This window comes from Cornus florida, unplaced genomic scaffold, assembly GCF_030987335.1.
Source record: "Cornus florida cultivar Cherokee Brave unplaced genomic scaffold, ASM3098733v1 CherokeeBrave_3.0.0_Hap2_Chr11, whole genome shotgun sequence".
Lineage (NCBI taxonomy): Eukaryota > Viridiplantae > Streptophyta > Magnoliopsida > Cornales > Cornaceae > Cornus > Cornus florida.
In genome coordinates this window covers 53,797,565-53,869,653 of record NW_026775581.1, presented here as the reverse complement: position 1 = coordinate 53,869,653, position 72,089 = coordinate 53,797,565, and the positions used below count along the sequence as shown (strand labels likewise).

Genomic DNA, 72,089 nt, shown 5'->3' with positions numbered 1-72,089 from the left:
CTTTAGAACGTGTTTTTTATTCTTCTATTCTGTATTATTTGATTGAAGAAAAAAAAAATTAGAGGGAGGATTCTTCGTGTTTGCCAATTAATGGTAATTTGGAGAATGCCTACTTCTATTTACAAAAGATTTACAAGATTAAATAAAAAATGTTCTCAATTACATAAGCAAGTGTTGTTTAATCTTATATTTTCCTTCATATTTCCAAGTTCTAATTGGATTGACGAAGTGAATTGCTTAAAAAAGGAAAATTGACAAGAATAAAATAAATTTGTTTATATGGATCTGTGGTGGTGGATTCTCATCCCTCGAGACTTTTTCCATTATTTGAAAAGAAAAATATTATTTTTATTTGTTTTATTTTATTTTCATTATTCAAAAAATCATTAAATTGTTTTAAAATTTCTTATTCCTTAAATTTTGGTTTTGATTTTGAGTTCACGAGTTTAAATCTTAGATATGTGGTTCGACCCTGCTTATCACTATATCATTTTTTGTTTAGTCTTTGTAGGGATTTTTTTTTTTTTTTTTTTTTGCACGATGTGTAGAGAAGCAACGACAAAATCTATAAATCTACACTCGTCATATACCTCATACAAATGCCTTAAAAGCCTTTTTATAGACCCTGGACTTGAAATAGATCTAAAATACAATTCGGATTTGAAATTCGAATCTAACTTTATTACAAACTAACACTCTTTCCAGCTTGTGCTTTTTTTAAGATACTTTTTCTTTTGGCAGATTCTTCTTTGGAAGGCATTTGTTGTGGTGGAAAGTTGATATGGTGGAGGACAGTTAATACTCCATCATGTTGTCTAGATTCTGGTTTCCAATGTCATCTAGTTGATCATCGTCATCCATGACATCAATGCCATAATTCATTATTTGATAATCAATTTCACTATTTATAGCTTCGATTATTTCCTTGGTTTCTTGAGTGGTTATTAACCTACCTTGCTTAATGGCTTTTGTTAATTCAAAATTTTCTTCATTTTTGAATGCTGAAATTCGAATTATTATCCTTCCTCCAGAAAATATGGTAGTCCATTGTTCTTTTGGTGTCCAAGATTCTTTAAGCTTTTTCTGGATCATAGTTATCCCTGCTGCTCGATTTATTCGAATATTATGATCACTCGTGTATTCGGGCTTTTTCTTCTTTAGCTTGTTCTCATCTATGATAATTTCCAACCATTGTGGTGCTGAGTGTAGTCTTATAAGATGAATCAAGGGATAATAATGTATTTTATCCCATTCTGGTGATGCAGTTATGACCTTAACATGACGTGGTCGTTTTGGCTTGAATGTGCTGCAGGCTTCCTGGATGGATGCTGACATTCCTTCCGTGTCTTCTTTAGTGCGATACTAAAAATTTGTCAAGAATCCATTTTCTAAAGCATAAGCTTTAGTTTCGTGATCTTTTTTGGACAGTTGTTGACCAGTTGTGAAATTTAGCCCAACTACCTTAGGACTATGTCCTTGAGTAACATAACAATCTGGAATTTTGGAATCCTATATTCTTTTAGCAAACTCATGCCATTTTTTGTGAGCACTTGTTGGTGTTCCTATAATTTTTAGGAATATGTGCATAGTGAGTTGTTCTGCCTTTTGATAAATTAAATTTGGAGATTCCACTAATAAAGTGGTCCAAACTTTTAGATCTTAAATAGTTTTTTCTTCTTTTGAAAGTTCTTGAATTTCTACTGTTTGAATAGAAGCATCAGTAGTATTAAGTGTAACCCTGTTTATTTCTAAGGCATTTAGCCTCCTACATTCTTTTTGGAGCATAGTAATACACTTATTTGTCACTTTTAATGTAATAAGCATATGTTTTTGCATCTTGGTTTTTGAAATCATTCCGTACAGAATTCAATATATTTTTTGAGAACAATGAGTGTTTCTCATTTGTTTTCCCATCATTCTTAGGATTTTTCATCCTACTAAGTGCAAGATTTCTAAAGAATAATTCTTCAGTATTCCCAGACTATTTGCCCTTGAACTTGCCGACCGTAGTCTTTTTAAAGGACTATCTCCTTTCGGAGGATTTGAAATTGAAGCTTCATTGTTAAATTTATAGTCTTTCGACTTTCCCTTACGGATTTTAAGTCCGTAGACTCTAATGGTACTGGTGCACTATTTTTATCCTTGTGGATAATTGATTTATATTGGCTATCATCATTTTTGATAGAACTGTCACGGAGTGTACAAGCCATCTCACGTGTTAATGCGTCTGGTAAACTATTGGTTGCTCCTGCAATATGTTCAACATCAAATCAAAAGTTAGCAAACCATTATCTCCATCGTAGTAATCTTCCTTTACTCATACACCTGCCAAAATTAGACTTCATGAAAGTTGGGAAATACTTACAGTCAGTTCTAATTAAAACTGTTGAGGTCTTATAAAGATTTCAAAATTAAACAAGCTATTTTTTATTGGAAGGATTTCTTTTTCCATTGGAGTATAATTTAATTCACTAGGTTTAAAAGTTCTTGAAGCATACTTACAAACTTTTTCTAAAATAGTATCTAGACTACTCCTAGCTTTTAGAATTTCACTCTAGTTTGCATCTAAAGCATTTGTTTCAACTATCAAAAAATCATTTTCTTTAGGGAGTTTTAGCCTTTCTAATTTGTTGACTAAATCTTTTATCTCCTTGATTCGCTGAATGTCACTTTGATTGAACACCCATTTTTCTCCTTTTCTAAGCTTTTTGGTTAGACTGAAAGTGTATTGAGCTATATTTGGAAGATATTAATCCCTCATATAGTTAACACATCCTAAGAACCTTTGAAGTTGCTTAGTATCCTCAATTTTATCCGGAAAACCATTGAGTTTTTCTAAAATATAGGGTTGAAGTATGATTTTTCCATTATATATATTTAGACCTAAGAAGTCTATTTTTTCTGTTTCAAGTATCATTTTCTTTTCACTAATAATGATACCATGTTTCTTTATGGCCTGAGCCACTTTAGATAGATGTTCTCTACGAAACTTTTTATCTTTTGAGAAGACGAGAATATATATATAAACTAAACAATATTCTGACAAAGGACTAAATATTTCATCCATTCTTCTTTGAAATATATTTGGTGCATTTTTTAACTCAAATGGCATGACCAACCATTTATACTGCTCTTGTGGGGTGCTAAAAACAGTATACAGAATGGTATATTCTTCCATTTTGACCTACCAATACCCTGATTTGCAGTTAAATTTACTAAATAAATTATAATTTTGAATCCTGTTAATGAGAACTTCTTTTTAGGAATGAAGTATCCATCATCGATTGTGGAATCATTTAACTTCTTATAATTGATCACCATCCCAGCTTTAGGGATCTCTGCATGATTTCAGACCATAAAAGATATACTTGAATATGGATTTTTACTCATTCGAATAAGGTTTATCTGTAAGAGCTCAGCAAGTTGTTTTTTAAATTCTTGATAATCATTTGGGCTATATGTTATGGGTCTAACCCTTATAATGGTTAAGGGATCCACAAGTTCAAGTTTACATCTAGCCTTATCTTTTTCCCAGAGTTTCAAGGATTGTTCTCCTTAATTTTCTTTAAGCTGGAGTTTTATTTCACTTAAGGAGATATTTTGTTTAGCTTTAGTAACCTTTCATAGGTTGAGATAATGCTCATTTAAAATCGGAGTCATTTCTTCTTCTTGTTCTCGTTTGATACTTTGTATTTCTGAAAAATCAGAAAGTTTTAAAGCAGGTTTTTTGAATTTTATATCATTCTCGCCATGATGTGTATGCGTAAACTCTGAATGTTTAGATTTCAGTTTACTAGGTATAAAACCATCGTGAACTATTTCGAATGCTTGTTTGACCTGAGTGGTAATAATTTGCTCAGTATCTTTTTTGAATCCTAGTGTAGATTTATCATGATAAAAATGAGAGTATTTAAGTTGGAATTCATTACCTAATAGGATATCATTTCCAAAATGTCACTTGGAATTTCTCTCCTGCAATCTTAAACTACAAATTAGGAGCATATTCAGTGGATGTAAGGTGATTACCTTCAACTGTTGTTCCAAACATAGGAGCTAGAGCTTTCTGCCAGTATTCATATGGAATTGCATTGGATTTTGCCATTGACATCCCAGCACCAGTGTCTATATATACATCAAGGTGATAGGATTCATATCCTTTGAACTTGAATTCGGTCTTAAAATATGTGCAATTAGGAGAAGTGGCTAACGCTTTTATCTTAGTTGACTCTTCTTCTTTATTAAGAAGAGTTTCGATTTTTTCTTCTAGAAGTTTTTCTTTAGAAGATTGATCTTTTTCTTGATTTTCAGACTCATCTATTCATGTAGGGATTTTGTGTAGAACATCATCTATTCCTAAATTCATTCTCATTTTTGCTATAAAGCATTCATGGTGGTAATCTGCATCACATTATTCATATCTAATGTGTTCATTTGTTTTAAATGTCAATATTTTACACAGATTACATTGAAAGTGTAAGCTAGATTGTTTGAAGGTATAAACATGTTCTAGTGAAGTTATTTTCATTTAAAGCATTTTTATTGGTAATGCTTCAGACTCTGATGTTGAGTCTTCATCTTCTGATGCTGCAGCTTCTTCTAATTCAACACTATAAATTGATTCCAAATCAAATTCATCTTCTTGTTTTGTATAACGAACAAGTTTTGTTCCTCGGCTCCCTGAACGATGGGTTGCCATATTTTAAAGAGTTTAGAATTTGATTTTGAGTATCCCTTACTCTTTTTGGGACACTTATTCTCACAATGTCCTTCTTCGTTGCAAAGCCAACATCTGCAAGGTTTTGTCTTTTTAGTAGGAGTTGTTTTCCCTTTTTTGAAATATCTCTTTTTAAGAAAGGACTTCCTATTTTTAAAAGCTTTAGATTTTCTAAATCTATTTCTAAAACCATATTTTTTCTTTGGAAGTTATTCTTGTTTTGATCTCGTCATTCCATGGGGGTGGTAACTTTTGAATGTACATATTTTTGTACATTTCATTACTTCGATCTCCTGTCTAGTAAAAATATATTTCAAATTCACAGTGTATTCTTCAAATTTAATCAAATTTTACCACTTCCAAATTGGTGGAATTGGAGAAAAATAACTCAAAAAATTGAATCAAAATTTTCTTCAATTCTACCATTCCAATTCTAAGAATCCAATTTCAAATAGTCAAAACAACATAGTTTTCCTTCAATTCCAATTCTAAAGTGCCGACTCAGTGCTCCCAAGTGCAACAAACTTATTCAAAAACTTTTAATTAACGAATCAAATTTATTTGAACCAGATGGATTATTTTATGATTTGATTCAATTCAAAAAATGTATTTAAAAAAAAAAAAAAAAAAAAGAGATAAGAAAATTAGACATTTTAACTTTTTGTTAGATGAAAAAAAATATATATTCAACAAGAAAGAAGAGAGAGAGAGGAAAGAAGAACAAAAAATTATGTTCACAATTTTTTATTCGGTTTATTGTTAACTCATAATATCTTTTAATTTAAAAATCTTTATAAATTTTTATTCAATTTTCTATGTTATATGATTTATGCAAACTACCCAACAATATCCCTTCTTCTTTTGTTATTGATCTCCTGTTTTGGGGTTCCGAGACATGGATGCGTTTAACTCGGCTCTGTTAGCCAAGCAAGCGTGGAATTTTCCAGTGCTTCGTCGTGGTTTGGCTTTTCAGTTGTTCAAAGCTAAATATTTCCGATCTTGTTTATGGAAGCCGGTGTAGGGTCCAATCCATCTTGGGCGTGGAGGAGCATCTGGTAATCAACGCCTATTCTTAAAAAAGGGCTTCGATGGGTTGTAGGTGATGGTAAATCTCTCAGCATTTGGAATGACTTTTGGGTGCCATCCATGGAAACATTGTGGTGCCTCAATCCTTTTATTGATGTTCATCGAGTTGTTGACCTTATTGACCCTATGACTCATTCGTGGCGTATCCCTCTCCTCTTCCAGCTTTTTCCTGCTGAGTGGTGTCGCTATTCGGCGCATTCCAATTAGTTTGAGAGGTTATGGGGATCGCCAAGTGTGGCTTTCTCTAATCACGATAAATTTACTGTAAAATTGGCGTACCATGTGGCTTTTTCTCTTCATGATCATCTTATGTGTAATACCCCGATAATTTAAAAGATTTATTAATTGGGATTAATGAATTTTATTTTATTTTTAAATGATTTATTTTATTTAATTGAGTGTTTAGATTAATTGTCTCATTTTAGTTAGATTTTATTTTGTGATTATATATTTATTGAATTGATATGATGATTGATGTGTGTGTATTTAATTATTGATTGAATTGTGGCATATTGATATGATGTGACTTAGTTGTAAATACTTAATTGTTTATGTATTTTATGTAATTAGTATTTTAATTTAAGTATTTATTTAATTATTTTATTTATTTAGATTAATTGGTTTGGGCTTAAGGAATGTTGGACCAAAGGATATGGTCTTGGGCTTGGATGAAGCCTTGATGGGTTAATTAATAAAGGCCAATGGGTATTGATTATTTAAATAATCATTTTTATTGATTTAATTATATATAAATATAATTAATTGATAAGTGTTACAGAAGGATATAGGTTTATGGATATATATATATAGGATTTAGGATTTAATTAACCGATGGTTAATTATGGGAGATATATATATGCATAAGTAATATAATAAATGTTTATATATATATATTATATTATTTAAATAATATTAGTTTATTATTTTATTTTGTTATCCTACTAGGAATAGGATTTAGGGTTTAATGTGTATAAATATACACATAAGGTTTAGGATTAAGAAGTTTTCACGTTAGAAAAATAAAAGAAACAAAGAGGGAAGAAGAAGAGAGAACGGACAAGGAGTAGGCCGGATCTGAGAAAGTGGATACCGAAATTGGAAGAGACAATCAAAGGTTAAAGCTTCGATTTCGTTTCGAAATCTTCAGGCAAGCTGTCTCTAACTCTTCTCTTAGGACCCATAAATTTATCACCTTGGGTGCCAGAATTTAGCTTAAAATCATTAATGAAATCATGTTAGATCGAAATAAAAAAAAAACATAAATTATTATATTTAATTTGTGGATTCTTTGGATTTTAATTATGTATATAGGTGTGCATATTGTTTAAAATTAAGTATAGGTTTGATTTGTGAACCAAGAGGGTTAATTATAATTTCTGGAATTTTTCTAGGATTTCTGGAAATTTTTCTATATTTTTCTGGATTTTATTTATATTTTTCTGATATTTTAGAAATTATATATATAATTATTTATGTGTATTATTATATATATATATACACTGTATACATTGGAGGCGGCATCTGTAGAATCGGTGCCTCAAAAGAGGGTGTAATCCAGTGCGGCGCGGTTCAAAGAACTATGGTGTACCGCGGATCTGACCCTTGGATGCGGTTTGATCATAGGGAGAGTGATCTGGTGTGATGCGGTATAAAGAACTTCAATGCGCCTTAAATAAAGACCATGGGATGGTCATGATGACCAGCGAATAATCCAGTGTTAGCGTATACATGGGAAAGGTTGCAATCGCTGATCTGGGCTGTTGATTAAAGTAGATGGGTGTGGGATGATTCAGTGTGGTACGGTTCATAGGAAGATGGTACACATGCGGATCTGGCGGTTAGATTTAGCTGAAGAAGGGCGGCCGATCCTGTGCATCGCGCTGCATAAAGAAGAATGCATCCAGCGAATGCAAGTGTGCCACATCAGTCAGAGAGAAGTAAGAGGCGCGTGGGAGCGCGTGAAGGAAGCTGCCAGCTAGTGGTTGCGCGTGGAAGCGCGTGGGATTTGTTTAGGAGCTTGTGGTGGCGCGTGGGGGCGCGTGTGATACTGTTTAGGGTTCCATTAAGGTCCTGTGAGGTCCGGTGAAATTTCAGAATTTGTTTTAAGCTTATTGGGGTTGAAAACAACCACTAGAGGAGGTGTCTTGGTATTCTGGAAACCATAGAGTGTTACTACGAGGATTAGTAGCATTTCTTTTGAGTAAATATAATAATTTATTATATTGTTATGGAAGGATGTGTATATATGTATATATAAGTATATATATATTTACCTATATGTGTGTATAAAAGGGATTTTATTAAGTTATGATTAGTAAGGAAGGAAGGATGTATATATATATATATATATATATATAGGATTTAAATAACCAAGGGTTATTAGGGAAAGATTATACACATATATATTATATTAAATATGTGTATATATATGTATGTGAATTAAGATTATTAGTATTATTCTTTCTTATTTGATATATTTGGATAGACTAGTTATTAAATTAGGTACGTGCTTATAATCAGTAGGGGATATCTATGTATAAATTAGTTATTGTTAAACTTACAATTTGTACATGGATGAGTTGCCATAGGCGTAATTATATTGCCTAGGTATTTGTATGAATAAAAATATATACATCGGAAGCATGGATGAGTTGCTAGGTTATTAGTATAAATATATATACTTAGAGGAGGCATGGTTGAATTGCCACATGTATAAATAAATATATTTAAAAGAGGCATGGTTAAATTGCCAAAGGTATAAATAAATATACTTAAAGGAGGCATGGGTGATTTGCCAAAGGTATAAATAAATATACTTAAAGAAGGCATGGTTGAATTGTCAATATATAAATAAATATATTTTTAATGGCATGGTTGATTTGCCAAAGTTCAATTATTGCTATGTGTTAGATGATTAAAATATATCATCTATGGTTACTGCATGTATAGGTTGGATTATGATTAATTAGATATTCTTAAATTAGAATAGTCTAATATTTTCAGGATAGTATATTATTTTATACATGTTAACAAAATATTACTGGTGGTGACATGGATGATTTGTCAAAGCCTAGTTGTGTGATTTAAATACTTATAAATGATGGTTTTGGTCTAGGGATGATTAAGAATTAATCGTTGGTGAATGGTTTAATCAAATTAGTGAACATATTAATTGATAGGATTACTGTTTTATATAAAAGTTTTTATATATATTTGTAACATCTTTTATTAAAGGTTAAAACTTTAATTAGGATGATGTTGGTTAGAGATGCTTTATTTATTGGTTTTCAGAGGCTTGGTAGAGGGAACTTGCTCGTGGGTCTAACTCACGATTTATTTTTCAGGTTATTAGAAGTTCCAGTCTCGAGGTTGAGGATCCGCAGCTGGGAGACTGTCATTCATCTACTCATCTTGTTTATCTTTAATTAGTATAGTTAATTATTGTTAAATGTTTTGTATAAACTGGTGGTTTATAAGATTTTGGTTTAGGGGTTCTTAACTTATGGGATTCCCGAGTTGGATAATATTTTCAGAATTTGAAACTCATGGAAATATTTTTGTAAAAGAGATTTAATTTTATTAATAGAATTCCATTCAGCGATTTAATCATTTTTTTTTTTTATTCCTCTTGTATTCTGTGTTCGTTTAAGTACTATATTGTTTTGATATTCTCGTATTTTCGGGTGTGGGCCTGGCCAGCCTACACGTGGAAATGTGGGGGTATCACATTATGCATCATTCAACTATTAATCCAAAGTGCCGGACATCTATCTAGAACTGTCAAAGATTTCCAAAGGTTAAGCATTTTCTTTGGCAATGTGTTCATGGGATTCTCCCAACTCGGGCTACTTTAAAATTTAGAAGGTTGTCTGCTGATGATTATTGTCTTTCTTGTGGCAAGGGTCCTGAAACGGTGGAGCACTTACTTTTGCGCTGCTCAAAGTCTCTCCTTGTTTGGAAGCTCTCTCCTCTTCGTTTGGATTTTTAGGCATAGAGTGTTCGTTTCTTTGCTGAGTGGTGGCTTGATGTGTTCGCCAATGGGGTTGATGCCTGTAGTTTGGCCTCTTTTGTTGCTTGGGCGATATGGAAATCTCGAAACAAATTAGTTTTTCATGGTACAATGTCTAGCCCTCATCGGGTCGTTTCTACAGCCATTTTAGCTTTTTGGGAGTTTAGGGACGCTACTCAGCTTCAGCAGCTGGGATATCGGCTTTCCTCCCCGTTCACCTCTCTGACTTTATGGTTTAGTCGCCACCGGCTCCTGGTTCCATCAAATGTAATTTGGATGCCACCTTCTTTGCCCACACAGGATGGGCTGGAGGCAGACTTGTCTTCCGAAATCATTTGGGAGTTGTTTTGCGTGTTGTTGTCCTTAAGTCTTTTTTTGCATCTTCAGCTCTTTCAGCTAAGGCTTTTGTCATGAGGGATGCTTTGCTTTGGGCTCGTAATTTTGGTTTTCACAGTTTATGTTTGGAGAGTGATTCTCTTATCTTATGCTAGGCTGTGAATGGTGTCCGCCCATGTCCTGCATCCATCTTGCCTCTTGTTTATGACATTCGGCATCTATTGCAAACTCTTGTTGTTGCTCGAGTTATGCATGTTCGTCGTGCTGCTAATTCGCTGGCGCATCAGATTGCTATGTTTTCTCACTCTTAGCCTTGCTCTAGTAAGGTGTTTTATGGCCTGCCTTGGTAGTTGATGTTGTTTTTATCTTCAGCTCTTTCTTCATGTTTTGTCTTGTTTGCTTTGTAAAAAAAAAAAAAAAAAATTGAGCTTAGACTTTTTTTATTCAACAAATGTTCTTTCTTGCACTGAAAAATATATATGTAATTTTTAGAAATACGAAATTCGTAAAGTTATTTGCAAAATGACAATAAGGTCAAATCTATTTTAAAGAATAATAATAATAATAAAAAGATTCTTTTGATTTGCACAACTCGTTGATTATCTTGAAAATGTTTCCTCCATAAAACATGCGAAAATTTTAATTTCTCGTGAAAAATATATCATTTTATTTTGAATCCCTATTATATCCTTATTAGTTTTTTTTTTTTTTTTTTTTCAACGATACAATAAAACTTTGTTATTAGGTTAAAACTTTATGACTCTTGAAATTAGAACTTTCTCCACACTCACAAAAGAAGTGAGCTAATCTAATAGTAGTAGTAACAGTAGTACTAAAAAAAAAAAGTACACCTTTTCAATTACCAAATTTGTATTTGAACATATATATATATATATATATATATACACACAAATAGATAAGAAGGGGAAGCGCATATTGTCTTAAAATTCATAAACATTATATAAGAATCAAAGTATAACTGAAATTCAAATCAAATTATGTTACTGGGAAATTACAGTTACAATACTAAATAGAAATTACACAATCGAAATTGACTTACAAATTACTAATAGAGTCTGATGTGTACAACATAAATTAAAATCTGTTCGAAGACTGACTAACAAATGGATTGGTTTTTTTTATCCCTATTATATGTATCTTACTTTATATTAAATTAGTAATGATAATTTTGGTATATAAAATTATTCAAACTAAAGAAATAATATGTATAATAAAAATTAAATTTTTTTTTTCTTTCACTTCACTTTATTTTCCATTTCTACTAATATTATTTAAAGTGGAGTAGTAAAATCGTAATGAAAATATATACTATTTATATTAGGGTGAATTGGCACAAACACGAATTGAAAAAAAATCATGAAAGTAAGGTGATAAACTTCTAGTCTCTCACATGGTAAGGATAAAAGCTAGTGGAGATTTAACAAGGTGGATTTCCAGATGCGATTGTAGGAGAATTTGTCCAAGGGTTGACACGAGATTAATTTGATAGTTAAAGCGAGATCCTGATTGTTTTCTATGTTAGTGTATTTTTATGGTGAAAAAGAAAAGAAAAAAAAAAAAAAACATTGGTATTGTTGAACCTTGTGGGGAGAGAAAACTCAATAAAACTTTGCAAGTGAAAAGTCTGGTTGGAACAAATGGCACTCCACTTTTATAAACAGACTTCTCTATTCCCTCAAGAAAAATTCTAGATCACTTATAAAAATAAGTTTGCATAATTCTTCAAAACTCCATAATAATTTAAAATATTCATCCATCCTAATCCAGCAAACATGAAATGAATCTACTCCATTTGGAACAGTCTAAACAACTTAAACAAATCTACACTATTTTAAAAGCTTGCACATTTCTTCAAAAACTCCATAATAATCTAGAATATTCATGCAATCCTAATCCACTAAACACCAAATGACTTACTCCATTATGTAACAATCTAAACTAACTTAAACAATTCTACACTACTAACTTTGCACATTTCAACAAAACTCTATAATAATCTAATGACTCTACTCCATTTCATAACAATCTAAAGAGCTCAAACAAGTCTGTGTATACATAAATGCCACATGAACAAACTATGTGAATACTATTTTTGATAAAAAAAAAATAATAAAAATAAATAAAATAAAAACCCTATATGAATGGATAATTAGGAAGATTTATGTGAATAGGATAATTAAGAAAACTATATGAATGGATAATTCCGAAGATTTAGGTTGAATATTCAATAGTTTCTATAGGATGAGGAAAATTTGTCTGCGCCTCAAATTTAGTGTTTGGTCCAACTAGTCCTGACTTTACGAAGATTTAGAATTGAAAACTGCAAAAGATATGATTGTAACGAGTGTAAAGACTTTATGATAAGACGTGGAGGATAAATATATTCTAAAGGTTTGTGAACGCTCAAATTCTATGTTTGGTTCGCGTGACTTCACGAAATTCCACTACAGGCACATCAGTTAGAGTGCGTAGAAAGTTTGGAAGATGCAGAATCGAATTACAGCAACATGGGAGATTAATAACCGAATTACAAAGATGCAGAACTGAATTCCGCTACGTTAGCCTACAGCTCGACCATGAAAAATGCTGAATAAAATTGTAGGTGAATTAAATTCTATTTAGCAGAACGTGTTGATCGACATAAAGAACTGAATTAGATAGCCCGACATAAAGAACTGAATTAGATAGCTCGAACGCGACATTTAGTTATTTTGACCAGTCACAACTTACACAAGACCTTAATTCATCCTACAAGTAAAATTTTTAATTTTATTGTTACTTATTTATTTATTTTTATTTGATAAATTAAACACAAATATATCTTTGAGGATGAGAAGGTTATACCTCTTGGCCAAAAACCTTTGGTACAAGGAAAAATTTGACCTGGCACAACTTACACCAATCAAGGTCTCAAACATGAAAGAACTACCACACTAAAAAAAACTCTGCACACACTTTGTAAAGCCCTACATTTTAATTCAACACAAACAACTCAACAACATTTAAATTATCTTTCAATTCAAAGTGTCCTACATTTTTTGTATCTTTACATTTCACCAATGTATTTCTTTCAATATTTTACATTAATGCTATATTCGGCTGCATGGAATTGGAGTTTTGGAATTGGAATTAGTAAAATTGGAGAAAAATAACTTGAAAAATTAAACTAAAATTTTCTTCAATTTCACAAATTTCAATTATAAGGTTTCAATTCATGCAACCAAACACACCCTAATGCAAATTATTTTTCAAGTCCTGCACTTTCAATTCCTTATTTTCAATATTGAACTTCAATTTCTTTCCCTTTCAATCATAAGAAAATTTTCTTTGTTCCAAAGGGGACAAAGAACTTTGAAGGTGGCCGGCCATTTCAGAAATTCATTCAATCGTCTAATGGTTCTAAGTTTCCATCTGAAATAGATTGAATTTTCAGTTGAAGATATAGAGTTTTTGGTACGCCCATGCTTCCAACAGCATAGTGTTTCTTTTTGAGCCAATCAGAAAAACTTGAAATTTTAGGATTAAATTGAAAGGGTAGAAGAAATGTTGTAGGGTTCTAGAAGTTAATGGGATTGTCATGCCAATTCTTCTTACCATTTAAGGGACACTATTACATTTTTCTCCTCTATGCTCAGAGTAAATTTCATGTCTCGTAGTCTAACTAATCTTATCGTCATTTCTTCAAAATAGATATCTTATGACTCTTATCTACCTTATTGCAGGAGATATCAACCCCATCTTTTCATCGTATGTCATGAGGTTACAAAAGGAAGAAGCACCGTTTGAAGAAATAAATGTGTTTCCTAGTTGCTTTTTTTTATTTATTTATTTATTTTTTTTTTGGGTATAATTTAAATGTGAATGCCTAGTGCTGCCTGGGCATTCAGAGAATTTATTTTTATTTTGAATCCGTCATCTCTAGGGGAACTATGAAAGGCTCTAGGGGAACTTTCAAATTTATAAGAGTACAGAATTTTCGTTAAAATGAAAGACAAGCATTGACGGCGGCTCGAAATAATTTGGAGTCGAAAAAATAAAATGCAACTTTTTAATAATATATTAATATTAAATAATATTTATTTAAAAATCATCCTTCTTACTTTTTGAAATACAAAATTACTAATTAGATTCTTCTATTTAAGTTTGGTTAAAATATACAAATATATGAAATATATATATATATATATATATGAGTAATGGGTTGAGTGGAGAAGAAAGAGAACTAAATTTGTAATCAGAGATGAGGGAGAGGACTTGTTGAGAGAGAAGAGAAAATATGTGAGTAATAAGAAAAATAAATAAATAAAAGATAAAAGCTAGAAAAAGAATATGGAAAGTTTCACCACTTTCCCCAAATAATAGTTAAATATAAATATTTGGACCAATATTAAGATTCTATATAAGGAGGAGAAAGAGGAAGAGATAGATATTAAAAATAAAAAAATAAAATAATAAAAAACCAAAGAAGAAGAAGAAGAAAGAATGAAAGAAGCAGAAGTCATTTAAGGATATAAATCTTTGGGCCCAATATTTTTGGATATAAAATTTTGAGACCCAATATTTCCCGATATAAAATTTTGAGGCCCAATATTAAATTTTTATATTAAATTTTTAATAATATTAGGAAATAATTATAATTTAACTTATATAAGGAAATTTAAGGTTTTGAGGCCTTCCAAATTGGAGGCTCTGGGTGACTGCTTGGGTTACCTATGCCTAAGGCCGACTGGATTTAGAGGAAGTTAAATCTTCTCTAAGTTATCATAAGTTGAATTATCTGCAAATTGATACGTAACATTTAAAATCTATCTATTACTTGTGTTAAACCATGTAACTAATTAAAGAAAGTTTGAAAATTTGAGATAAGAAAAATTTACCAAAGTTTAAAATCTGTACCCTTTTGAAATAAGGAAAGTTAATCACACTTTAACGAGGTTAATGTAGTTCTCTCTCCCTTATCTTTTCCAAAAAAAGATCGCTTTCTCTCTCTCCTCTTGCTCATTCCCACAATTGGGAAAATATTTCACTAAATGTTCTTTCCCATGATTTTTGGTGCCTAGAAACTCTGGTTCACTTTCTTTTTCTGAAATCTAAATTGCAAAATTCCTCACCTTTTTCACTCTCTTTTTTTTTTTTCTGAAATCTAAATTGCAAAATTTCGTTCTTTTTTAAAATTTAAATTGCAAAATTTATTATAGAAGCTTTTTAATGTGCATATTCATTTTTGGTTCGAAATATTCCCTCATTGTGAGAATAAGCAAGAGGATAGAGAGGAGCTTTCTTTTCCAAAAAAGACGAGGGAAAGAAAACAATGTTAACGTCGTTAAAGTATGGTGAAAGTATGGTGAATTTTTCTTACTTCAAAATGGTGCAATTTTTAAACTTTGGTAATTTTTTTTTTTTTTACTTCAAAACGGTACAGTTTTCAAACTTTCTCTAAATTAGTTAACGTGGGTTTAAAACAAACAGTAGATATATTTTAAATGTCACGTGTCAATCTGCACAGAATTCAACTTTTGATAATTTAGAGAAGATTTAACTTAGACGATTCAAATCCGGGCCACCCTGATGGTACAAATAACGAAGTATTAAAGCCACATAAAAGTCTTTCTCTTGCAGTGAACCCACCCTTAATTTATGCAATTGGACTCTTAAAAAAGAGAACCAAATGTATGGAACAAACAATGTAATGATGTATATTGTGCCAACTTGAAAAACTGTAGCCACAACCACAGGCCAATTTGGAGTATCCATCTTATTCCAAAGGAGAATAAGAAAGATGTAAAGTTGAGCCAAATGTGAGTGTTGAGAGACGTCTTGCGTTGAGTGCTTTTTAACTGAAGAAGCTTGGAATATTTCATTGAAATTGCAGTACTTCTATATGTTCAAGCCCAAGAGTTGAATTCACATCAAGTCAAAACAGAACAAATTTAACCCCAAAAGTTTGGTCTTTAAAAGCATTGACAAACTGCGTGCTTTTGAACTAATGGGTTCTAGTTTAGATGGCATAAGTTCATCTGACTTTATCGTAAGATTTAGTCTTATGTGCCTCAGGGGTGCAAAAAAATTTCCTACAAAATTAAAAATTAAAAAATAAATTAAAAATCTGTTGATCTTTTGAGTAGACATATGTGAGGGGTTGATGATAAGATTGGTATAATGAGCTCATAGAGTGATGATTGAGACAGGTGCATTTCTCAGTCTATATCTTTAGTTTTAAAACCAACTTGAATTAATTCCCAAACTGTAAAAATTCTATTGTGATTCTTTCCCCGAGCAAAGTCAAACTGAGAATGTCAAACTGCAGCAGGACATAGTTGGAATGGGTCGGGTTCATTCTCAGCAGGGTTCGGATAAAATAAAAATACCCACTTCGTTATGTAACATATGTCATTGAATTAAATTCAAATACAATTCATAGGTATTTGAAACTATTCTAAAATCATTTCTCAAGCACAATGAATTTGAGAAGAATGAATAAAAACAGGGCATATTAATTCAAAGAGTTTGTGGATTGGATTTTTGAACCACCCGACCCGTTTGACTTGCAGGCTTAAAGGTTTGTGATGTGTGTGTGTGTGTGTGTGTGTATATATTCACTGCAAGTTGATTGATCAATAATATATGTGGTACTCTTATTTTTTGTCTTTGTCTCTCATCCATTGTTTTCACAAGTCCACCACCATTCAATGAGCTGTATGGAAACATATATCCCAAGGAACATATTTATCAACATAAATGGATATGGTTGTTCTCTTCATACAAACATGAATATATTCTCTTATGGTTTATATGTTGATTATTGAATTATCCAAAATAAAGATATACAGAAAAATTAGTGTCACACGTGTTGATAGTCTTATAAGGGAATGAATGTCCTCACTCAGAATATTGCCTATATATATAGATGCTTTGTGAGTGAGTATAAGCATCCCATTGCAGATCAATGCAGAGATATGAGGAAGAGAGGCCTTGTATGAAGATTAAGAGTCTTATTTGGTAGCCAAGGATGACTTGCCTAAATCCACTCCAAGTGTTAATTTCTATGTTTGAGAGTACTGAATCCGCGTCTTAGAATTGGAGAAAATTTAGTCTTATTTTTTCTTCAATTCTAATTACAATGTCCCGATTCGATACTCTTAAACGTAACATATCGAGTGTTGTGGTTTCTAGGGAGTCAACCTTGGCTAACCTAATTGTCTCTTATATTTCATGCTAGGCCTTCTTTTCCATGCGTGAAGTAGCAATGTCATCATCTTAGTCAGTTCTCCCAATGAAGTGCATAAGCATCTCCATTGAAACACAGAAGGCAGGTACATGATGATATATATATATATAGTTTAGTTGAATACAAATATGTGCGCACACACAAGACAGTTGTGTTTTGGTCCCACTGCAAGCTTTTGTCTTTGGTTGTTGAGATTTCTGGGGATGCAAATCCCAGTCTAACCCATTACTAATGTTATGTTTGAGAGCTTTGATGGGGTGCTTTAAATTTAGAATTGGAAGAGGTTTAATTAAAAAAATTTCTTAAATCTAATGTGCTGATTAGGTGTCACCAAACATAAATTTTTTTTTTTTTAATTTTTTTTTTGTTTTTGTTTTAGAGTTACAACTTGCAATACATACAGTTCTCTCTGGCTCAAAAATATATATATAAATAAAAAAATAAAATAAAAATCAAAAACTACAAATCTTGCTCACTTTTGCAGAAATAAATATATGATGTGTCAGATTTCAAAGCCTCTTTCAAAATATCTTAGATCCATTAATTTATTATAACATGGTTCAATTATATCATGACATTTGGTTTGTCCTTATTTCACAAGTGAAAAGACTATTAAAAATTTATTATTAATGCTAAACAATTCTCAGAGATCTATTCGAAGAAACCCTTCATTTTAATTGGTATTAATTTTCACAAAATATATATATATATATACATATATATATATATATATGAAATAACAAATAGAATATTTCACTAAGATTTCGATTAGCAGTTTGCAACATTCAACAAGTCTGCATATGAGAGTAGTTATTCAAAGTGAACTACAAATCTTGATTACTTCTGCCAAAATAAATACTCCTTGTGCGTGTGTCAAAATATAAGGTTCTTTTAAAACATCTCAAATCAATTAATCATTGACATTTAAGCAAAGAGAAGGCTCTTCCTTACATTTGACAAAGTGAAAATATTATTAAAAAAAATAAAAACATTATTGAAAATGACTGTAGTCATTAAAATATGGTCTATGTAATCTGACTTCAAATGCAACGCTTGGTAAATTTGGTCTATGTATACACGCATGTAGGACTAGATACCATCACATTTCAACTTATTTGGTGTTGCGTATGTTAAATTATTTTGGACTGTTTGTTATTTGGTTGTTCAATCTAATTAAAAATAATAATTAGTTTTTTTTTTTGTAATATTTTATTACACTCTTATGAATCCACTAGTTTTAATTAAATTTTTTAAAATTAGATTAGACCACCACGTATCAATGATTTAAAATCAACTAATAATTTTTCCATGCACAAAATTTCTCCGTTGGTTTGTGTGCTGTTTTCATATCTTGTGGTAACCAAATCATTGTTGGTTTAATTTCTTTAACTTGGGCCTATTTCATTATTTGTTGAATATATGGGTTTCTTAAATTTGGGCTGGGCCGTTAAATATGTGTCCTAGCCTTCTTTCCACCATAGTCCAAACTCTATACAAGTGTACATATTTACTTGACATTTATACAATTTGCTTCAACTTTTGGAAGAAAAAAATGTTATTAAAGTGGGGAAAATAAATAAATAAAAGCCTATCTGATACTTCAATTTAAAAAAATTCAAGTACAAAGCACAAACATATATACATGGGAAAATGATATTTTTGCCGACGAGTCTCATATGGCATATTAAAATGTAATATAGTATATTATAGACATAATTACCTTTTCTTCTTTGTTTTCTTTATTATTTTCTCTCTTTAGGTATCTTTTCTCTGTGTGTATCAATTTACTTATATGTACATCTTTTAACTTTGTTTCCTGGAACTGAAAAATAAGTAAAAATTTTGTTATCTTCAACTATGGTTTTCACCTCTGAAAAAGGAAAAAACAGAACAGAGAACATTCAAGTTTTTTAATTTTTGTCTAACCTGAGTTTGCATATTCTTTTTCATTTCCTTAGTTCTCTTTTTCATCATCGAACAGAAATTGTATTTTTTTTATTTTTTTTTCAATTGAGATTTGAAGAACCTAAGGTTCATGAGTTAACGGGGTCTCCACATCCCCTTTGGGCAAAAGATGAAAACAGAAAGAGCTTAAAGAGAGCGTAGCCTCACATAGATGATTTTCTGATTTCACGCAGAAGAAAAATCCAATGTGCTCTCTCGCAAGTGCCTTTACAATCGAAGAGAACCGGAGAGAGGCCATCGTCAAAGAAGCTTAGCCGTTCTGGCCATATTCTCGTGTCTAAGACTTTAACGAACACCACGTTAGGCCAGAGCTGAGGATTTAAAGTGAAGAGTGCGATGGTATGTGATTTGCAGGGGTGAAGACGAGAGATTGGAGCAAAGAAAAGAAACTACGTGTACGTTTTTAAATTGAGCTCCATAAGTTAGAGTTAGTATTAAATCAGTATTAAATGTTTTTTTAGAGTATGCGCTATATATCTTCTTGTCACTCTACGGACTCAGATTTGTGTAAATGTATGTGTTTAATTAATGTACATACGACATGTTAATGAACATGCACGTATGGACTCACACGTAAATACACATACATTAATTATATATATTTGTAGAGCTAAACAAAATAGAGGAATGCTATTAAGAGTGAAGAGACCAAAATACCGGTTAGTGAAACATGGGCTTGTGGCCCAACCCACGATTGTCACGTCGCATGAGGCAGAGCAAAGAGGACAGAGCTCGGCCCAAACATAGCGAGCCAGGCCCAAAAAGACACACATTAATAGAGGTGGACCGGACGAGCCCACAAGATTAGGTGGACCATGACTCCAAGACGTGGGCACCAAGGGAGAAGAATTAGGGCAGCATAGAGGTGGTATAATAAAAAGAGGGTTTTGTTTTAGCAACAGAAAAACTTTGCTTTTAACCAAAAAAAAAACAGGGAAACTTTGCTAACCCAAATGGTTGGTCTAGTGGTAAAATTACAAGAACTAGGGTGCTAACTAGCACTAAGGTTTGGGGTTTGATTCTCAGTAGGAACTAATTACGACAACTTGGGGGACGCTTATTAGAATCTAAAGTAGATTCAACCAGAGTATGTATATTACGCATGCAATATAATTTATGAATGTATTACATGGTGCGATTGAACTATCGACGCCGGAGATATGAAATGGTTGCTCAGCATCGTCGATTAATTGTGAGTCTAGTAGTGGCGGAGGAGGCAAGCATTGTTTTCTCTTTCCACCCAATTGCAGAGTAATGGTATGGAGATGATAACACCAAATGGGTTCACTTGAGACCCAAAATAATTCAAATCCTTCCTTTATCTTCTTAATACTACTCACTCCATCCCATAATTCTTATTCATCTTTTCATTTTGGATTGTCTTAAAATTCTTGTCCCTCAATGTAAAAAAGATTACATACTTCCGAAAATATATTCCACTTTTGAAAACTTAAGCCAACTAACAATATATTTTAAAGTATAATTTTGAAATTTTAAAGGAGACAATGCAATAAATGTTTCTCTCATTGAAAAGTTAGACTTTGACTTTCAAAGATGAACGGAGTAATATTCTAAATCTGGGACATATGCCAATATATATAATTGTTTCATCACCCATAAACTCCTCCTTGCTGCAGCAATTTATTTCATTTGGCAAGAGAGGAACACAAGAGCATTCAGAAACACCTCATCACCCCCACAGCTCACCATATCTCTCATCAAAAGTACAATTCTTGCCAGATTTGCTACAACTATGTTGAGAGCTGGCATTGAGCTGGGGAGGATTGACTCTCTGGCTGGCCTCCAACAATTATTTTTGCTGGGTAGCTCAACTGCTGGAGGCCACTCTTGGTTAATTATGGATTAGTTATGCATTCATGATGGTTTGTTGTCTTTGGTCTTGGCTGTAATGTCCTTATTTGGACCTCTTGTACATTCTTATATTTATTTATTCAAAGCTTACCCATTTACCTAAAAAAAAAGTGTCGTCCATATATACACACACACACACACAATTAAAAATGCTGAAGTCTGAACACCATTAGGTAACTTCCCCGCAATGGCTATGTTTTATACTTACCGTTTGTAAGGATTAATCACTGGTCCTCTAAGAGCCTATCATATGCAAGAAGGCAGCTAGTTCTCATCAACTCAGTACTTGTCTCCACTCAAATGTATTGATCAAACAACTTCATTCTCCCCAATTATAAGGTAATTAGATGAGAAGATTTCTCTGGACTGGTCCTAACCTAAAAAAGAAAACTATCGCAATGGATGCTTGGATCTCAGTTTGTAAGCCTAAATCCGAGGATGGCCTTGGATTACCTAATTTAGAAGTAGCTAACAAAGCAGTTATTCTCAGGCATATATGGAAACTCAAAACTGAAAGCACACTAGTGCAGGTCCTATCTATTCAATGACATCGACTTCTGGATAAATTTAAAAATTAAATAGAGAGCGGTTTGGGCAAGTCAGCATTAGGTAACAACCCTAGAATTCAGCTCTATCGGCTGACCCTCACAGTCCTAGTCTACAATGTATCGCAAGAAATGAACAATAGAATCTTGAGGAACTCACCTTCATCACGTACATGCAGTCAGCAGTTCTAAAACTTGTGGCCAACCCTATCGCCGAAACCCTAAAATCTTCGAAAATGGAACACGTCTCTGCTCCAGCAACTATGATCAATGCCTCCAGATTGAACTTGAAGGGGGTTAAAGTGCTACCCCTGATTACAATCGTCGTCTTCTCACTGAATTGTCCTGAAAGAGCAGTTGCTAATTGCAACAATTAGCTGTTAATTAATTATTTCAAATGTTAAAAGTTGTATTGTGTTGGGCTGTTTGTTTTTTTATGGTGTTTCTCTTTTGGGTTAGCCAGGCATGTTGGGCTTTCCTTTTGGGCCACTTTTGCTCTTGTAAATTTACTTTTACATAAATATACATTAAAAAATAAAAATAAAAATAAAAAAGAACTAAACAAATTATTTACAACCAGAAGTCCAACAAAACTTAAAACTATTCAGGGCCTTCCAATGGATAAAATCAAAGTCCTAAAAAGATGCAAGAATTGTAGAAAGAGAAGATTAGATGGAGAAAGAGGGTCATGGCTTGAGGAATGAAAACTCTCTCATACTTAACCTACAACAACAGCAGCTGGAAGCTAACTACTTTGTGTTAAAAAAGAAAAAAAAAAAAAAAAAATCAGTAGTTTTGATACACAACATGGAACTACGAATTGAAAAGAATTTTGATCCTTAATTTCCATAACGGTTACAGATCGAGAACCACAAATTTTCAGATGAAAAAATAAATAAATTGATATACATATATATATATATATATATATATTACAGATATATAATATTCAAGTTGTTGTAAACTATGAGAATAACAAACCCTAGTTCAACTAAAGTACCCTATCATAGGGTGGAGTTGTTGGCAAGATAATTAGTACCCTATCTTAACGACAGAAGCAAAATTATTTGCATGTCATAACACAAAAAAAACCCTTCTCCATAAACATATTTGCATAAATAGATAGTTATCAAACATATAAATCCAACAAACACACAAACATGAAAAAATTTAGAGAGAGAAAGTAATAACATATAATCATCAAACCTAAACATCCACAATACCCATACCATGATTTTCTTCCTTCTCAATCAGCTAAAGTGCAATTCCTTAAACCAGTAGAAGATAATAATAGTAGACAAAAACAACAATTACAACACTTTTACTATGTGTAAATGAAGAAACCCACAAAACTAAAGCTTCAAAACTTGTATGATTTGCTTGATCTAGCTAGCAAACATTCGGACCGCGACGCTTGATTCCCCGGAGAGACAAGAGAGCTTACGAAGAACTGATCATGGAGTCTTTGAAGATGAAGAGACTAATTAAAAACCCTTCTCTAAGAAATGACTTAAAAAGTCAAAAGTAGGGTTTTTATATGATCAGTTAACCCTAGTTCATCTTCGAAATCAATTTCTTCTTCTTCTTCTTCTTCCTAGGGTTGTGGTGGTGATGATGGTGGGGTTGGTGGTTGGAAAGGAAAGTGGTGTGAGTGAGGATGTAATGATGGTGGTGGAGAGTCAGAGGGAAGAACAAAGAGGAGGGCATGATGATTGCTGTTGGGTTGTGCCGTTGAAAGTGTGAGGAAAAATCCAAGGTATTGCGTGCCATCTCCATCTCACAAGGTTGATAGGTCTCTCTCTCTCTCTAGATCTCTCTCTCCTCCCCTCTCTCTCTCTCTCTCTCTCTATATATTTATTTATTTATTTATATTTTCCACACACATGTAGAGAACTATCCCCCCAAACTCATGGTGCTGCCCTAGGATAATGCTGCCCAAGGATAGTTTTCTCTCTCTCACACACACGCGCACACACACATGCTTTAGCCCTTATTAGACAGTAGGCACCATTGGTTTTATTTGTAACAAATAATGCTGCCCAAGAGACATCACAGTATATAATGAACCACAAGAGGCGCAAGTTTCAATGCCTTGAGCTGTAAGAATTACCCATTAAAGTAGACAATTACTAAATTACCCCTTTGTAGTAACAACAATGTATGTTTGTTATTGCTCATTTTATGCAAAATGATTGGATGTTGAACCCTAAGGCTGCAAAAGGTGTTGTAGCTGATTAGGAACATCTATTTTATATGATTTTTTTTTTCCTTCTATTTTTTTCTTTTTTTGTTAACAACAGTAAAAGGCTGTTTTGGACTGCATATAAGAGTGGATGAAATGGCAAGCTTTATTGGGTTTAGGTAAAGAGAGAATTTGGCAGGCCATAGATTTAAACTAGTAAGAAATTGAGAAATGGCAGAGGAATCATAGAACTTTGGAACGATGGTAAGAGAATCAAAAGATGTGTGTGTGTGTGTGAACTAGGGGAAGAAAAGAAAAATAAAAAAAGATCTGTGTGTGTGTGTGTGTGAGAGAGAGAGAGAGAGATGGAATATTACTTGCCCAAATAAAGGTGCTATTGAACTGAAATAATTCATGATTTACAGGTCCAAATATTCATTTAATTTTTTGGTGGGACCCATCACATATTCCCCTGTTCTGATGACTTCAATACAGAAGCATCTATCATCCAGTCATAAAATGTTCCTCTATCATTGCCTTTAATTTCCTTTCCTTTTTCTTTTCTTTTCTTTTCTTTTTTTCTCATTTCCATATCCCTATCCTTGGCACTACTTGAGGATAAATGAATTTGATTTTAAAAAATGGATTATAAATGAGTAAATGAGTTCAAAAAAGAAATTGTTACTACTAAATGTATTATTAGATAAATTCTTATATTACATGGGAAAAAAAGGGTTCCCCTCAGACACATTAGTTGTAAGGATCAATATGAAAAATATGAAATAAAATCACAAAAGTTGAAAAAAAAAAAAAGGGTTGTATATATAGGTTTATATTTGTCAAAGGAAAGTTGTCTTTAGGTTTAGAAAAGCACCAAATTTAAAGCCCTTTGCCCAATGACTTTTATGTTTTGACTCTGCTAAAGTTACCCATTAAACCAGCCTTTTGTTCCACTTTCTCCTCTTCAAGTGAAAATTTTGTGCCAAAGCAGATTTATTGATGAGAAAGTGGAATTCTAGAGAAAAGAAAAAATTTCTAGAGATTCAAATCTTTACAACACAAAACAAAGTCCAGACCTAAAGATGAAAAAAGTTCACAGGTTTTTTATGTCTCACTAGAAATGCTCCGCATCTTTGTTTCTCTTATTTGTTGCTTTTTCACCATGGACAATTACCAATCTAGACATGCAACATTTCTCCATGAAAGGGCTGGTAGAACTTGGGCCAGTATACATTAAGAATAATTATACCCCACTGAAATTTTTTATTATTGCATTTTATACTCTTAAATTTATACTTTTTTGTTTTTATATTCATAAAATTTTGAAATTGCCCCAATGAAATTATGAAAAAACCTCTCTATATGAATTTGAGCCCTATATAACTTCCTAAATCCGTCCCTGCCAAGAATACTCAACTATATTCACTTAATCTATGACTCATTTTTATTTATTTACTTTTATTATTATTGTATTTTTATTTTTATTTTTTATTTTTTTTTATTGTTCATGATTTCAACCATGTAATTGAACAAATCATTTGCATGTAAAAAGTGTTATTTTTCCTTTGCTTTCTTACCATCTTAATAATAAGAATTTGAAAAAAAAAAGAAAGAAACATCTGAATAATAAGAGTGAGTAAACTTTCTAGAAATTACACCTTATACTTTGTCCACATGGTATGTAATTTTCGAATAGTATGTGGTAAAATCAAAACAATATATGATGAGATAATAAGTGAATTTCTCTCAAACTAAATGACTTAAATGTCCTTTATAATTAGATTCTTGTTAATTGAATAGAGGACAACGATGTCCTTTCACATTAAAAGCGTTCATATTTAGGTCTTTAACTTGAGTACATCAAGTACAACAATTTCATCTCAAAAAGTTAATTTGGGGTATTTCGTGTTCTCAAGTAAGTAAAAAAAAAAAAAAAAAATTAAAAATCAAATTTGAAAAAGAAATTATGTTGCTTTTTAATTGCCTATTTTAGTCCACTGACCTTGCAGTAGCATAATTCAATTAAGGAAAAGAAATTGGACTAAGGATACATGGCAAATTATTAATTATTATCTATTATAATGGTTGCTAAAGATCAAGTGCAGGAGTTCTTGGGCTGCTTAAATTTTCAATCTTCTATTCCAACACCATGGTGAATTTTCTCTCTCCAATGTGGTTGTACTCAATTTTATTTTATTAATTATAGATAGATTAAATATGATTTTATTGGCTTTCCATTTTTTGTTTTTTTGGGATTTTTTTTTTTTTTTTGCTGCTTCAGATACCTTGCTTGACAGAGAGAGACTAAAGAGAAATAAATAAATAATTGTCTTGTGAATAATATGTTAAGGTATAATTTCGTCTAAAAAATTCTCTCAAATAATCACTTAAACGGATATTAATTAAAGACACCTCATTGGAATAGTTGAGAAGGATTTTTTGCCAAAAATATTTATAAGAGGAGTTTTTGCAACTGGTTACTAATCAAGGGATTTTTTTTACAATTTGCCTTATAAGAATGATAAATTGATGATGGTCAATGATTTTTTTTCCCCCTAGTAGAAAATTCTTTTGGCTTGTGTAGTCAAACTAATTGATTTTTTTTCCCCATGGTAGAAACATTTGTCATTTAGTTTCAGTAAAAAATTTTGGCAAAATGCCAAAACCCACTTAAAACTTTCCCAGTTTTGAAAATAACACTCCTAAATATTATTTTGACAAATAACTCAACCCTGCAAAAATGCCATGTCAATATTTCAGCCAAAAAAGGGACAAAATGAATTATATTTTGACCAATATGCCCTTTTCATAACCGAATTACTGCATATAAAAACTATTTTGGGAGGGGGGGTAATTTCAAAAGTGTGTAAAAAATATTTTTCAATTTAATTTCTTATTACTTTCTTCAAGTTGAATGATGTAGAAGGGGTTATGTGCAATTCTTTTTATTATAATCGGAGTGTTCGAGACTTTGCCCCAACTAATTCACAGGACTAAGCAAGATGCTTTCTCTATACGAATCAGGTAAAGTTCGGACTAAAGAATTGTTTGCACTTAAGAGGAAAGATCTGAAACTTTATGAGCCACCAGAGCCGTATTCTTTTCCAACTTTTTATTTATATTTTTTTGTTTTGTGTTTAGGAATTTATTTATTTATTTATTTTTTCTTCCTGTCTTTGAAATCGAAGAAGATTATTTCAAATGCTGGATAATCCAAGAGGGTTTTTACATTTTATAATTGTGATTAGGGGTGTTCTGTGCATCATTAAGAAATGTCCTGAACTTGGGAATGACCTCAACATGTCAGGAATCAGAATGTTTTGGTAAATTAAAGTAAAGAAGATATTAACACGAGAATGCAAACTCAGTAAGAGCAACCTCAGATTGACTTGTGCTCTTTAAATAATTGAAAAGAGATATAAAAAGTAGTTGAATGTGTACCAAAAGCAACAAAATGAACACACATGAAAATGCTGTCTTATATAGTACCCTGTTAAGGAGTGGCGTGCTTCTAATAAAAGCTAATGTTCTCCCATTAATCAAGAACGCTATAAAAGCAGCAGATGAATATAAATCTTATCTTTTATTTTTTATTTTTTTGTGTTGCATAAAGCAACACTCAACATTACACATAATATCGATCAAGGATTTTGTGACCTAATGGTATCTTCTTTACCACTTAAAATGAAGTGTGAAAATTTGAATCTCAAAAGGATAAAGTGAGTATGTGAATGATGTATGTATTTCTTGCCAATAAAAAAAACAAACATTCCCCGTAAGGAGGAAACGGTACAAAAATAATGAAGGTGGGCTCATTGGAGGCTATGCTGCAACTCTTCCTCCAAGGCTGTGCAATTGCTAATGGTCACTCGTGATTTTTACTTTGACATTGTTGCATTCCCGTTGAAATTGTTTGAAATTGTAGGTTGTTGCTGTTTTAGTTGATGCCTTTGGAGAGTGTTCCACAGGCTTGTTTTGTGTCCTTTGGACTATGTACATACTCTTTTTTATTTATATAAGCTTACCCTTCAAGAACGAAAAAAGAAAAGAAAAGAAGAGATATTATATTTAACAAGGCAGATTTGGGTTGGGTAGGGATGAGAATAAGTCGATGATTTTGGAGTCCATTTGGACCGTTAAAATAGTCAAACAGGAGGGTTGACACAATTTTTTTCAAGATAATTTCGATGAGTCTGTTTTGACTAGAAAATACAGTAATTTTATCATAAACAACCTAACTCGTAAAAATCAGCAGCTTTGTTGTTGAGATAAAACACCTTTTGCGGCTGAGTTGAATCGTTTATGCTCTATTTGGTAGGAAAAAAAAAAATTGAATAGAAGGGAGAGAAAAATGGATGGATAACACATCCATAGAGAGGAGATTGTGTATTTCTTTCCTTTTGTTGTATTGGAGAGCATAAACCTCATAATTTACTATATTGTTAGGAGAGAAAGAAAAAAAAAGTTTTAATTGTTTTTACTATTATATCTAATAATATTTATAATATTGTAATTAATAGAGGATAGTACTGTAATTTAAAACTTGTATAATTTAGGATACTATTTAATTTAAAACTTGTAGAATAGCCCACTTGTCTTCCTTTCTTTCTTCTGCCCATTTTTGAGCGGATAAAAATTTATAAAGGAGGAAGGATGACCCATCTTTCCTCCTTTCTCTCCTTGTATATCTATCATCTCTACCGAATAAAGGAATTTAATTTATTAATTCCTTCCTATTTTCTCTCCACAACTTTTCCTTTCTTCCTACTGAACACGGCATTATGGGTTGGAATTACGTTTTTTCAATTTTGAATATTTCTTTACTTTTTAGTATGTATTTCTTAGCAATTAGGTTTCTTACTTTATTTTTACAGCAATTTTGATTTTTGATTAGTTTCCTTATGTTTTTAGGGTTTGTTATGGTGATTATGATTTATATTTATAAATACATGTATTGTATAGTAGATCACTCATTCAATTATTATTAATATTTTAAATTTTTTTGCAAATTTTGTTCAACTTTGTGGAATATTCAAAGTTACTCTATTTTGTGGATTCAAAGTAACCATTGTTTCTTGTGAACAATTCACAGTTTTTCGCTAATGAAAATTAAGCACTAAAAATTTCAAATACTGAATTTTAAGCGATTTCAAATACTAAATTTTAAGTACTGAAATTTTAAGTGTTAAATGTAATAATTTGAAAATGTTTTAATTTTAAGCGTTAAATTCATTAAGATTGTTTGTTAATTACAAAAGCTTAAGACTGAAGTTCTATAGATTACATTTGTGCCCTCAATATCTAGTACTCATAACAGTTTATATTTATAATATATTTTTTTTAATAAAACAACCAATTTCACTCGATGAAATATATCAATTTAACAATGAATATTAATGTCAAATCTAATCATAAAAATATATCAATTCAAACTTAAAAAATAAAAATTATTCTTTCTTTTTTTTTTTCTTTCTCCTAATTGATACTCACACACCACCCTCCAAGGAATTATTTGCACCTAGTAGGATAATAAACATCATTCAAGTAGTACTGATTAACATAATTTTAAACGTGAATGTCTCAAAACTGTTTAATTAAGCTAAACATATAAATTTTAAGCTCGAGAACTAAACAAAATATTTGCAATTTGGTCATGCAAATTAATCATAAATACTTGGATATATTAGATTGTCTTTATGTGGTGTGAATTTCAAAGTATGTCAAAATTTCAGGAATATTAGGTAAAGACTCAAATTGCAAATCCTCAATCTCACATTGTTCTTAAAGTTCATCCCTAGCGACAGTATTGAGTTAGGGTATGCCCAAGCCTTATATCTTTTGGTCTTGTTTTCAGTACTCTCATTGACATCATATGACCACGCTATCATTGTTGTGACGTTCCATATTTTTCTGTATTTCTAAGATTTCTCGTATTTATTTTCTTTGACGCCTCATTTTGCATGTCAATCATCGATTGGCGTGCCATGTGGGTTTTGGAGCATATTTAGGCCATTTCTTTGAGTTTATAACTCTTAGAAATGCATTTCGGTTTATTTTTTAATTTTTTTTTTTTTTAGAGAGCCTGGAGGTCCTATGTGGGCCCATGCTGGAATTTTTCGTGCTCGGGTAATATTTTTGAGTCCATGTACATTTCATATTTATTATATGGTGCATATATGTGTGTTTATATGTTTAAGTGCACATTTGTGGCATATTATTTGGTGTAATTACATACAAGGGGTTTTATAGGCATTTTAAGGGTTAAATGATAGTTAGGGTTTGTTTAAATTGAAATTCATGTTAAATTGTCAAACCATGTTTGTCTACTTGTTGAGTTTTTGGATAAATGTGGATTATTTGCAATAAATGGTGGCATATGATGAATGACATGAATTAAGTATGCTAAATATAGTGATATGCTATGTGATAACATGCTAGTTGATTAAGTTTTATTTTTTATTGATGTGCAATATAGTATCAATTAAGTCCTTATTATGATCATGAATTATTTTCAATATTGAGAAAGCATGTTGATAAGTGAATGGTTTGAGATTTCATGCATTCATCTACATAACATTGATGATGTTTCATGAGTACATGAGGTGAGTGTGTTGAGATGTATGTGTGGGATTATAAAAAGATAAAAATGTGAATTTGATAAGTTTTAGGAAAAAAGTTTTTCTCAAACCTGGTAGTTGGGGAGGTACCCCTTTACAGGCAATGTTAGCTAGTTAACAGGGACACGGGAGGTACCCGTGAGTAATTTAGCGACCTCGGGTCCCAAATGGTAGTTGGGAGGTACCTTTTGTTAGGGAGGACTAGCAAATTCTCCATAAGGACGACATGATGTACCCAAAGTCTAGCTAGTTAGCACGTTTTCGGTGTGGGTGTGTGGATATGTGAGGGTGTGTGTGTGGTATACAGTTGCGTGGTGCATTTCGTGTATTTCATTGCATGTGGTTGATGATGATGGTTATTTGATGTTGAAACGATGTATGTAAAACCCAAGCATAATCCCTCTATTTTATCTCTATTCTTTGTGTGTAAAGCATGCCTTTGGTTATTTTGATTGAGGAGATGCCAGTCGTTGTGTTCACTCTATATTTAACATTTTTCAAGTCATAGAAAATAAGTAATGGATGATATTCCTCCACAAGATTAGATGGGGCTAGAGAGATCGTTTTTTACATCCCTTGTAATCAAATTCTATTTTTGCAAAGCCTTGGCAAATGACATATATTTGCTTTGTAATTTGTGGCATTGTCAACGTAACCTTATTCTTTTGGACATGTTTATGTATAATTTGGATTTGTATATGATGAAAATGGAATCATTTTGTTTAATGTTAAGGACGAATGATGAATGAGGGATTATGTTTCAACTAAAGGGTGTATTTTGATTAAGATCTATACCTATCAATGTAAATGGTGTTCATTTGGTGTATTTCATCTTTAAGATAAGTTTCGGATCATTTCGGAACTCGTGTAATTGACAAAGGTGGAGTCCATAGCCATTTCACCTTGAAAATGACCCATTTTTCAGCTCCTATGGTGTTTCGGCCAGCTGGTGATATAAGCCAGCCGACCGACAGTGTATTTTGGGCTTGGATAGAACCTTAGGAACCTAGAGTATCGTTTCAGCCGACTGATAATCATTATCAGCCGATTGATCCTTGAGTTTCAGCCGACCGACACAAGTTTCAACCAACTGAAACTTTTAGCTCACCTGTAGTCTTGATCCGAATTTAACTAGTCATATCTCCTTTATTTTAACTCCAAATTGAATCAAATTTGAGTTCAATTTCAAGAATTTTGAGTCAGTTTTCCAATGGTACCAACCTTATCCAAAATTTGCAATTGTAGAGGAAGTTATGACTATTTTAATGCGGACTATTCCGAAAATCTTCTTAACCAAAAAAGGCCAATTATGTGAAAACATTGTTCTTGCATCTAGAATCTTACGAAATGAGTTTCTAAGGCCATGATGACTTAGATAGACTTCCTTTGACTCATTTAGAGTTAACCCACTTCTCTCTTTTACCTTGAAATGACTATTTTGCCCTTGTGTGTGCCCTCGGGTTCGGGTAAGGACCTGGTTAGCATTTCAGATCCTGGATTTGGGTCGTTACAATTGTACTCTATTGTCTATTTTATATCAATAAAATTTAAACCCATTCAAGAAAAAAAAACCCTTTCATATTCTTGCCATCCTAAACAACATATAGGATTTTAGATTCATTTCCCACCATTCATGAACCATGCTCAATCTTCACTTTGAAATTTGTCTTGTTGCCACTACAAGAAATCAGGCTATTAGGGACAGTTTTTTAGTGACACACTAAAAAACTGTCACTAAAGGTCCTATTATTAGGGACAATCACATATTACTGTCACTAAAGATCCTAATATTAGGGACAGACACATGTTACCGTCACTAGTACCCAGCCTTTAGGGACGGTAAATTTGACCTGTCACCAGATCCCTTTTGACCGTCACCATATCCCTAATAATTGGCGGTCGAAATTTTCTGGCGGCAAAATTTAGGCGCTAGAAATTTTTGTTGTGTTTTGGTTGGGTGAGAAAATGCACGTGGCGGCATCAGGACCATACACACAAGCACACAATGATTTATTATTATTATTATTATTTTTAATTTTTTGAGCAAACATTAAATGGGTATATTAAACTACGTCGTTTAATATACGTTTTGTACAATTCCAAACACTTTCATTATTCTTCATCCATTTTATGTTCTTCGGAGAGTTTCCAGGTGCTAGGGCTTGGTTCCACAGATAACCCCACGTTCGATTCGTTCTTCAAAGAACCCATCATGGTTTGGCATCGATCTTCAATGCAATAATCAGGTCCTTCTTTAATCTCATCTTGGATTAACTTCTTCGATCTCATCTATCTATTATTTCATTTCTTTCTTTGTTTATTTATTTTTTATATCTTTCGCTGGTTTATTTAGATTTAATAACACAAATACATGTTCTTAAGGTTTCAAATTTGCCAAAAGCCCCAACAATCGAAGTGAGAAAGTGTAGAGAGAACTTGCCAATTGAATTGAGAACTTGTCGTCTGAATTGCCGAGGGAAATCAGTAGCTTAATCTCTTCGATTACCAAATTTTTTCTGGTCGTCGCGCTCTTGCCTAAAGCAAGCAATCGAAGACAGTACACCGGTAGCCATCGAAACTCAGAAAAGCAACAATCAGCCATGGGTAGGTTCGACACCTTCTATCCTCGGATCTCTCGGTACAATTAAATCTAAGGTTTCCAATTTTGCACTTCTAATTCTTTATCATGCGTGTTTGATCTGGTTGATTAATGGGTTTGGGGCGAGTATTTATGCAGGAAAGGTTCATGGATCACTGGCTCATGCCGGAAAGGTGAGAGGGCAAATGCCGAAAGTGGCCAAGCAGGACAAGAAGAAGAAGCCCCGTGGTAGGGCTCACAAACGCATGCAATACAATGGATGATTCGTCACCGCCAGTATCATTATCCCTTAATATATGTATATGTTTGTGTATAATTCATATGTATAGCCATAGATGTAGTTATATATATATATATATATATATATATATATATATATATGTGTGTGTGTGTGTAGAAGTATTCTTATAGTGATGCTTATGCTCCTTGAGTTTTATATCTGCTTATTATATGGTTAGCACTCTTTAATAAACCCATAATCACTCTGTTTGGCTGCTAAGAAAACACAGTATAGAGCAAAATATGTTTGTATATACTACTAATGTTAATTTGGCTATTGTTCTTATTAGATTGATAACAAACATCAATGAGGCTTGTTGAAGTACTCTGATGTCCTTATTACTGAAAATTTTGACAGTGAATCTTCATTGTCAAAATTAATTATCTTGGAATTGCTTAATTAATTGATGCATCGTTAACCTTGAACTGGTAAGTAAATGGGCTCTCAATGGAAATAAAGGACTAGGGGAAATCAGCACCCTGCCCCAAGTTATTAGAATATGAGGTTTTTGTTGAGTGATTTTTGTGCAGGCATTTGGTCTTTCGGTGCATTATTGGACATGTATTTGAATAAAATTATGCCATTTAACATTTGAGTTTTAAAGTTGGCAGTAGTCCCAAAATAATTTTCTCAATTCTTGCACAAACTGTTCCTCTAAGGAAGTGCCCACATAGTGAATAGGATTGATATAATAGAGTTCTTGTTGTTCTTCAGTGGATTGAAACTAGAATAGAGTTCTCTCTTTTTTTTCCCCTTTCTGAGTGTAATATATATATATATATATATATATATATATATATATATATTGTTTCCCCCCTAAAGTTACACACACACACACACACGGACATACATTTATATTGTTTTCCCATTTTTTTATTTCACTTTCTACATTGCTTTTGTTGGTGGAACAAAATTTTGGAGTACTTTCATAAAATGAAAGCATTGATTTTAGACAGCAAAGAGATTAATTATTTTATGTTAGGTGGAAATGGAGAAGGATTACAAGAATTTGATGGGGATGCATTTAAATCATGTTGTAATGGATTTAGTTTAGAGGAATTTGATGGAAGCTATTATTCGTCACAGCCATTAGGTATCAATATTTTACTGACAGCCTTGCGGGAATTCATTTGCAAGTGGAATGACATATTTTCACTATTTTTGAATTTGTATATGCCTTAAGGGTTTGATCCAAACTTTACGCAGCATATCCTCAACCCTTGGATGTCTTTATAGTAACTTTTATGCACTAGTGTACTTTCAAAATATTATTCTTACACTTTTTGTGTTAATTACCTATTGCATGCAATCCATTTCAAGGTTGTCTTTAATTATCATGCAATTAGCTTGGAGTTTCGACACAATCAGGGATTCCTTTAACTAGACATATAGGAGTTCTTTACATGGTTTATGTTTAATAATCATTCAAGCAGTAAGGGTTGACTAAATCATTATTTCTGAGTTTGTCTCGAATGATATTTGTGGTCCTGTCATCTCCAGGTTTCTGGGTGCAAACACGTATTTGTGTTCTTCTGTGCTCAAGTATTGCATCTTAGATCAAAGCATTCCTTATATGCAGATTCATTTCAATTTTGGTCACAGTAGTTCATGATTAGTTTATTTATTTCTTGTTATCTGGATTATTCCAAAGCTGTGGAATCCTGTGCTTGACAAGACATAGGGGCTAGCAAGGGATCCATACTAGATTGTTTAATAATTCAGTTTCTGTTATGCATTCTAGATTTTTTCACTATCAAAAGTAGTTTTTATTTTTAATTTAATTTTTTAATTTTAATTTTAATTTTTTATGTTGCAAGTATTTTTTCTTTTCCTTGAAAACAAATATAATTAAAGGAAATGTAGGACAATACACTTATGTAGAACATATATTGGTTAATAAAAATCTAGACAAAAAACATCTAATGAGTTTGCTTAATATGGTCCCCTACTATTGTTAATATATTTAAGAAAATATTTAACTGAAAAAACACACAAACCTCTTCCTTGTAGATACTTTTATTCCATTCTTCTAATACATGTACACAGAACATTAGAGAGAGAGAGAGAGAGAGAGAGAGAGAGAGTCCTATATCTAGATGACTTTTTTACATCTATAACTATAATTGATTTAGCATCCTCTAGAAAGGTAAAAAAATGTTTCTTGGAGAAAACCAAACAGATACTAGATTGGCATAAAACAAACATCCTCATCCTCTTTAAAAAATAAACAATGGAGGACAATATAATCCATGATCTCAATATTTATTCACATGAAACATCTATTTAGAATAACCCAATTCAGTTTATTATCCTGCAAACTTTAGTTCAAGTACAGAAAGGAAACCTTGGACCAAGTAGCATGATGCAAAATATTAACATGCCAGACATGTAATCCACCAAATTTGTTTGTTTATAAGTATGTGTGTGTGTATATATATATATATATATGTATGTATGTATGTATGTATGGAGAGAGAAAGTCTTGATGATGCTGCATGAGCATTGATTCCTATTGAAGGCAAATCTTCATATATCATTATTATCTGGTTGTGTTGAGTGATTGGTATAAAGATCTACCAATGAACTCTCACAGATGATTTTTTCTGACTCTTTTTTGCAGATAAATGGTTCTGGATTTCAAACTCATTAACAGACTCAGTGAATGTAGAAATTACTAATATTGGGAAAGAAAATATCTGAGCAAAAGGGTGAAAAACAAGCAGGTGAGAGAAAATTTTGAAGCTTTTTTATGTTTTTATTTCTTTATTGGGCTGATCAGTAATAGCATAATGAAGTGAAATTTGGTAATCCATGTACCTGTTTATGTTGTTTTCACCATGCTATCTACCTTATAAGTTACTACACTTTAGCTGGAACTTTATTACTACGCCAATTTTAGAGCTATAACTCTTTTTATTTAGAAGCTCGTAAATTCACCTGACATATTTTTCTTTTTCTTTGATTTCTCATGATAGATTTTTGATCATTTGTAAAAGAGTTTCAGGCTAGCTAAAGGCAAATAGTATTTCTTAAGAAAAATATTTTCTTCCAGGGAATTATATGTTTTGGAGTTTAAATTAAAGAAAACTAAGGCATTACGATTAGAAATTGTGATCTTCAAAATTAATTGTCACATGGACTTTAATTATTCCTCATATTTTAAATTTCATGCATGCAATTAATCTCAAAACTTTTTAACTATAATTAAATGTCTGCATATTAAAATTGAACAAGTTATATGTGCGCAACACAAGGCTAGCTGGTTGATGAAAAAACAACGTTACTCTCTCTTTTTACCCCTTATAAATTAGCTCCAATACATGCTTCTTTAAAATCTGGTTCTCCACTTGATTTGATAAACTAGCCCCTGATACCCAATCTATGTGATATATATCGTCTCACATGAAGGTAAAAAATCTAAACTCATTTAAAGCAATGTTTGTGATATATATTTATCTTGTATCTCAATTATCATTTCTAAGACTTATATGTCAATTGCAGGATGAAATGATGGATAAGTGTTTCCAGATTTTTCAAAATTCTGATGGTACGAGTCCAGTGAGAAAAATGATGTTGAGATAGTGCAAAACCAACTAGGTATCAAGAAAGGATATCCCCGTGGGTTCGGACATGGTTTCGTGATTCCAAGCCATCAATGTGCATCCTCATCTTATAAAGTGGGTATCAGCATCCATCACCACCAAACTCTTACCTTCAACAGCTGCCACCACATAATTTTGAGGCTTTCTTATGACTAGCTGATATCTAGTCCATTTGTCTTTGAACTACATATTATGTTGGGCTGTATTTGGATGTCTTTACATTTAGTTTAAAATGATGCTCTGATTTTGAACTTGTTGGAAGAGGTTTAAAGTTTATTTTTATATTCTACATGTCATGCTTTTGATATTTATCTATGGTGCATGTGGTATAATATTTTGTGGGTTACTATGCAGTTATTTCTAGTTAAGAGTTTGAGTTTTTTTTTTTATAAAGAATCTGAGAAATAAAAAATAAATAAAAACATACAAACATTGATGAAAAAAAAAAAAAAGAAGAAAAAAAAAAGGGGGTAATAGGGACGGTTTCTAGTTGTTACAATTGTGATAAAAAAAAAAAATTAAAAAAAAAAAAAAGGTTATTAGGGATGGTAAATATTGTCACGAAAAGTTTACGTATTAGTGATGGTTCTAAAAACTGTCCCTAATATATAACTTATTAGTGACGGTACATTCCGTCCCTAATAACTTTTAGTGACGGGATTATTTGGGACCGTAACAACCGTCACTAAAGACCTATTTTTTTGGTGACGGTCATTTTTTACCGTCACTAAAGATCTTTTGCGCCGCTCTAACTAGTGACAGATGATTTTGATTTTTAGTGACAGTTTAAGGGCTTTTAGTGACGAATTTGACTGTCACTAAAGACCTATTTTCTTGTAGTTGAGAAAAAGTTGTCAAAAATGACTCACGATGATGCAAAAGAGATTTGCCACTCAAGAGGTAACTCAGACAATATACGTAATTGTTGTCCCTTGATATTACTGAATAAATAATGAAATTGTTCTCTCTTGGTTGAAGTATAAGAAGTATGAGTTTTGTCCACTTATATTTGGTTGAAATGGTTATTTGGTACTCTAATAAGGTCATTTGAGTTATTTTCTCTTACTTAAAGGATAGTTTAGGCATTTAAAAAATATTTCATTGATTACCTTTAAGAGTCAGATAAATTTGGACAAACCTCAAGAGTGTAGGGTTATTTTGACAAATCTAGGGGAGTTTGGGTATTTCGCCCTAGTGATTTTAGTGTGCTTGCCACTCATGAAAGTGGGTCCCAATTGGCCGAGGTTGAAACTTTAACCAACCCCATCGTCTAGGCGAACCAAAGAGCGCCAAAAGATGATGTGTCGTAGCAAAATTTTCAACTTTTCGCCTCAACTTTCTTTTGGGACTTTCGTCAAACACCTTCCGATTTCAACGGTCATAAACCTCAACAGAATCAACAGAAAAACCCTAACCACAGCCAGAGTCCTCAACAACCCCCACTTTGAAACCCTAACTCCTATCCAGAAGGAACAGATTCATCTCTACGTCAATTCTCTTCTTCAGTGGAACCAGGTCAATCCACACACACTCTCTCTCTCTATAGGTATATATATGCAGATGGTTTGCATTGTTCCTGAGCTTTTCAATCTGCAGAGGATGAATCTTACTGCTGTTACGGACGAAAGTGAGGTGATGGAAAGGCATGTTGAGGACTCGCTTGCGATTATACCTCCCATTCGGAGCTCATATATCTCGCATTGTGAAGCTTCATGCGAAAACCTCAACCTTGTGGATGTTGGAAGTGGTGCGGGGCTTCCCGGGTTAATTCTGGCAATTGCCTGCCCAAGTAATTCGTCTCAATTCGTTTTATGAAATGTAATACATTATTGTGCTTGTTTGTTTCCCTCTTTGCTTTTGAGAAAAAAAATGTTTACAAATTAATCTGTTAAAATTTGAATTATAAGATAGAATTATTAGTTATTACACATTCAAGACATGTTTGTTTTGTTATTGAGAAAATGTAGTAAATGAGAAGGAGAAATTTTGAATTTTAAAGACTGAGAATAACCCTGGAATACAACTGAATTCGAGTAAAATGAGAGAAAATCAGCTTACAGTTCGCAATATGGAATGAAGACCGGTAAGAGAGGCATTGAGGGTAATGTGAAGGGAGGGGAGGGGAGGGGAGCCCAAAGTTAAGATGGGCTGCTCGGCTTGTAACATAGTACATGATATTCTGTAGCTTGATTGAAATTATGGAGCTTGAAAGTATGCAACATGAAACATGATTTCTGCAGCCAACCCCCAAAATATCATATAAGACTTTGCTGAGTCGATTTGAGTTTGATTATGCTAGAATACAGAAACATATTATTTTGATAAGTTACGCTAAAATACAAAAACTCCACTCTGTTGAGCATAATTGAGTTTTCATTTTCTGCAAACAAAAAAGATAATACAAGACTAGAAAATATGTTCTATTCATTTTTTTTTTCTTCCATTTTATTTCAGCCAAACGAAGTTTATTTTAACTTAGTTGCCTTTGGGATCTATTTGCACTGTCCTGTTGCCGTGTGTACAACTATGTTATAAACAGTATACTTGAACATTGATTCACGATATTAGCTGATGCGTAGGTTGGAAAGTGACACTTTTGGAATCTATGAACAAGCGTTGCATCTTCTTGGAGCATACAATTGGTCTGATCGGTTTGTCAAATGTGCAAGTTGTACGAGAAAGAGCTGAGGTATGCTCTTCCTTCTATCTGCTCTGTAGTTTTCACCTCACTAAGCATGCGATATGTAAGTATCTAATCATTTTTTGCAACACTTGTTTAAAAGATCTCAATTTTGTCCTGACTTCTGATTCTAATTTTAATTGAGAATTTATTAGAAGCTCACCAATAATCTCTGATTAAACTTTGCCAATACAAGCTCACTCTGGTAAACAATAGGTGATTCATCATAGATAAATCAGCTTTCTGAACACGCTAGCGGAGTATGTACGTGAAAGTATGAAGTAATTAGATCGAAATGTTATGTACAGTTAAATAATTATAACATCAATTAGTTGTATCAGTTTCTAGTTTGGGGCCTTTGGGCTCATGCTGAAACCTTTTATTGGCATTAAATGGTAAATGGTTTTGATTTATCTGCCTGTCAAATCGTAACTGATTTCTATAAGTGTATATAGACAGAGGTGCTAAATTCTCCCTTATGAAGCAAGAATTGGCTATGCATTTCTAAGGTGTATTTTTGTCAAAAATTTATTGGTTTTCGACCTTTTGGTTGATTACCACTCAATCTTCCAATGCTTATTTGTAGTTTGATTCAGTGCTTGGCATGTGAACTTCTGTTGATGATAAGGATCAGGAAATGATATTAGTTATGTAACTTTTTCTTTTAATCTCACTTGGTGCATAAACAACAGATTTTGGATACAAGCTTTAGTTGGCAGTGGAATGATGTATGCATCACACACAATGGTTCTGTTGTTAGTGTTGGTAATCGGTGAAATTACCCTTGATTCTAGATCATGATTTCATTGGTTATGATTTCTTTGGGGAGCAATTGCTGGTATTGTACTAAATAAAGCTTTAAGTGATCCTCATCCATAAGGTAATAGAAGTGTAATGTGAGAATATAGTGTATGATCAAAACTGCTCCTTGTGGAGGTTTGGCTTTCAAGGGAATAGTGTTCTCCTTAGCTCTTGTTTTCTCTTTCAGTACAGTAACCCATGGTAAACTTTAGAGGGCCTAAACTTATTACACAACACCATCACAGGGTCTGTACTGGTCTGAAAATAGAAACTATGACATGGTAGTGATGAGGAATTGTAGTTTTGTCTGTTTGGATTGTTATCACAGGATTTGGTTCTTTCTTCATATTTATAGTAGTTATGTTTCTTGGTCAAATACTGAAGCCTTCTATAGGTTACCAGAACTTGGAAGCTGGACAATTTTGGTATATGATTTTTGGTAATTGGTTTTATAGCTTAGGGTCTTTAACCAAAGTAGTTGTTTGACCATCACCATTCAAACAATCAAAAGTACTACGGACCACTAAGAAAACAATATTTTAGAAGTAAAATGTTGGACAACCAACAATAAGCTTGTTCATCAGATTGCACAGCTTTAGCCTGAAATGGATGCCTTCATGTTATTGATTTAATATTTGGTTGAGGCACTGCTGAGTGGATCATTCAATAGTTGCTTGTCCAGACATCCATGTTAGTGGATATAAATATTGAAGTTACACCCTCTATAATAGTTTAAGCATTTAGGGCAGATGGTGGTTAACATGGTATCAGAGCCAAAAGTTTGAAGTTCGAACCTCACCACCACCCTAATAATTAAAATTGAAAACACGTGTTGGATCAAAAGAAGGTCACGTGAGGGGACGTGTTAAGAGGATATAATTATTGAAGTTGCACTCTGTCTAACAACTTAAGCTTTTAGAGTAGATGGTGATTTACAATTGTTTGAATTCATGAGAGAGAGAGAGAGAGAGAGAGAGAGAGAGAGAAATTCTGTATGTATCTTGTATATATCCCACCTAACCCTTAAGCCTACAGTGACTTATATAAAGGAAAACAAATAACCTAATTATACAAGGTTACCTAATTACACAATGATCCTAACAACTATGGGTAATTACATAATGACCCAACATAAATATATATATATACATAAACATTCTAACACTCCCTCTCAAGCTGGAGAATATATATCAAATAATCTCAGCTTGGAACGGATAGTCCTTAACCGGTTACGACCCAATTGTCACGGGCTTAGAGTTTCAGCACCACTCTAGCTACTCCCGTGCGGCACCACGACGTTGCTTTTACTCTTGCAAGTACTTGGTCAGCCTAACTCTCGTGCATACCTTAGCCAACACACTCCCCTCGTGCGCTTACTAGTGTTGTAGTGGCCCTCGCCTTCTCCTCACTTGGCTTGCACACTCACACACACTAAGGCACTTAAGTTGGCAAGGAAAGAACACTTCTATTATTTCAAAGAATGCTTTGTACAAGGCTAGCACTCAAACTCTCTACAAGGCTCACAAGACTCACTCCAGGACTTGTTGCCTACAAAATGAAGTCCTACTTCTATTTATAGGCATCCCCATCCCTAATGGACGGTTAGGATGCATTCCAACCAACGGTGGAGATCGATTCTCTAGATACTTCTCCCACTTTCTTCACACTTCCATACATATCTACAAGTATCTACAATATTTAAGAATTCTCCATACTACTCCACACAATTCTGGAGAACTTTAGAATATACTACACATATCTAGAATCTTCCATACAATTCTAGACAACTCCGGAACACTCTAGAAACTCCACTCGCCATGCAATTGCCATGTAGCGTCCTCCTCAGCGTCTGCATGTCGCCTGCGTGGCACAACCTCCATAGGCGGGGCATGACATTCTCCCCCACCCATTTCCGTGACGCCCTCGTCACGGTTTCTTCAGCTGACCCAGCCTCTCGCAGGTCATCAGCACTTGCGCATATGTCCTTGGCCCAAACGTATGCGCCCCCTTCGGGAGATGTGAGGTCCTCACGAGCTCCATCGTGTTGACTGCCACCTTTGGACTCTCCTTCCTGCCCACAAGCGGCACCATGCATGCAGCCTTGCCTTCTTCGCCTCCAAGTATCATCAACGCACCAAGGCATGGTAGTGGCGTGGTGTTGTTCCTGTCCATGAACTCCAACCCCAGCACCATGTCGTGGTCGTCTATCTCCGCAACCTGGTAGTCGGCCTTGCCCTTCCACCCTTGTATGCATAGCTCCACCTCCTTGCACACTCTGCTCACGCGTGCCTCCTCGGAGTTGACGGCCTTGATCCAGCCCTCCGTCTTGCGCATCTCCAAGCCAAGTCGCTGCTCCTCCTTCGGGGTAATGAAGTTGTGTGTGGCACTCGTGTCCACCAACGCTTGCACGGCTTTGCCACCAACCTGCGCATCCACATAGCGCACCCCGGCTACCTTTTTCGCCTTGCCCTTTTTCTTGGTGTCATGCGCCATGCTACTCAGCATCTGCATAGCCCCCATGCACCTGTCTTCATCGCTGCCCACATCGTCCATCTTGCCCTTGCCCTTATCCTTCACAAAGGCGCTCATGGTCTTCTTGTTGGGGTAGTGTTGCAATATGTGCGGCCCTTTGCACAAGTAGCACTTCGGCGGCTCCCACTTGCCCTTGTCGCGGCGCTCCCCTTTGCCACTAGCCGTGGACCTCTCTCCATGGTCCTTGCCCTTATCATGGCGTGGGCGTCTCTCCTCATCGCTGTGCTCATTATCACTAGACTTGGGCGAGCCCCCTTTCTTGAAGCACCGGTCTCCCCTACCTTTGCCATGGTCCCTCCTGGGAGACGTGGCCCTATTGTCATCACACCTAAAGTCTTCAAGGCACTCCGCTATAGCCATTGCTGATGCCAAGTCTCTAGGCTCCCTCCTTCTCAGCTCTGTGGCTACCCAAGACTGCAACCCATCAATGAACAAGCACACGCGTTGCCACTCCGGCATTCTGGGATCTCTAGCATCAAGTTGGAGTACTCCTTCACATACTCCCTTATGCTGTCCTTCTGCTTCAGGCGCCTTAGGTTGATCATGGCGAGGTCCTCGACGTACTCAGGGTAAAACTGCCTCTTGAGCTGCCTCTTGAACTCCTCCGATGTGTCAACCCCTCTTGCGCCTCTACCGGTGAAGCGCTGCCTCCACCATAGAGTGGCAGTGTCCGTGAGGTACATGGTGCCTGTCTACACCTTCTCCTCATCATCCTCGATCTCCATGCACTCGAAGTACCGCTCCATGTGCCAGAAGAAGTTGTCAATCTGGCGCGCATTCCTTGCCCCATCATACTCCTTGGGCTCTGGCGCCTTCTTCTTCCTTGGCTTCACCACGACCTCGCGCACCTGGAAGAACTCCTTCTTGCACTCGGCAATCTCCACGCTCAAGTCGTCTACCCGATTATGCAAGTCCCTTTCCTTCTCTCGTGCCTTGTTGGCGATGCCATCAATCAACTCGTAGAGCTCCGCCGTCCTTCTCTCGAGCCTGTTAAATTTGGTCTTCGTGTAGACCAAGTGTGTGGCAAGCTTCTCCTCCAAGCTCTGCTCCAAGACGTGGACTTGGTGGTCTCCTCCGCTAGCCATGTCTACTCCAACAAAGCCCCTTTGACGAACTTGCTTTGATACCAACTGTCACGGGCTTAGAGTTTCAGCATCACTCTAGCTACTCCCGTGCGGCACCACGACGTTGCTTCTACTCTTGCAAGTGCTTGGTCAGCCTAACTCCCGTGCATACCTTAGCCAACACACTCCTCTCGTGCGCTTACTAGTGTTGTAGTGGCCCTCGCCCTCTCCTCACTTGGCTTGCACACTCACACACACTAAGGCACTTAAGTTGGCAAGGAAATAACACTTCTATTACTTCAAAGAATGCTTTGTACAAGGCTAGCACTCAAACTCTCTACAAGGCTCACTCCAGGACTTGTTGCCTACAAAATGAAGTCCTACTCCTATTTACAGGCATCCCCATCCCTAATGGACGGTTAGGATGCATTCCAACCAATGGTGGAGATCGATTCTCTAGAATCTTCTCCCACCTTCTTCACACTTCCATACATATCTACAAGTATCTACAATATTTAAGAATTCTCCATACTACTCCACACAATTCTTGAGAATTCTAGAATATACTACACATATCTAGAATCTTCCATACAACTCTAGACAACTCCGGAAGACTCTAGAAACTCCACTCGCCATGCAACATCCTCCTTAGCGTCTGCATGTCGCCTGCGTGGCACAACCTCCATAGGCAGGGCGTGACACAATGCTTTGGTAAATATATCAGCTAGTTGATCTTCAGACTTCACAAATGGAGTAGAAATGCTCCCACTTAATATTCTTTCCCGAATGAAATGACAATCAATCTCAATATGTTTGGTCCTCTCATGAAATACAGGATTCGATGCAATGTGAACAGCTGCTTGATTATCACAAAACAATGGAGTAGGAGCTTTAATTGTTAACCCAAGTTCTTTTAGAAAATGTTGTATCCATGTCAACCCACTAGTGGTATGGGCCATTGCCCTGTACTCAGCTTCTGCATTAGATCGAGCTACCACCGTTTGCTTTTTACTTTTCCATGTAACAAGATTTCCTTCTACAAATGTGCAGTAGCCTGTAGTCGATCTCCTATTTGAAGGAGAACCAGCCCAGTCAGCATCTGTAAAACCTTCCACCCTGAGATGACCATTTGATTTATATAGTAACCCAAAACCTAGAGCTTGCTTGAGATATTGGATAATCCGAATAACAGCAATCCAATGTGGCATTCTAGGAGCTCCCATGAACTGACTTACAACATTAACTGCATATGAAATATCAGGTCGAGTGATAGTGAGATAAATTAATTTCCCAACAAGGCGACGAAATCTGCCCGGGTCATTAAATAGATCACCTTCATCAGACACAAGTTTTGTATTTGAATCCATAGGAGCATCAACTGGACGACCACCTAACATACCCGTGTCTTCTAGCAAGTCCAACACATATTTGCGTTAAGATAAACTTATACCCTTCTTGGATCTAGCAACTTCAATACCCAAGAAGTACCTAAGTTTACCCAAGTCTTTAGTGTGGAATCGATTTTAAAGAAACAACTTCAACTTAGCAATGCCTTCAGAATCATCACCTGTGACACTATATCATCTACATACACCATAAGAAAAATGAAGCCAGCTTTAGTGCGCAGGTGAAATACCGAATGATCGGTTTGGCATCTGTTAAGGCCAAATTTTAATGCCGCCTCAGAGAATTTTTCAAACCAAGCCCATGGAGATTGTTTCAATTCATACAGGGCCTTTTTAAGGCGACAAACAGTGTGACGATACTCCCCCTGAGCAACAAACCCAGGTGGTTGCTCCATATAAACTTCTTCAACCAAGTCACCATGCAAGAAGGCATTTTTGACATCCAATTGAAACAACGGCCAGTTACAATTGGCAGCAATGGAAATAAGTACCCAAATAGAAGAAATCTTAGGAACAGGGGAAAAAGTCTTATCATGATCAACACCATAAGTCTGAGTGTACCCCTTTGCCACTAGACAAGCCTTTAACCGCTCAATAGACCCATCGTGAAGGTATTTAACTGTATAAACCCACTTGCAACCAACCGTTTTGGAGCCCGGAGGTAAGGGAACAAGATCCCATGTTCGATTACAGTGAAAGGCATCCATTTCATCTACCATGGCCTGTCGCCAACCCGAATCAGAGAGAGCATCTTGCAAAGTCTTGGGAACAAAAGTAGTAGACACTCTGGATAAAAAACAAGATAAAGAGGATGAAATATGACGGTAGGAGACAAAGTTAGAAATGGGATGTGCAGTAACACACGATTGAATACCTTTACGGAGAGCAATAGGCAAATCATCAGGTAAAGGCGTCGGATCCGAAGACTCTGAAGGAGATGGAGGGAGTGAAGTAGGCGGTCGAGGTCGTCGAGTATAAACCTGCAATGTGACAACAGAGCAAGGAGGTGCGGAAGCAGCAAACGGAGAGGGAACCATTGGCATAGGTGGCTCAAAAGTAATATCGAGAGGAGTAGTAGAATCAGAAAAATAAGGGAGAGACTTAGAAAATGTGACATTAGCACTAGTGAAATAGCGTTGAAAATGAGGACTGTAACAACGATAGCCTTTCTGAGTGCGAGAATACCCAAGAAAAACGCATTTAGTGGCACAAGGGTCGAGTTTATCAAGACACACATCCAAAGACCCACGGAGTAAGATTAAATGAAGTTGAGTCGGAAATAGAACAGAATGAGGAGATTTACCATTTAACACTGACAAGGGCATCCAATTAATAAGATGACATGCCGTAAGAACAACATCACTCCAAAACCGTTTTGGAACATGCATATGAAATAAAAGGGCACGACAGACTTCTAGGAGATGATGATTTTAACGTTCAACTACTCCGTTTTGTTGCGGAGCATAAGTACAAGATGATTGATGAATGATGCCTTTAGCATGAAAATAAGTCTCAAAAGGATCCGAGAAATATTCTTTGGCATTGTCAGAATGTAAAACTTTTATGGAACACCCAAATTGAGTTTTTATTTCTTTGCGAAATATTTGGAAAATAGAGAACAACTTAGAACGATTTTTCATTAAAAACAACCAAGTCATCCGAGAATGATCATCCACAAAAGTCACAAAATAACGAAATCCATTAATAGAAATATGTTTTATTGGTCCCCATACATCTGAATGAACTAACTGAAAAGGACTAGCAACACGATTATTATCTCTCAGTTTGAAGGATACATGACAATGCTTACTAAGCTGACATGTTTCACAAGACATGGACTCAATACGACTAAGATCGCGGACTTGACGCTGCAAAACTGATAATGATGGGTGGCCGAGACGACAGTGCCATTGGAAAGAAGACAAAGATGATTGAAGAGCCGTGGGAGATGGTGCAAGATCGAAGTAATACAAGCCACCTACTTCATGTCCTGTACCAATCCTCTTCTTTGTCTTGAGATCCTAAAATAGACAACATGTGGGATAAAATGTAATGGAACAGTTAAGAGATTTAGTAAGCTTACTAATGGACAACAAATTAAAAGGGAATTGAGGAACATATAACACAGAGGAGAGGGACATAGAAGAAGTAAGATGAATAGTTCCCAAACCCAAAACTTTAGTTGATGATCCATTAGCAAGAGTAACACTTTGAGAGGAAGGAATAGACTAAAAATCAGATAAGAGATGAGAACTACCAGTCATGTGATCGGATGCGCCAGAGTCAAGAATCTAGGGACTCTGACTAGAGGACAAAAGACATGCAGGGGCACTACCTGATTGGGCAAGGGACCCCATGGAAGATGAGTGTGACGTTTCCGATTTTTTGTATTTTTTTTTTTTTAGTAATTCATAGAGACAAGGGTATTTTTGTCCTTTCACGTTTGTCGTTCGGGATTGTGGTTGGGTCCATTTGCATTTTTGGACATTTTAGATTATGCGGATTAAGTGGTATTTGTATGTGGTGTAATTTGAAATTAAAAGAAAAAGATAAAAGAAAATGGAAATGGTGGGACCCACCACCAAGGTTAAGTGGTCTAGAAACCACTTTTGCTTCTCATTTTTCCTCTCTCCCGTAAATGCCTTGCTCTTCATTGTGTTCTTGCTTTTTCTTTTCCATTTTGTATCAATCTTTGAAGCTTCATAACTCTCTCAACTCTTGGAGTTTTTAAGTGCCGTTTGAGGCTAAACGGAGAGCACGACGAGCACTACACGTTCATACCGACAATTCTAGCTTTGAGCCTCCCTAGGGAATTCGAAATTCTTGACCTAATTTAAGGGTTTTGTGCAATCTTGAGGTAGGGGCTTCCTAATTCACATTATTCATGCACCTTTGTGAATTAACTTACTTGAATTGTGTTATAGCATGCTTATTTGTGTTAATTGTAGCCAAAAAAATGTCTTGAATGTTTATATGTGAATATGTGAAGACTTGTCTTGATTGCACTATTTGAAAAGCATGCTTATATTGTGAGTTATGCCTATTGTATTATTCACATGCTATGAATGGTGTATGAAAGCATGCCCTATTGTATTTTGTGATAATCCATTATTGTTTAAATATTAGAAGTATGAGAACATGCTTACTTGTGTTGTGTCAAATTCCTCATTTTCATAGTATTGAGATCATGAGACATGCATGTACACCATTGGGCTGCATGAAGGGAAGAAATTTGTTTTCGAAATGAAAATGGGGAGTTTTGGGAAATAATGTTTTGATGAAAGTGTTTTGGAAAACCCGATCGCCACGGGGGTACCAAAGGGCCGGAGGTTAATATAGCCTAGAGGGGACTAGGGAGTCACCCTAGCGTGGTTGAGCTAGCGGGGCCCCATAATGACGCCGCGGGGGTACCAAGGGTCAGGGACACTAGCCAATCCTCCTCTCATGTCGCTGCGGGGTCACCAAAGGGCGGGCTGTATTAACAGTTGAAAGCGATGATTCTGATTGTGAAAATGGGGAGCGACATCAGCATGCATTGCATCTCCATTGCATCATATTATTTGTGTTGAGAATGGTAACCATGTTGTATTCTCCCCTATGTTGTATGACCCTAACTCCTATTGGCCTATTCTTCATTTTGGATTCACGGGGTCGCATGAGGTGCATCTTAGGCGTCACCTACTGAGCAAATTGCTCACCCCACCCTACTTATATATTTTTCAGGTCACGGCAAGGAAATGGCGGATGAAAATCCTCCGCAAACTTGAAAGTCGTTAGAAGATGATTTTTTTTTGCTATTTTGTATTTGGCCATTTCATGTGTAATTGTAGTTTTGGGAATGTAAATAAGTTTGTATTCATGGCCATTGAGAAAATATAATTAACTTCTAATTACACCAAATCCTTTAGTGTATTTTAGTGACGTGTGGTAAATCATGTTATTAACGTTGTTGCTATTGAATTTATTGTTGAAATGTATTGAAATTACACGTAAGTGTAGTGGCGTGGGTGTTTGAATTATCAAAAGTTGGTGTACGTGGGTTACACAGGACAGTGGGAAGTGGAAGTGAAGATTTTCCAGAACCGGTCGACGTATCGACCGGTATCTTCACAGTGGGTTAATATTGCATACGTTCCAAACCAGTCGCCGTATGGCATCCCATACGTAGACCGGTATCACGTCCCAAACCAATCGACGTAGGGCTTCCCATATGTCAACCGGTACCTTGGCAGTGGGTTTTCCCATTGTTCATACCCAAACCAGTCGATGTATGGTGTGGATACGTCGACCGGTTTCTGTCTCTTAAGTAATATGTGTTTAGTTTCCCAAATTGCACTTTGGCACCCAAGTGAGGTTTTACGTAATTATTTTATGACCCAATAAAATGCAAAAATTACATTTTAACCACCAAAAGGACTATATTGCCCCGAACCTTATTTTGTTTATTATGCAATGCAAGCAAATGACTGTTTTACCTTTTGAGACTTAATTAATTGAATTATGGCAAATTACCATTTTGTCCTTTTTGGACCTTGTTATTTAATTTTAACGTGAAATGACCGTTTTGCCCTCGGATGTTTTTGGGTCGGGTTAGGACCCGTTTAATGATCCGGATCCATAAGGAGCTGGGTCGTTACAATGAGGTAGAAGGCCGTTGTTGAGACAGAAACAACTGAGTATACTCATCGCGGGGAATCATGACTATAACAGTCTCAACAGCCACATGTGGAGCAGTGGGTGTGGCAAAGAAAGAAGAATCCCCATCATTAGAAGTCACTTGATGTGCATAGGAAGAAGGTGGTGGTTTCCCATGAAGATCCCAACAGTAATTGACAGTGTGATTAGTAAGACAGTGAGTGCAAAGTTTTGATTCTCTGCCTCTGCCACGACCACGACCAGGACCACGGCCACGACCACGAGTAAAACGACCACCACTACCACGAGAAGACTGAAAACCACCCTGGTTCACAACTAAGGCAGAACGTTCACTGCTAGGAGGAGCAGTGACACCACTTGAAGCACCCCCGGAAACGCTACTAGATAAAGTAGCATGTTGGAGTCAGGATAACATATCAGGAAGATAGGGAAGTGTAGGGCTACCCAAATCTGTGCATAAACAGGTTCATACTCTTGTGACAATCCTGTGAGAACCCCGAACAACATTAAAATCCTCATGTTGTTGTTGCATGCTTCTCACATCAGAGGTGATGGGTTGATACAAATTCATTTCTTCATAAAGTCCCATTGCCCGTGAGAGGTATTCTTCTAAACTGTGAGTCCCTTACTGGAGGTCAAAAAATTGTCTACATACCTCATAAATTTTGGTTATATTACCAGTACTTGAATATAACTGTTGGAGTCGGGTCTATATCTCCTTGGCAGTGTCCAGATATAATAAGTTGGAGCTAATATGAGGTTCAATACAATTCAGCATTAAGGAGATGATCTGAGCATCCCTTTGTTCCCATGAACTGAAATCAGCATCACTGTCTTTGGGTTTATCCTTAACCAAATGAGTGCCAAAGCCTTTGGCTTTCAGGAAAATGGCTACTGACTTGGCTCATAAAATGTAATTTTTGCCATTAAGCTTGACTGAAGTCATGGGAGGATTGAAGGAGGTAGAAGATAACAGGTTTGAACTGACAGCCATGGAGAAGATAACAAAAAAAACGAACCTGGGAAAAAAATTGCAGAATCGGCGGTTGGGCCGGATCTGGGTAGTCTGGCTGGACCTGGGTAATCGGGTCGGGTCTGGGCGAACAGGGCTGGATCAAGACCAGGTCTCTGCTATCTCGGTTTTAGTAAACCAGGGTTGGAATAGCATAACCGCGTAGCCAAACATGGCTGTTCTTCTTCACCCATTGACAGACGTCGGCAAGCATGCAGCGGCGACGGCAAAAATCAGCGACACCACACAGAATCAGAACCTCTGCAACTTCCGACCAAGAGAAAAGACGAATCGATGAAGCCTTACCTCTGCAAATAACGACAGTGGATGTCGGCAAGCTTGCTGACGACCGAAGCGGCAACAACACGAGCAGCCAACGGGGCTTCAGATCTGACGACGACGAAGGAGGCTTCAGATTTGACGACAATGACGATGAATGATGCTCTCAACCTGCCAGCGAACAGAACTTCCGGCGAAGACACCAACAACACACTCGCGATTTCGATCCTGATTCCAATCTCATACAAGGACAACACAATTGTCATTTCCCACACCCATGAATTCATATAGCTCTGGTACCATGTTCGAATTCATGAGAGAGAGAAATTCTGTATGTATCTTGTATATATCCCACCTAACCCTTAAGCCTACAGTGGCTTATATAAAGGAAAACAAATAACCTAATTATACAAGGTTACCTAATTACACAATGATCCTAACAACTATGGGTAATTACATAATGACCCAACATAAATATATATATGCATAAACATTCTAACAACAATCTATTTAGAGTAGATAGTGGTGGACAATCTAAATATACCTATTTTTCGTAAGTTCTATTTATGCATGGCAGTTATTTTGCTTTGGGTGGAGCATTTAAGATAGACTGCACAACTTTATTTCTCCAGTTCTACTCTTGGATTGCATTAAGGAAACTGGTGATCTTATTAGCACTTATTTACTTTCTCTTCAAAACCAAATATTTGGCAACAGGAAAATGCATTTTGAAGTTGATCGCCTTAGATTCTATAATGAGTGGAGCAGTATAATAATTCCTGTTTAAATATTTTCTCATTATCTACAAACCTAAAACTGTTTCTCTTCCTGTTTACAGAACTTTCAGCATGAGTGTATTCCTGTCCTTCCATAAATGCATGCTCTGACTCAACTTTTAATCACGTATGTGCTATAATAGCTAAAAGATTATTACCACTGCTGCTGGTCCCACAGGCATGGGGTGCTGGGTGTGGTCATAACTTTGTGCAATGCTAAAATATCGACCTGACAAGCGTGGCTGTGTGAGGATGTAGTTTCAACTCTGAGAGCAGTGACTTGCTCTACTAATGTTTCATTATTGTTTTCTTTTTCATTTTTGGGATAAATCGGTTTAGATTAGTTTTGACTAGAATTTGGAACTTCTTTTTATCTGAAGAAGTTTTTTCAGTACTTCTTTTTATTTATTTTTATTGTTTATTTTCATTTCTGCATAAATATCAGTTTTGTATATTTTCACCTTCTCCCATCTACAATCCATATTCTGCATCTTAACCTTGTTATAGGACAGAATTTGGGACAAAATATTGGCTTCAGAGAGGTATTTGACGTTGCAGTGGCCAGAGCTGTTGCAGAAATGAGAATTTTGGGTAAATAAGAGAACTCCTCAACTGGATTTCTTATATGTATCTTCAAGCATTTCAAAGCTCTTATTGGTGGTTATTGCTGTTATTTGGTTTTCAGCTGAGTACTGTCTTCCTCTGGTTCGTGTGGGTGGTTTGTTTGTGGCTGCAAAGGGTCATGACCCTCAGGTATGTGCTTGTTAGCTTCAGTTGGAATTGACCACTTGGTCATAATTTTTTTACTGAAGGTTACGTATTCTCTCTATATATGTATATAGATAGATAGCAGATATCGATATAGACAACTTGAAGGTTATGTATCCTATATTGTGTAAATCGTGTGGTGTTTTGCCTGTTGCAAGAAGATTGTGACTTTTTTTTTTCGGTAAAAGAAGATTGTGACTTACTCTTGTCAAAAAAAATAAATGAAAAGAGGGGATAATTTTGATGCTACAAATGTCAGATAGCAGATGATCTCTAGCAGAGGGTTTCTTCGAAAGCATTCATAACTTGTATGTATTATACAATTTATACATTTCCCCTGGCATTTTGTGCGGCTTCATGAAGCAGCATCTGTAGCCAGAGAGATATGTAGCATCTTGTGTCGTAGTAAAGCTGTGGAGCTAACATGAGATAGCTGACTAAGGACATTTCTCCAAAATGTAATTATTTCATTTTGTCTTTCTATTCAAAGGCAGAATCATGTCCTTTAGTAGAGTCACTATAGAAATTTGAGGTATCAGCAGAATATAAACTTTAACAAAATCATATTCGTGAAGCTTAAATAATAAAATAGATTGATTATAACTGCCTTGAAAATAAAGTTAGTTATCTTGAAATGCCACCTCATCCAATGTGGAATCATCTCAGTTCGGTGGGATGTAAAATTTCTCTCGAAGGAGTTTTTATGTCTTTTTTTTTTTTGGAATTTTGAGTTTTAATGTCTTAGATACCTCTAAGAATATGTTGAAATGCCTATATCATCATTAATTTAATATTTCTGATATTTGAAGTAGCTGATTTCTTGTTTGATACACATTGACAGGAGGAAGTTAGAAGAGCAGAAAAAGCAATTCGTTTGATGGGTGCTTCTGTATTACAAATGTGCTCTGGTGTGCTTGTCTTGTACTCTGTTTTCATTGCATAAAATATTAAGTTGTGTAAGAATAAAATGAGACAAGTTAGTTGGTCAGTCAATGGCTCTGAGTGAAAATGGAAATTTATTCTAAGGTCTTGTAGTTTGAAGCAGATTCTTTCCATGCTTCTTAGAATATGGTGCATTGTTGCAGATTAATTATAGGTTTTAAATCCCAATTTAGGGGCTTTTCTCAACTGCATGCATTAGAACATAAAAGGCTCTGCAAAATCTAGGGTTTCTTATCTAAGTTGGAGAGGTTTTGAATGTGAAATTTAGTTTTATCTGTACTCATTTCTGGATCAAGATGACAATCTTTGGATACTTATTTTCATTTTATGATCAAACTTGCATTACTGAACTTCCTTATAGAAGGAATATTAATTTCTCTTGTATTGAATGCAGTGGAATCACATAGCCCACATGGACAGAGAACTGCCATTGTATGTTTGAAAGGCAGCTCCACCCCTCAGAAATATCCCCGTGATCCGGGTACTCCAGCGAAATTACCATTGTAAGTAACTTGGATGCTCAAACAACCGGCTTTTGAGTTTTTCTATTTGCAGTATTAATCTTTTGTGTGATAACTTAGACTTCCAAGATCTTACTTTTTACATTTAAATAGACAATGAGAGGGAAAAATGTCATCATTCATTAATGTGCAGTTGACAAAATGCGCTCCATTAAGGAGGTGATGTGATGTAATTAGTTTGCAGTCGACAATTAGATACTTTTTTTTTCTGTATGAATATATCTTTTCATCTTTTAAGGATATTCACCCCCGGCCCCCTTTTTTTTCATTTTTTCTTTCTTTTTTTAATTATTATTTATTTATCTTTGGTGTTTGTGTGGGGGGAGGGGAGGGGAGGTTTGGAAAGAGTTTCTGAATATACTTCTCTTTCACATATGATGAATTGTCACTTACTGTAATAGTTTTGTGGGGCCATTGGTCCTAGAGAAGTTGTAAGTTATAACTAATGAGTTTCCTGGATCATATCCCCAGTCATGCTGCCTTCTGTGAAAAATTATTTGCAACTTTCATGGTGTAATTAAAGCAGAATTCATTTGTTTAGGAGGAAATAAAGAAAAGTAAAACAAATTTAACTTTAGTTCGGATAGAAGGAAACAAAAAATATCAAGGAAATAAGTTTCCCATAAGTACTTGGTTTTCTTTGAACTTTTCCAGCAAAAAGAGTCAAGAAAACCTGTCTTTCCTCAAAAAAGGGGCTCTTGATTTTGAGTTTCCAATTGTGCCCACTCCTGTTTGTCAAATCGTGAATGCCTTGAGGTCTGTATTGGATTTAGTTACTATTGTTCTCCAAGATAATATTAGTATCCTTAGTTAATTTATTAATTATAATAAAAATAACAGCCCCATTTTGTGTTTTTATGCTATTGCAGTATTTAATATAAGTCCATCTAACATTCTAGTTACGTGGCATTCCCACACGCTTAATATTAATATTATAATAAAACATTTGGATTGATTTAGAGGATAATCAATAGTGTGGTGCATGGTCATGGAGATGCTTCATGTGTCACTCCCCCCCCAAGTAATCAATAGTATGGTGTGAGGGGGGATTGGTTGAAGCAGCAGGTTGGTTGAAACAGTCTGAAGTGATCAAACAACCAGAATGCTGAAGAAACCAAAACAAACACAGGCAAGAACTCTAAACCTACAAAACCCCCTCGTTTGTCGCTCACCCGGAAATACCAAAAACACCAAAAGACTCCCGCTCACGCAGCCATGTGGACTCGGTAGTCTAATATTTAAACTTAGGCTTATTTATCTCTAGCAACAGAACAACCATTGTCTCCATTAAAAGTAATGACGGGATAGTTAAAACATTCTTGGCTTATTCTGGCCACTTGTTTAATGATTGAAATTAAATTCATACTGATAACAGTTGTAGCACTTTGCTACACTGACGTGCCTAATAAGATATTGATAAAATTCCGAGGACATGTATTCTCCTCCAGAATCAGATTGTAAAATTCTTCTTCTTCTTCTTCTTTTTTTTTTTTTTTCATTGGAAATAATGTCTGGCTTGTTGATTGTGTACCGTTCACTCCAATGGTGATTATCAAGCTTCTGTGAACTAAGGCTAACAAGTGGGTTGCTAATTGGCCTAGCGGTACCAAGCCCCTACTTCTCAAAGAGAGGTTAGGGGTTCGAGTCTCGGTGGAGGCATGTGTGTGTGAGTACCAACTAGGAAAAAAAAAAAAATTTGCTGCAACCAAGGCTATGGACTTGGCAAAGTTATGGTCAGAACTTAGAACCAGGCTGTGGCTGCCTTTATGATGAAGACTAAGGACTAAGGGATACAGAGACATGATAATGAAGAGGGTGACGTGATGTGGGAACCTTTTCTCAATTGCTAGAACTTATAAATGTAAAATTTGTTGGGGTTGGTTGTTCCTTTCAATGTCTAAATCCTCCCATTAGTTTCTGCAAGATGTCCCTCCATCTTGTTGCTGCTCCACTACTGGAACCGTCATGTATTACACAATGGGGAATGACCACTCCCAAGTTTTCTGGTGCTTTCCTTAGTCTTCTCTATATTTTTGTCGTGTCATTCTGTATTTTAACAATTTGATGTTCTGAACAAACCAATGTTCTTCACACCCAAATACTAAGACCGATTCAGGTTTCTAAATTCTAGGAGGAATGGTTATAGGATGGTTAGAAACGATTATCCGTGTGCTTTTCAGGAACAGTATCAAACGGTTGATAATGTGGTTAGTTGTTTTTTCTTCGTTGGTGTGGACAACTAGGATGTACTTTGGGAATCATAAGTGGGATCGTGAGGCTTCAATATTCCGTTCCTAATAGCCATCCATGTCAATCAAGAAAACACAACTAACCACATTATCAACAACCGTTAGGGATGGCAGCGGGGCGGAGTTGGGACGGGTTTGGCTAAACCCTACTCCGCCCGTTGGAAAATCCATCATACCATCTCCATCCCTACTCCAGGACGGGTTTGTAATTGGTATACCATCCCCGCCCATACTCCGGCCGATGGACTACCAACTCTGGCCCGCTTACTAGGTTTAATGGCCAGGTAGGGCCGGTTATACCACTTTTATTATTTAGTAAAAAAAACAAGCCCAATGTGCTCAAATTGGGTTGATAAACAAGCTGGCCCAGCTTTTAAATTACATACACATGGTGATTTAACCTTGATTATCTAGAAACATAGTTATAAAAATATGTTTCTTAGAGCTGTATTTAGGAGAAAATGTGATTCAATTGTCATTTTGTTCAGGTTTTTGACACAAAAATTCAGGTAGAATGGTCTCACAGTCACAGGTTATATTTTTTGGCTCCTACATGTGTGTATACACCAAACCAAGTAACAAGAAAGAGGTTTACCTAGAACATGAAACAGGATGATTGTTATATCTTGTTTTGTTGGTCCATCTGAGAGGAGTATTAGGTAAATCTTGTACGCTTGTGTCTCCCCTTCTACTTTCAACTTTCCTCACATCATATAAAGTGATGGATTTTCAAAGAGAGAAACTATTGGGTTAGATGATGTTGGCATGGGAGAAAAGGCTTTTACCTAACTTCTGATCCACTTATTATTAGTTAAATAGGTCAAATTGTAATTAAGTATTACATAAGTTGATAACATTTGTTAGGATTAATTTCTTTAATATAATGATGCTGCCACGGAGTCCTAGCACAATTTAAATATGTATAAATATTATGAAATTAAACATATGATGTACGTGTTAATCTTTCTGGTTTTGGTCCCTTCAATTTAACAGATGCATCATGGGTTAGAGTTGTTTATTTAGCTTTGAAATGCCATAGCCTATTAAAGGCCTGTTTGTTTCTACTTGAATGCCTAAATGCTCAATTGCAGAATTGATTTGCCATGTGGCAATGGTCACTCTTACTATAACCTTTGCTTGTAACTTTCAAAAAGTACTAAATTATTAATGCTACTTAAGGGGCAGTTGGCTTTTTGGTTTGTCTATTTGTATATATGTTTATGAAAATGAGCCTTTTTTTCCTCTTTCCTATTAACTCGACCAATGGAGAGCATAAAACAGGGCATTAACCATTTGAATAACTTATTAACTACATCCCTAGCTTTCTGATATTATTAATTGTAGCATCTGTGTGACTGTGTCCCTCTAATATTAAGTAATGTGATTTCTGTCATTTATGCATTTTGGAAAGTAAATAGTGTGTTCAAGAAAGTAGGAATTTTTTCAAGGGTAAAGTGCAAAAAAAACCTCTTGAACTATTGCTCTTTTGCAAATAACCCTCTGAACTACAAATTGTCACCCCTAAACTATTGATTTGTTGCAATTAAGGACAAACCCATCACAAAAGACTATCTTACCCTTTCTCATTAAACCATTTCTTATTAAATTATTTATCTTTTATCTTTTCTAAATATTTATTATGCTATTTACCTTAATTTTATTATTAGTATCAATTTATCATAAAAATGGAAAACTATATATATAGATTTGTAACTACCATTTTCTAAAATGATTAACTTATTATTAAAACTTTAGTATTTATAATTAAACTTATTATACTTAGTTTAAAAAAATTTACCCTAAAAAATACCTTTTTTTTCATACAATATATACATGAAAAATTAATAAATTACTTAAATAAAAAATACCTTCTTTTTCATGCAATATATACATGAAAAATTAATAAATTACTTAAATAAAAAATACCTCTTTTTCATGCAATATATTCATGAAAAATTAAGAAATTACTTAAATTGTTTTTAAATTTTGTACTTACGATATTTATTTAAACAATTAATTTAAAAAATTAAAGGTAAATTTATGCAAATTTAATGGAGAATATGTCATCAAATTAGTATGATTTTTTTTTTTTTTCTTCATAATTTATTTCGATAAGAAAAATAGATTAAGTGTAATTCAATAAGAAAGGGCATTTTGGTCATTTAATAAAAAATAGTCCAGACATTGGGGCATTTTGCAACAAAATGTGATAATTCAAGGGTTATTATGCACAAAATATACTTCAAGAGTTATTTGCAAATTCGGCCATAGTTTTTGGGGTTTTTGTACTTTATCCTTTTTTTTTTTTATAATGTTCACACGCTAGAGTTGTACAATAATTTCTTTATTATTAAAATGAGCCTTTCTATCCTCTCTCTTATCTGTTTTTTCGTATATATTTTCTGATGAAAATTGCTTTTGCCTACCTACTTCTGAATAGGAAATTTGTTGGACTATGAGAAATGTAGTGTTTTGGTTTGGCGTGTCAAAGTTAGATATGGAATATACTGTCTTGGAAAGTTGGAATCAACTTAGAATATAGATAAAATTATTAGAATATTGTCAATTTGTAGAAGATGGAAGGTGAGAATTATTGTCACTAACCTGTATTATAATAATTATTCATCTGTGACCTTAATGCCCTTGCTTTATTTGAGTTCTTGCCATCCAACTAACCCTACAGAGTAAAGAAAACCAGCACCAGATTTAGGCGTTAAAAACATGTTTGAAAGGGAGGGACCATGTTTTTTTATTTTATTTATTTATTTTATTTATTTATTTTTTTTGTAAGCTTGCATGTTTGAAAGGGAAGGACCATGCTTTTTTTACTTTCTTTCTTTTCATTTTTCATTTTTTATTTATTATTATTTTTTTGTTAGTATTGAAAGGGAGGGACCATGTTGTTCCTCTGTGTTTTTTATTTACAATATCTGAGAGAATAGCTTCTTTAGGACCATGAGACCATCAAGAAGCATTCATAATGAACTCAATATAATATGTATACACGTTAAAGTCAGGTTAGTGACAATTATCAATTAAAAACTAGAATGGTCAGTTCATTCAATAAATCATAAAAATCATAATTTCGCTTCTAAACACCAGGATAGCGTTCTTCAATAGCTTAGTTTATAGGGAAACCGCCCTTTAAAAATCCCTAGTTAAATTCCCTTATGGTTCATAAATTTCAAGTCTTTTGATCGTAACAATCCTAATACAAACTCAAGAAAAATAGAAGGAAAGATCTAAAAGAAAATATGAGAAAAGTACTACTCCTAGACTCGTACAAAACATAAAAAAAGTAGAAGAAGAAGAAGAAGTCTAAGGAAAAGGGACTAAAATCTGCCAGACCTTGATGTCACAGTCCAAACTGCCGCTGTAGAGGAGATACAAAGATGTATGAGACTGATAAGAAGGGTCACTTGACGCAGTCAAGCACTTTACTGGCCCTTTATGCCCCTCCAAGACTCCCAGGCAGTAGTAGCATTTCTCTACACCTCTCCATATTCTTACAGTACTATCAGCAGAACCGCTGCATACCAAGTCGGACACAACTGCCAAGCACAATATGGACTTGGCGTGGCCCCGGAGGGCACTGGCAACCACCATGTTGCCACTATCATCTCTCTCCCAAACCACTATTGATCTGTCACATGCACCAGAGTATAACACGGATCCATCGGTACTCAGTGCCAGTGCGTTGACCCCTGAGTTGTGTTTCTCCAAGGTAGCAACTAAAGAATGCTTCGTTTCTCCTGAGCTTTTCGTCCACACCTTAATTTTCCTATCAGCTGACCCGGTGTAAATGTGTCCCTCTTTAGATAATGTTAAGGCGTTTATTGCATCATCATGCGCATTATCTATTGACTCTAAGCATTTGAAGTCAGTTGTTCGCCAAATTTTGATTGTTCGGTCCCATGAAACGGAGTACAGGAGGGACTCATCGATTGACAAGGCTAGTGCAGATACAGTGTCCACATGATGAACCCACGTGCATTTCTTGTGGCGCCGGACCTGTACATAGTGCTTGGGTATTAGAAGCTTAAGGGCACGGTCACTTAGTGTTGGGAGCGTGGCCAAGAGCGTGATCTTGTCTTGATTATGATCAATTCTCCATACTCGGATTTTGTGATCTTGATGAGCACTGAATAGTTTGTCAGCTAAAACTACTAGGGACTTCACTGCACCCTTTCCAGCTGCTGCCGTGTTATCAGTTAGATTTACAGGAAGGAATTCGGAGGTTAAAACGTTGTGCTTCCACAACCGAATTTCTTTGTCGGAACAGCCAGCGCAAAGTAATTGTCCGGAAAGTGCAAGAGAGGATATGTAGGAGTTGTGGCCATTAAGAGTGGCGATGCAATGGTGATGGGTGGTTTGAGGATGGTGGTTTTGGTGATTGAGCTGTGAGGTGAGGGAAGGAATTGATGTTAGGGTTGGCTGGGAATACAGGGGTAGTGACTCTGGGTGAAGGTTGCTAGACTGAGATTGATCAGAATTATAACTACTTGAGCAACAAGTTTGATTGTATCCTATCATTTCCATGTTAGAGAGAGAGTTTTTGCAAAAGATTGGAGTTGGTCTTGATGGTATTCTATCAAAAATTGGAGCAAGAACAACCCAGCTCAGATTCTTTAGAAAATTTGTGGAGGGTCATGTGAATTGGTTTGGTAGTCGCAGAGCATCCACTTTAGCTTACGCACTCTCTCTCTCTCTCTCTATATATATATATATGTATATATGTATGTATGTATGTATGTATGTATGTATAACCCAACAGATGTACATTTATTTGGGGTCAGAGATCACTTTCGATTGGTTTTCTAAGGAAGGGTAGATGCCATAGATATTGGAAAATAATATTTAATTGTTTACCTTATTTTTTGATTGGTAAGTTTTGTTGGTATCAATGAGATTAGCAACTTTCGGGCTTAGCATCTTAAATGAAGTTGGCTTGGGTCGGGTCCACCATATAAATGGATCACTCCACCTAAAATCCCTAGGCTTAGGTTCAAGGCAAGTATTTAATGGCCACCTAAAGTAGTGCAATTTTTGGATGGTGGTTTGCTAATCGTTTTAGCCACCCATTATATTCTGTATGTTTGTCTATAAATCACATGGTTATCATTCTCTGGTGCAGATTATACTTTTCCTGGAAAAAAAAACCTGTTGATTTAGGATCCTACCAATGTTCATATTTTATTCTTAAATATTTAACCACTTGATCTTGAATTTCAATGGACAAATTGAAATGTCAGAATAATTTATTTATTTCGTACTTATTATTTATTTATTTTTTTATGATAAAGAGTTTCCCTCTAATTTGGGTCATCCTTTGTAGGATTATAATTTTGTTGGATAATTACAAATAAAATTTTGTTATATGGATTATGAAAATATTTTCTTAGGGATCCTCTTGCATTGAAGGATTACAAATTAATGAGTTAAGGTTAAAAAATGGTCAAGTTTGAATGAGGATGAGGTCGAAGATATTGTTGGAAATAATGGAATGAATACACAGAGAAGAACAAATACGAAGAGTAAGAAGGAGATTTATGTATTTTTCTCTCCGTGTATCTTCAAGTTTTCATCCAACTATCAAAAATATGTCGCGTTATTATTTGTGGGCGTATCCACTATGTTTGGTTTCATGGTTCATACACAATTTAATCTAAGCAAAATTAACTTAGGTTTGGAGATACTTGTAACTGCGATGAACTTAGGTTATCTGCCATTCTTCTGCCCATTCTCTTTCTTTCCAAATAATCACCAATTCTTATCTTTTAAGCCACATCAGCTTGTACAATCATCACTAAATGCTATATCATTGCCACTTGTAATCTAGTTATTCGCTATATAGCCGATAGGATCCGTTTGAAGAGAAATTATTACATAGTACTCGTGAATCACAAAGTGACAAAAATCTTGTCCAAGATGACATAAAGTTTACATATTTGAGGAGGATTAATTCTACTTCAGCAACAAGTTTGATGGTATGGCGTCGTTTCCATGTGAGAGAGAGACCAGTTGGCCTCGGAATTAATTCTGAGGGCCATGTGAATTGGTTTGTTCAGTCTCAAAGCATCCACTTTAGCTTGCACCTCTCACTTTCTCTCTCTATAACATCGGAAATATCACTTGCTCACCGATTTATCTACACCAACCATATGATTAGAGTTTTAAAAAGGTAAGAAAAACACCCTTAATATATATATATATATATATATATATATATATATATAATGAGGGACAGTTTAGTTATTTCACATTTAATTAATTTTTTTATTCAGTTATAGATGGAAATTTTAATCTTTTGTAACATTCAAATTCTTATTTGCTTCAAAATTAAATATTAGGGACTTTTTAGAACGTATAGGAAATTATATATTCTATATGCATATTATAAGGATATTTTTCACTCGCGATCCAAAAAAATAATTATAAAAAAAAAAAACCATAACAATCAAATTCAACAGTTATTATGATTTAGTACGAATAAATTTCCTACTCAGATATCATTTTCGTGTATATATATAAATTATATAATACACAGATTCATATGTTTGGAGTTAGAGAGATCACTTTCAATTGGTTACATTAAAAGGGTAGACGTCATAGATATTGGACAATGGTATTTTCCCTATCAGTGAGCTTTAGTGGCATTGGGCCTACCAATCTCTTAAACGAAAGTGACTTGAATCGGGTCTACAATACAGATGGATCACTCCACCTAAAATCCAAGTAATGATCTTAATTGCCACCTAAATTAAGACATATTTGCTTGGATTATTGCTAATGGTAGTGAATGAGTTACAAAAATATCCATAGCGGGTCTTCATGGATGTGATTGTTTACTTTTTTATAAGTAGACAGTTAAATTGATAATGTTGTAAAAAATAATACTTTTTTTCAAATTAAACATTTATTTTGGAGCAACCAAAAATGAAAAAGTGAACGTAAGAACATTAGAACATTACATTTTTCATGGGGAAAGAAGAAATAATAATAATAATAAAAGGTATGTTGATTTAGGATCTCATCAATCTTCATATTATTATTTAAATTATTTGAGAAGTATATTTTAAGTTTAACAATTTAGATTTATGTTTTAAATTAGTTATGTGCAGATTTTGGTGGTTGTTTCCAATTTGGATCTCCTCTTGCCTTATTTCTCTCCTGTGTTTCAAACAAAATCTAACGAAAATTCTAATTTTTAACTGCACAATACATGTTTGTAATTATAATGTATTCAAGTGATCACATGAATAATGTAATTGTATTGACTTTCAAACATCATCCGGAGATGATTTCATCTAAGCAAAATGGTTTCATACACAAATTTGTAACGTAGGCTTGGAGTTACTTGGAACTGCAATGAACTTATGTTATGTGCCGTTCAAATCATCACCAATTCTTGTCTTTAACCACTTGACACATCAACTGTACAATCATCACTAATTGCTACATCATCTTTACCACTACTAATCTAGTTATTACCTATTTTACCCAGAGGGCTTGTTTGGGTGTGAAAACACTTTATATATGTGTGTGTATAATAAGCTCAAATTCCTTAATTTTGAATTTATTCATTTATGCTCCGTTTGGTTAGAGGGATGAAAATATGGATGGAAAGAAGAGGTAGAGGGAAAGGGATGTAGAGACATTCTTAGGGAAGGGAAGTTGTTTCCTTCCCTTTTTGTTTAATTGGATAGAATGGATAATAGAAATGATGGGTGGAGTGATTTTTTTGTTTGATTGGAAGGGAAATATGATTTATATATTATTGTTACTAATAAATCCTTATTATTTAAAATTCTATATCTATTCCAAATTTTAAATACAAAGGAGATCCTTCCTCTCTCCCTCTTTTCCCTTCCCTTCAACCGAATACGAAAAGGTTATTTTATCCCCTCACTCAGCCATCCTTCCTCAATTCCTCCCTTCAACAAACATAGCATTAGATATAATAATAAAAGAGTGATGCATTCTTGGTTAAGCAGAGGTTATCATTATTTTCCCATTCTGGGTTGTTGATGATAGTGGACGACAATACTATTCTGCTTCTTTTTTGAGTAGATATGTTGCACTAAAAATTATTCCCCCATGTGAAGCCTACCCACACAAGTTTTTATAGCTTTGTATTAGGTAGCCTAATAATGTTGTCCATTAATGCCAAGAACATCATATAAAAGATTAAAATAAAAAAATATCCAAAACCTGAAATTGTTGATTCTCTTTAATTCGTTTAGGAATTAGGGTTAGAGAAAAAAATCATCATGGTCTTTCAATATTTCCCGAGAATTTCGGATTTCATTCAAACAAACTTGCCGATTGAGTTTTAATTTGTTCGCAAATAAGTTACTTTTGATTCCAAATAGGGAATAGTTATTCAATAATAATAGAAACATTGTACACTGAGCGAGCTAGCCCTTTTAGTTGTGTTTCAATTTTTTTCTTTCAAATTTGAAGCACAACTAAAAATGTTAGTAGGCTAGCCTACGCTACTTTCGTTATTATTAAATATGAAAAACATCCTTGAAAGTATTATTAAATATGGAAAAGATCCTTGAAAGTGATTTGCCCACATAGGGAAACTTTTCAATCAGCACTCGGAAAATAATTGAAAAATGGGTTGTCAGATGTTTTGAATTAGCATACAGGATCTTAAAATTTGATTCCTAATGCTTCTGATTCATTTCTACATTATTTCCCACCAACTCTCTTTTTCTACTAACTTCATAATTGCAGATCTGTTTTTGACTTTTGTTAAATTCCTAAATTTTATAACCGTTTTTACTATATATATATATATATATATTTTTTTTTTTTCAGAAGATAATGAATTACTAGAAAGAAAAAATTTATAATTGATAACATTGTAACACCGACTAAGAGATAGGGGGTGTGAGATGATGGACCATGTGCACTCGCCTCTTTATCAGTCGTTGTGACAAATGTCAGACAATTGCAACATTACTTTATAAAGAGTTACTATCTCCGTCTCATTTTAAATGTCAGACAATTGCAACATTACTTTATAAAGAGTTACTATCTCCGTCTCATTTTAAATGTTGCTTTCGAAAATTGTGACTTACGAAGTTATAAGTCACAATTTTCGAATGCGACGTCTAAAATGAAACAAAGGGAGTACAATATAGTAATATTTCTTGACAAAATGAGTACATGAGTGTGTTTCCTACCAAACAAAAAGGATTCCATATCCGTTTCATTATAATTGGGAAATCGGTGGGACAAAATTGCCATCCCCGCCAGGTGGGCCGCGAATTGGGTGTGGAGAAGTTTTGATGTCTGAGACCTTCACTTTCAGAGTGGGCTCTTGTCAAGTCTTCTGTCTCCCAACCTCCTTGCAGGTCAATTGTGAGTTTGGGAGAGTCCCGAACTTGGACTCTCTCTCACCACTTTTGGGTGAGGCAATGAAATACACCCCACCTGTTACACTTTAATCCAACTCTCCAAATTTAAAGTACGGAATTCTATGGCGTGTGTGCTCAATGGCATTCGTAACATTTTCTTTTCGGTAGATCTGATCAAGTTTTATAAAAGGACAATTTTATTATTCTCGTATATATAAGGGTATTATTGACTTTTCACACTCAAAATCAACTGTCGCTGAACAGGTTGACAGTCCACTCCTCTCTAATTTATCCAAACCTCAAAGAAGCAATGCTGAAGTTGGTAGTATGTTTCATGAGTCAACTAGTCAATCTTGCTCAGCACATGAACAAACTCGAGCAATGCTCTAGTTTAGGGACGAGCCAGAAACTTATGTGGGGGCAATAGTAATATTTTTTAGTAACTCCAGTGAAGACCATGGTGAAATTTTAAAGGTATATAATTGAAAAAGAAAAATTCAGCAACGTATAATGCTATATAATAAAAAATTTCAGTTGAGGCAATTGCCTCACTGAGTTGAATGTAGATCAGTCCCTGCTCAAGTCAGACAAACTCAGACTAGAAACACGAGCAAAGCTTGAACATTATTTTTTAAAAAATGGAGCTTGGGTTGCTCAAAACCTTATTAAGGAATTGAAAATGAATATGAACAACTTCAATAAATACATTTATATGTATGCGAATGATTGCATGCGTATGTGTATATATATGTGTGTATGTATATATTTCCATTTTGTTGTGACTCAATGGAGTCTTACTGGCACTCCACTCTTGCCCTAGAATATTGTTTCTACAGTACGTTTGCACCACCATTTTTGAAATGTCATGATTTGAAGGACAACGATATCATTGGATCAGAGACTCAAGAGTGATTTGATAATTCATGCAATATGGATCCTTACTATATATGTGTTCCACAAGTAGCAGGCCAGCGTCTTGGTGTGTAGGAACCTAGCTAGTGACTTTTCTGAAACCCTAGACATGTCCTGGTTAGGATAAAACTGAAATGGCATGGATCATTTTTCAACTTCTTTTTGTTGGTCTAAAAAAGGAGTAAATTAATGCAGGCTAATGAAAAAACATTTGAACAGTACGTGACTATTGCATTATTGTTTCTGCAGCTATGAATATACAGTGTAGGGTGGTCATGTAAAATGGGAATTACATGCTTTTCCTTGCACCCTCCCTGCTCATCTACCAATTAATCACTAACTCTTAACATTGTTGTTCTGAATATATATATATATATATATATATATATATATATATATATATATATATATATATATATATAAGTGATGTCCCTGATTTCACCTATTAACCAAACGTGAAACTGTTAGATGTATGGAGAAGTTCTTCCACTTGTTTTTAGAGTAGTTTAAGGGTGGTTAATTTTATTTTATTTCACCGTTACTTTTGTATTTGTAAACTCGTTCTTTTTTCATAAAATATATTTGAATGTTGGGCTTTTAATGACCCAAGAATTCAGGCCATTAAATGGCCAGATAATATGAATGTGGGGCTTTAATAATAGCTCAAACGTTCAGTTTCAGTAGCGGATCATGTGAACGTTAGAACGTGTATCTGGAAAAAAAAGGATGACTATCTATTAAATTTAAAAATAAAAAAAAAAAAAATTTGAGTGGAGTCAAGAATGTGAAGTAGGGTACTTTGAGTGAGAGTATTTTTAAAATTTAACAATAAATATATAATATAAATAAAAAAGATGCTCCCACTAGGAGAAATTATTCATCGTAACGGATGAGGGAATAGGATCACCTTGTCAATTTATTTTGTTTTATATTATATTGTAAGTTAAGTTTACTTAAATGTGTTTATAACTGTCAGTCAATCGTTGCAACTTGCAACTAATAATTTCTCACTCACCATGCCAATGCTAGATCGATGCCCGAGAAGACACAATATCGCAACCATCTAAGCCAATTTATTTCCAACTCTCTATTTTATTAATTCAATTATTATTCATTCTTGTGTGTACCATTGCCGATGAATTTTTATATATATATATATACGGGTAATTTTCATTGGAGATTTGTTAATGGGAAAATAAATCAATAATCTCATAGGGAGTACATAACGGTTCTTTTTCCTTTCTCTTCAATCAGCTCTCTCACTTGATGCCCTCTCTCTCCAATGCCAATGCCAATGCCAATACCAATACCAATACCATCCCCTCTCTCCAATATTAAATGCTTGGAGCTGTGGAAAGTCGTGATTTTATTGCGAAATTGGTGTTTTTGGTGCGTTAGGGTTTGTTATTTGTGTTGTAGATTTTTAGGCGGCTTTTGGATATCAAAGTTGAATTCTCGGCGAAGGAGTTTTGATTTTGCTGAACAACACTTTGCTTCACATACGTCTCCGTTCTGAGGTAACAAATCCCATGTGTTCCTTCTTGGTGAAAGTTGACCCTTTTTCTTTTGAAGCAGTTGTGTGTTAGTTAATGTAGTTCTCGTTGATGTTTTTCAAAGTCTTGTGAGCTCCAAATAGGCATTACTTATTTTATATATGCGATCGAAATAGTATTAAATCCAATGTTGCATTATTTCAGCTCCTAAAATTAAGAAAAGTACTTACTTTAAAAATAAATAAATAAATTTGAGAAAAGTACTTGCTTTTGTACCTCACTTTTTTTTTAAAAATGGGAGTGAATACATATGCAAAGCAAGTTTCCTCCTACTTTTATATATGCTGTTCATTTGGCCAACTGAACTATCGTTTACAAGTAATCAAGTGCAGACAACAATGATAAAATGTGAAGCAATTGTGGGTTACTTTTTTTTTTTTATCCTAATTGTGTGTTACTTAGTGTTATCGAAATACTTTAAATCAAATATGATATTGATACTTTTGTGTGTGTGTGGTGAATACAAACGGCAAGTCTATACATCACAGCAAGAACAATTTCCTCTTACTTTAATACTACCAATACAATAACACTATGGATAATTTGGTATTCATTCACTACGAATACAATAAAAAAAAAATACTAAAACTCAACCTCTTAAAAAGTTAGATTCCCAAAAAGGGACATTCTTTTTGGGATGGAGGGAGTATATCCTGTTCATTTGGCCAAGTGAACTATTCTTTAAAAGTAATCAAGTGCAGACAAAAATGATAAAGACAATAGGAGCATCGCACAATCTTTAAGTTCCAAAGCATTTCTTTGAGAATTTGACAACTAATATCCGAAAGTGAATGCACGGTTGATCTTAGTGATATTTCCCTTTAGGTATGCCTAAGTTAATAACACATTGGTGCCACTTTTTTGCCTTAGTCTTTTTCAAGGCTTGGGTTAGATAATCATATGATAATAGTGAGTTCTGCTGTGAGTTTGCAACATTATTTTTGCTGTGGCAATTGTTCAAGAGAACAACAAGAATGAATTATTATTTTTCAGAGTGTCGGCATAGGTGACTATGTGTCAAAAGGCCTTCCAGCATTCTTAGCTAATTACTAAATAATATATTTTGGGTTGGTTTTTCTTTAGATGAGGGTGGTAAACTGCTTAGTTGGTCCTGCTCAGGTGAATTTCAGATCATTTAGCAGTTTGTCTGGCATAAATCTATCAGAGTGAATATCCTAAGATCAATCACGAGTTCAGAATTCGGTTGTTTAAAAAGTAGAGGTTTAGATATCTGTCTTAGATGGTAGCATATTGCTATGATCTTTTCCTGCCCTTCTGATACATCATAGAATGGTTCGTTGTGTTGTTATTGCTATAATGCACTGCACTGTTGGGTTGAAAATAGCAAGTCTACTGTCTACAAAATACTGTTATTATTATAATTATTATTTTCAGCATTGATTTGGGAATTTGGTCAAGGCTCATAATTATATTGCCTATTGATTTTAAAACATCCCATGTTTTCCTTCATGGAGAATCTTATTTTGCTACTTTTGGTATGAAAATCTACTTTGAAACTGAAGGGAAAGAAGTTTATGGGAACCTATTTCTTTTCTTTTAAGCAAGCAAAATAGTTTCAGATGGAATACATCTTTATATGTTAATTTGGAAGATCGAACAAATTATTGTCAGATGAGATTTACTAAAGTTGATTTAAAGTTGGTTGATGGTCCTAAGGTCATGATGGAGCAACAAGAACACCAATTTTATAAGTAAAATTAAACTTGGCATCTAGAGAATGTTATTTTTAAAGAAGTGGTAGCAGGTCAAGTATGTTTATATTTCAACCTATATGTAGGATCGAATTAGATTTTAGATGTGGAGTATGTTGGAGGATTTAAATTATTCTAAAGTTACACCATCTTTAACGGCTTAAACTTCTAGAATAGTCGGAATGCTTCTTCTTTGCCGAGGTATACTGTCTCCTGTTTAAGCTTTTAATTCTTCTATTCAAGCAGGGTTAAACTCGATTTAATGAATGCTTCTTGGTAATCTATGCTAATATGTGCTTTATTGTACGGGTGTTGGGGGATGGGTGCAGTGTGATGAATTCAATACACGTCTTTTTTGCTTTCTCCAAAGCATTTGGTGTTATTGTTTCTAATAGAGTTACACTGCTTGTTGGAGTAGAAGTAGCAAGAAACAGAACTTGTTTAAATAGTTCAGTGGATTATGATGGCGTTTTCACCAAAAAGAAACTTTGGAGGATGCTTAAGTTGTCTTGTTAAAGAAAAAGGAGCCTTTGCGATTACTATATCATCTTCTTATGAAGCAGGTGGTTTATCTTATATGTGTGTTTTGGTTCATTGATTGACTACTAAATCAGCCAATTCTGGCATGGCTGTCCATGCTACTGGTTTCAATCTAATATTGGAGTTTGTTGGAGATGACATGGCAAGTGTTTCATGGACCTACTCTCAATGAAGATATATATATATATATATATATATTTCTTTTTTCTCTTTTTTGATAGGTAAGACGCACCGACTTTGTCCCAATTAGGACTTGAACCCTGGACCTCCTCTTTGAGAAAAAGAAGAAAATTCCACTCAGGATAATGCTTAACGTTAAATATAGATAGATGGATTATTCATCTTTACTGAACAATTTTTGGTATCATGGTATTCATCTGAATGTCAAATGTCTTGTCTATCATTTGAAGCTGCATGTCATTTTTCTTTTTCTCTGCTTTTTTGTCCTTTTCTTTGAAGTTCTCTATCCACTATTCACAGGAAAAGCTTTGCTCAAGTAAAAATAGAAGAAGTTGAAGATTTCACATGCTTCCTAAGATTGAGAAGGTCCAAAAGGTACTCAACTATTTCTTGACTAAATACTTAATTGGGTTCCTTTTCAATTGACTAAAGTTGTATTAACGTAAATGTTTGTTGACGTGATTCATCTGTTAATCTTGCTCCCAAAAAAAAAAAAAAATTACCTTATAAAATTTTTAACTATCTTAAATCTGTCAAATAATCCTTCATGGATGGTTCATGATTACTTGGAAGTGTAAAATCTGAATACAGCACGTTCCTTCTCTAATTTTTCATATATTATGGTGCAGATGCGTCTTCATCCACCATTGGCATACAAAAATCTTTATCTTAACCTATTTTGGTGTTGCATGATATTCCCCATGGAGCACCATTACAGGAACAATCACTTTTTGCAAGTTAATCAGATGTTAGTGTAATGAAAAAAGAAGAAGGATATTTCCGCAAATTTTGAAGGCACAAAATACTGCATGATTATCTGTTCTGTATTGTTACCATTAGGTACCGGGCAATGGCACTACTTTGTGGAAACATCATAGTGGGAGGAAGGTGGTTCCTTTTACTAAATCCATTTTTAATTTAAAGTGGGACATTCAGATATCCGATTGTTCCATTCAATTATATTCTGTAGATGATTAAGACCAATCAATCAAGGAGGCTATAAAGATAATTTAACCGACCATGTATTTTTATCACCTGAAAAATTTATGTATGATACCTTCTCTATGACTTCATGCTTGTAC

At 34.5% G+C, this 72,089-nt stretch overlaps 2 protein-coding genes and 1 long non-coding RNA gene across 6 annotated transcripts; 2 read left to right on the top strand and 1 right to left on the bottom strand.

Moving 5' to 3' along the window:
* Positions 1–17,113: 17,113 nt before the first annotated feature.
* LOC132286603 (uncharacterized) lies at positions 17,114–19,824 on the top strand. Its single transcript, XR_009472818.1, has 2 exons — positions 17,114–17,479; positions 19,533–19,824. It is a non-coding gene; the product is annotated as an uncharacterized LOC132286603 (long non-coding RNA).
* Positions 19,825–32,663: 12,839 nt separating this feature from the next.
* On the top strand, positions 32,664–54,763 carry LOC132281066 (uncharacterized). Of its 4 annotated transcripts, XM_059782805.1 has the most exons (12): positions 32,664–32,821; positions 32,958–33,179; positions 33,313–33,402; positions 34,437–34,547; positions 36,075–36,177; positions 36,956–38,571; positions 38,653–38,845; positions 39,636–39,745; positions 52,775–52,853; positions 52,948–53,015; positions 53,872–53,938; positions 54,367–54,763. In XM_059782805.1, the coding sequence occupies exons 6-12, from the start codon at positions 38,353–38,355 to the stop codon at positions 54,477–54,479; spliced, it is 849 nt and encodes a 282-aa protein (XP_059638788.1). In that variant the 5' UTR covers positions 32,664–32,821; positions 32,958–33,179; positions 33,313–33,402; positions 34,437–34,547; positions 36,075–36,177; positions 36,956–38,352; the 3' UTR covers positions 54,480–54,763. The 4 variants fall into 4 exon arrangements, with proteins under 4 accessions (XP_059638788.1, XP_059638787.1, XP_059638786.1 ...); XM_059782804.1 differs by lacking the exon at positions 34,437–34,547; XM_059782803.1 differs by lacking the exon at positions 34,437–34,547 and having other exon boundaries at positions 33,313–33,450.
* A 4,087-nt stretch (positions 54,764–58,850) lies between these two features.
* LOC132284838 (protein JINGUBANG-like) lies at positions 58,851–61,401 on the bottom strand. Its single transcript, XM_059786971.1, has one exon. It carries the CDS (start codon positions 61,279–61,281, stop codon positions 60,061–60,063), a length of 1,221 nt encoding a protein of 406 aa, XP_059642954.1. The 5' UTR covers positions 61,282–61,401; the 3' UTR covers positions 58,851–60,060.
* Between the last annotated feature and the right edge of the window lie 10,688 nt (positions 61,402–72,089).

Bases quoted from the DNA above. Each gene is read 5' to 3' on its own strand.
- LOC132281066 (XM_059782804.1), top strand. From the start codon at position 38,353: ATGATGTGTCGTAGCAAAATTTTCAACTTTTCGCCTCAACTTTCTTTT. The intron at 38,846-39,635 runs GTAATTCGTCTC...GCTGATGCGTAG, and splicing joins TCTGGCAATTGCCTGCCCAA to GTTGGAAAGTGACACTTTTG. The intron at 53,016-53,871 runs GTATGTGCTTGT...ACACATTGACAG, and splicing joins CAAAGGGTCATGACCCTCAG to GAGGAAGTTAGAAGAGCAGA.
- LOC132284838 (XM_059786971.1), bottom strand. From the start codon at position 61,281: ATGGAAATGATAGGATACAATCAAACTTGTTGCTCAAGTAGTTATAAT.